General features: G+C 41.0%; 2 protein-coding genes across 3 annotated transcripts; one reads left to right on the top strand and one right to left on the bottom strand.

Moving 5' to 3' along the window:
- The first annotated feature begins 545 nt into the window (after positions 1–545).
- LOC131440455 (uncharacterized) lies at positions 546–32,268 on the top strand. Its single transcript, XM_058611743.1, has 9 exons — positions 546–1,321; positions 1,442–1,717; positions 19,442–19,558; positions 19,614–20,769; positions 20,837–22,183; positions 27,588–28,807; positions 28,869–30,319; positions 30,409–31,961; positions 32,021–32,268. Exons 1-9 carry the CDS (start codon positions 1,142–1,144, stop codon positions 32,074–32,076), a joined length of 7,356 nt encoding a protein of 2,451 aa, XP_058467726.1. The 5' UTR covers positions 546–1,141; the 3' UTR covers positions 32,077–32,268.
- Positions 32,269–48,640: 16,372 nt separating this feature from the next.
- Positions 48,641–52,926, bottom strand: LOC131440456 (ER membrane protein complex subunit 1). Of its 2 annotated transcripts, XM_058611744.1 has the most exons (7): positions 52,709–52,926; positions 51,543–52,642; positions 51,427–51,444; positions 49,995–50,804; positions 49,780–49,932; positions 49,551–49,721; positions 48,641–49,498 (listed from the first exon to the last, which is right to left on the bottom strand). In XM_058611744.1, exons 1-7 carry the CDS (start codon positions 52,822–52,824, stop codon positions 49,104–49,106), a joined length of 2,763 nt encoding a protein of 920 aa, XP_058467727.1. In that variant the 5' UTR covers positions 52,825–52,926; the 3' UTR covers positions 48,641–49,103. The 2 variants fall into 2 exon arrangements, with proteins under 2 accessions (XP_058467727.1, XP_058467728.1); XM_058611745.1 differs by lacking the exon at positions 51,427–51,444.
- Positions 52,927–61,442: the final 8,516 nt, after the last annotated feature.

Raw genomic sequence — 61,442 nt, forward strand, 5'->3', positions numbered from 1 at the left:
GACAATATTTTCGTCAATCCAATGAAGTTTCCATTACACGATCCAAAGTATTGTCAATACTCCTTGTATTGACAATAATATTGTTTCGTGTAAGCTTCGCTTTCAAAAATAGTGACAGCGTTTTGTAGTCGGAGTTGTGAAAGTATACTGTCCAAATAAAATATAGAACAACGTTGTGGGACGTCTAATGACGTTCAACCGGTTTGCTTAGCTCACTTCTCATAATCTCTCCATCAATTCTCTCACGTGTCACTGATTACTCTTGTGAGAAACCGGCACAGTTTGTTGCAAAAATCATTGAAGCAAAACACGCGTTTTTTTAAAAAATGTTTGTTCAAATGTTTAAAAAAAATGCTTTAAGTTTTCGATTTTCTACATTTTCATTCGACAAAACCATCACAGTGTACGAGAAGTAGTTTATAACCGAAATAGCTATGTTTTTTTTGGCAGCAATATCTGACATCTGTTTGTTTATTTCAAGTTTTTGTGAGAGAGCGACGAATGACAAGCAGCAGAGACGAAAATTTGTTTCACGACAGGCAAGCCATTTTCTCTCTCAAGTCACTGTCGTGTGGCGTACAAACAAAAATTTACGAAAGCTGATGAAAAATGTTCAAAATTGCAGTAAAAACATTGATCAATCGTGTTCAAGTTTGTTTCACAGTGCGAATTTTATACCATATCGTTGTTTCTGGTAGGAATTGTGTGGTTATATCCTAGAGTGGCCATCAAAAATAATATACAAATTGTAGTTGAAGTTTCATAGTGTGGTTCAGGATATTGAACGCCAGTCTGCTCTGTTCTTCAACTTGATGTATAGTATATACATGCTCAGCAGGTACAAAGCAACGAGTGCTCTTGTCATTGCTGTAGCTGTTCGACTTTATTGTCCTGCCTAGTGTCGTGGTGAATGGACTATTATTCAGTCCCTGTACAGTAGAGCGCACGCAAGCAAACGCAAAGTTCTTCGGAAAAAGGATCCATTGGGCGTTGCAGATCCTACTTGTTTGTGGTAGTTTTTGCTTTCGGGCATTTTAGCTGATGGTGTTTCCGTGTGTGTTTCTACTTCGGTTTCTGTTCACGTACCACCGTAGATAGGTACTGTGTGTAGTGCGAAATTCTGAACGATCAAGACTGCAAAATGGATACTGTACAAACCAGTGAAGAAAATGTTGCAGTGCACGGCCAGTTGGATGAAAAAATTTGTCGATTGTGTTGTTTGGAAGACCAGCAAGAACTGAGTTTGATCTTTCCAGATGGTTCATCAGATGAATCTAACAAATTACTTCTCAAAAAGATCTTCGAATGTACGACAGTGCAGGTAAGGTGCAAGACGCCATCGAAAATATCGATCCGATTTCGAGCGGATGTACGAGCAGAAAAAAAGTAAAAGCCAATACTTCACTCTTCCCTCTCTTATCTTTTTACCGCACACACGCAGATCATCAACGAGGGGGACGATCAGAACGCCTCGATTTGTCGGGGTTGCGTTGACAAAATTGACGACTTCTTTACTTATCGGGAACAGTGTAGGGAGAATGATGACCGCATTCGTCAGCGGTCACACAACTCTCCTCAAATTCGTATTAAACAGGAGAAAGACCTTCATCTAGACATCAGCATCAACGAACCAAATCTGGCATGTGAGGATGAATTTCTGCTGGAAGAATCTTCACAACCTAGGCCTGCTTCCTACTCGACGACGACAGTGAACGAGGTAAGTTACGGCGCAGGTCCATTTTCCAAGCAGTATACCTACCAACAGTAGCAACAGTGGTGGCTGCTATATGCGAACGAGAAACAAACTACTGTTCTGTCGTATGCTCTGCCGAACTCGGTCTTACAAGTGGACCGAAACCGTGCGATGATGAGATGAGTGTTGGTTTCCAAAGAATGTTCAAATACCTACTCGGCATCCATAGCGCAAGCAAAGTAAAGATGAAACATTTTTCTTCCTTTGCGTGCTTTTCGTTCGTTCGCTTGTGTTGTTCTCTATAGTATCGCAGAGAACACAAATAACGTTGATTAGACGAAGACTTTACGGAGCTTTGCTGTTGAAAAAAAAATTGTAGAACCATCACAGTATGGATTTGTTGTGATTTGGCGTTCAGATAGCTGTATTTTATTACGTAAACGTCTTAAACGTCCAATTTTGACAGCCATATGGGATAAATAAGATATCGTGCAGCAGTCATGTAATCAGTTAATATTTTGTTTGATTTTGTTTTAGGAATTTTAGGTTCCTATAAAAGTGCTTGTCACTGCAACATCATTCGCACAAAATGATGAATTTTATTTAACGAGTATCTACTGTTGATTCATTTTTTTTTTCATAAATACGTTTATTTCTTAAGGCAGTTTACATAAGTTTTTCTTCGCCGTAGCATCACTTTTACATAATATTCTTATCCTAATTTAATTCTAACATAGTCACAACGTTTTGCATTTATTAAAACATATTCTCTTATTACTTAAATATCATCTGAGGTAACTCGTCATTAATTATGAAATCTACTCGGAAATATTATTTGAACCAAACGATTAACTTCTATAAATTATAAAATAAGCTGTTATTTTCAGACATTTTGTTAATAATTTCATAAACTGTTTCGAGTTTGTTTGTATCATTACATTATTTTTATTCTAATTTAGCTATTGGTTGAACTCATGGACGCAGCTGGGATCAGAACTAAGTCTTGAAAGGGGCCTTTATTAAATTGAAACTCCAGTTTTCTTTATGAAATGATAAATAAGTTTCATGTATGAAAGGTCACGACAAGCAAGAATGTCTCGAACTGGGATATTGGATAGTCTACCTTGGGTACGCAAAGAATTTATTAGTTGAGATCTGACATCACGATACTCCACGCATGTCCAAACGACATGATCAATATCTCGATAACCTTCGCCACAAGCACAATGATTAGTCTCGGAGAGCCCAATTCGAAGGAGATGTGCATCTAACGTGTAGTGATTGGACATGAGTCTGGACATCACACGAATGAAATCTCTACTCACATCCAGTCCCCTGAACCATGCCTTTGTCGATATTTTCGGAATAATTGAGTGCATCCACCGACCCAGATCATCTTTATCCCAAGAAGCTTGCCAGCTGGCAAGTGTTCTTTGGCGAGACGAGCTATAGAATTCGTTGAAAGCAATTGGTCTCTCATAAATTTCACCCTCAATAGCACCACGTTTGGCTAAAATATCGGCTCTTTCATTGCCAGGAATGGAGCAATGAGCCGGGACCCAGACTATAGTGATTAGATAATTATTGTTCAATATGTCGTTCAGGCACTGTTTTATTTTGCCCAGGAAAAACGGTTCAGTCTTGCCAGTCATGTTTGAGCGAATGGCTTCAATTGCACTCAGACTATCTGTGAAGAGGAAATAATGGTTTGGAATTAATGTGACGATTACACTCAAACTATAATGAACTGCTGCTAGCTCTGCTATATAAACAGATGCAGGTTCTTGAAGCCTAAATGAGGCCGAAACATTATTGTTGAACATACCAAACCCTGTCGCTTCTTCAATTCGCGATCCGTCCGTGTAAAACATTTTCTCAGAGTCAATATGCCTGAACTTACTTGAAAATATTTTTGGGATTTCCGTCGAACGTAGATGATCCGGGATTCCACGCACTTCGCGCTGCATGGATGTATCGAAAAATAAAGTTGAGTCAGGGACATTTAGGAGGCTGACACGGATAGGAATATATCTTGAAGGGTTGATTTCCTGTGACATATGGTTAAAATATACTGTCATGAATTTTGTTTGAGATCGAAGCTCGACTAGTCGTTCGAAATTATTAATTACCATGGGATTCAGCACCTCACATCTTTTTAGCAGGCGTGATGAAAGCTCCCAAAATCGATCTTTTAATGGAAGAACTCCCGCCAGAACTTCAAGACTCATTGTATGTGTCGAATGCATGCACCCTAAAGCAATTCGCAAACAACGATACTGAATTCGCTCCAATTTGATAATATGAGAGTTTGCAGCGGAACGAAAGCAAACGCATCCATATTCCATCACTGAAAGTATCGTTGTCTGATACAATTTTATTAGATCTTCCGGATGAGCACCCCACCAAGATCCTGTTATTGTTCGAAGAAAATTTACTCTTTGTTGGCATTTTGTTATCAGAAACCTAATGTGTCCTCCCCACGTGCATTTGGAATCAAACCACACCCCAAGGTATTTGAAAGTCAAAACCTGTTGGATCATTCTTCCCATCATATGAAGCTGAAGCTGCGCGGGATCATGCTTTCTTGAAAAGACGACCAGCTCTGTTTTCTCCGCAGAGAATTCGATACCAAGATGAACAGCCCAATCGGACAAGTTATCTAAGGTATCTTGCAATGGTTTATGCAGATCAATAGCTTTGGGTCCAGTAACTGAAACCACGCCATCATCTGCCAATTGTCTTAGTGTACATGGGGTTACTAGACAGCTGTCAATGTCATTTACGTAAAAATTATAGAGGAGTGGACTGAGGCATGAGCCTTGCGGGAGACCCATGTAACTATTTCTGAGTGTTGCCAAATCGCCATGTGAAAAATGCATGTGTTTCTCTGACAAAAGGTTGTGCAAATAATTATTTATAACCGCTGGGAGTCCATTTTGGTGAAGCTTGTCTGAAAGAACATCAATGGAAACTGAATCAAATGCTCCTTTAATGTCTAAAAATACAGATGCCATTTGTTGCTTTTGAGCGAAGGCAATTTGGATGTCAGACGAAAGTAATGCAAGGCAATCATTCGTCCCTTTATTTCTACGGAAGTCAAACTGACAACAAACCGTTCGTCTCGACCCAAGTGTCGAGACGTCGTAGAATAATTTTTTCGAACAATTTTCTGATGCAGGACAACATCGCAATGGGTCTATATGAGTTGTGATTGGAAGCTGGTTTCCCCGGTTTTTGAATGGCGATAACTTTCACTTGTCTCCAGTCAGGTGGAACAATATTTTGCTCAAGAAACTTGTTGAACAATTCCAACAAACGTCTTTTTGCGAGGTTGGGCAGATTCTTCACCAAGTTGAATTTAATTCTGTCCAACCCTGGAGCGTTATTGTTACAAGACAAGAGTGCTATAGAAAATTCCATCATTGAAAATGGGTTATTAATAAAACCATTATTTGGAGGAGATTCCCGTATAATGCTCTGCGTAGGAACAGAATCTGGGCAAACTTTCCTAGCAAAGTCAAATATCCATCGATTCGAGTATTCATCACTCTCATTGCCCACGTTACGATTCCTCATTCGTCTGGCCGTGTTCCAAAGAGTGCTCATTGAGGTATCTCTTGACAAACCTTCGACAAAATGTCTCCAATAGCTACATTTTTTGGCTCGAAGTATGCTCTTGTACTTGGTTTCTAAAACCATAAGTTTTTCAAAATTCTGAGGAGTTCCTCCTCCCCGTTTTAGAAACGTCTTGCAAGCATTTTGTTTTGCGAGTTTAGCCTCTGAACACTTTTTGTCCCACCAGGGGTTGGGAGGCCTTCTGTTAGTCGTTGGCCCAGGAAAGCGTTTAGTTTGGGATTGTTCTGCTGCCTCCAGAATCGAACAAATGAGGAAGTCATATTCTTCATGTGGAGGGAGCTCTTCCATTGAATTCAAAATACTAGAGATACTACTTTGGTATTTAATCCAGTCGATATTTTTTGTCAAATCATATGGAATACTAGCGGAAGTAGCAATGCAATTGCTACTGCTAATTGAGATGATGATTGGTAAATGATCGCTACCGTGTAAATCAGGCAGTATTTTCCAGGTGCAATCTAGTCGAATTGATGTTGAGCAAAGAGATAGATCTAATGCACTTGGGCGTGCCGGAGGTCTTGGGATCCGTGTCATGCTACCCATATTTAATACCGTCATGCTAAAATTGTCACAAATGTTTTGTATTAAAGATGATCTGCTATCATTGTAAACGGAACCCCACATAATACCGTGCGAATTTAAATCCCCCAGAATCAATCGTGGTGCAGGAAGGGCTTCAACCATTTCATTAAGCTGTTGCTGTCCAACTTGTGCTTTTGGAGGAATATAAACCGAAGCTATGCAAATATCTTTGCCTTTAATGTTTATTTGGCAAGCAACAACTTCTATACTAGAAGTTGAAGGGATGTTTAATCTATAAAAGGAATAGCATTTCTTAATTCCCAAAAGCACTCCACCATACGGAGAGTCTCTATCGAGACGTATAATGTTAAAATCATTAAAATTTAAAGCTATGTTTGAAGTAAGCCATGTTTCGCATAAAGCAAATACATCACATTTTTGACTATGCAATAATATTTTAAATGAATCAAGTTTTGGCATGATGCTTCGACAATTCCACTGCAGGACAGTGATTGTATCATTTGCGACGGGTGATAAATTATCCATCAAAAGATACAAAACCTGAGACAATTGGCCATTGAGCTGATAACTGCTTCAAAAAGGTTCTAGCTATTGGAAGGAATGCCATTATGAGGGTCTTTAAGGGTTCAGATATATTGAATGCTGAGAAAATCCATTCAACAATTTCCGAAAACTTCAGTAATCCTGTTGGTGGCTGTGAAATGGAGCCCACTGGATTATTATCTTTTTCTGTACTAGATCCTGGATTGGTTTGTGAATTTGACAAACCAGGAGGCACAGTCTTTGGTTTTGACTTTTTTTGTTTAACACGGGGATCTTTTTTTGAAGATGAAATTTTAGGTGTCTTTTTTGGTAATTTGGAGGAAGACTTCTTTCTCTTAACTGACCCTTGGGTAGTGATAAACGAATTACCTTCACTATTTTCGTCAGAGTCAGAGTCCTCTGGTTCCTCTAGATTTGAAAACCCGTTTTCGGTTTCCAAAGGGGGGACATCAATGACCGTTTTAAGCATTTCTGCATATGTGCGCTTAGACCGTGCTTTTAAAGAAAGCTTAATTTTGTCTTTGTGCACTTTAAATGCAGTGCATACTGAAATATCATCATGAGGACTATTCCCACAATAAATACATTTTTCAATTTCCTTGTTGCAATCATTATCTTTATGAGGCCCTTCACACTTAATACATTTTGGTTTATTACTACAGTAAGTAGCTGTGTGGCCGAATTTTTTGCAGTTCGTACAATTCATTACATTTGGAACAAAAAGCCGAACAGGGAGGCGAATTTTATCGACATAGACATGGGACGGCAACGCAGACCCGGCAAATGTCACTCGAAACGAGTCTGATGGGCGATAAACTTTTTTTTCCTCTTCATGAACTACTGAGTACAGTTGTTTGCACTCCAGTATTTTCACACCCTCAAGCATAGAGTTCTTGAAACGACCAACACCATGCTTGAGTAAATCATCTACCGAAAGACTCGCTTCGGTAACAACACCGTCAATTTCGACATCTTTGGAGGGTATGTAAACTTTATACTCTTTATTGAAATGTTCCGAAGAGACAATATCATTCGCGTGTTTCAAATTATTTACCACAACACGAATTTTATCGTTATTTACTTTTATGATCTCTTTGATTGAAGAGTATCGTGATGTCAAACCTTTATTAATTTGAAAAATGTTTAATGGCTTTGATATACGTCTAAAAAAGACTATCCAAGGCCCAGAAGAGCTCTCCTGATATTTTTTCGTTCGTGGGGGTATCGGATTCATGCTAGGATTTACGTCCATGGATTCATCCATTACATTAAAATTTTTAACTAAACTTTAAAATAAAATTTGAAACCAACACTACACAGTACTCAATCAAAAGGAAAAGAAAAAACTTCTACCTTGAAATTGTTGTCTATCTCCGTTGCACTGCCGTGTAGATCCTCGTTGCTCTAGATGTTCTTGTTGGATGCTGATTGTTGGATGTGATGCTACTGCTACCTGACATCCAGCACCACTCGAATTCCGATTTGCTTTCGTCTTCGCCAGCTGTAACCAGCGCAGGTCACCGGTGTATACCTGCGTGTTGTATGGCAGTGGAAAGACCGAGTTGTCTTGTCTCCTTCTTCCTAGTGCTCCGCACCGATATGCTTCTGCACCGAAGTGCCTTCGCACCGGTGTGCCTTTGCACTCTCCTGCTTCTATGTGCCTTTGCACTCTTCCTCTTCGATGTGCCTTTGCACTCTTCTGCTCAGCACTTGTGGCTGTATATTGCGGCCTGGGTAGAGTTTGGGAAACGCCCTTTGTTGTTTCCTTCACCAGCTTGGCCCAGCACTAGGGCTCTCTTATGCAGCACGACTATACGTTTTAACGGCTGCTGCCAACAGGTCTCTACCTGTAGTTCAACCGTTGTCGTATTTAACGCGTGTAAACCAACCAGCGTTATTAAACTGTACGCTTCTATACACAACCTTCTCGGTTGAACGGCTATTACTGAATCACTGTTGATTCATTGATATATACGAAATGTGATTTCAGTTACTTTAATTGTAATCGTATAAACCGTATAACCACTTGAATTCATTTTATCAGCTAAATTTCTTGTTCATTTTGTAAGGGTGCGTGACAAGAATGGCACGTTATAACGTTTATTCCGTACAAGCTGAGCATTTTGGATTAAGATTAAAATTTCGCATCGTTGATAATAGATATTGATGTTATTTGAGTTACCTTTCCCCCTATGTTCTATAATAAGGGATCATGTTTTAACTCGTTTTATTAGTAATTTATTTGTAAAATTTGCAGAGTAAATATTTTCATATTGTCTTGCATCTATTTCATATTGAATAAACAAGTAAAGTTCTTCTAAAACACAAACTTTTGATGATGATGGTCCCGCCTCACACCAAATATTAGTTTTCATGTGACAATCGAAACCACTAAATCTATCAAAACTGCCCATATTCGCATAAAAAATTATTACGACACTCTTAGCAATCCTTCTCTCTAATTATTTACCAATTATAATAACTAAAGCTATCATCTTTTAATCTGCTCTGGAGAAATTACCGAAAAAAGCAGAAATATTTCGCAATAATCGAAAGAGAAAGTAAGCAAAGAGAATCTCTCAATGTTACATACGTCGTTTTGAACATTTTATACAGAAATGTAACCTGTTTTGTAATCGTGAGACTTCCTGCGATTGCCTCATCTAGAGAAGAAATCAAAGAACAATTGAAGAAATCAATCCTGATCACAACAAAGGCTCTTGACTATAATCCTGCTGCTGAACAATATTTTATTTCAACATATCAAGTTGACTAGCATTCCGTGATTCCCTCCTTCATACCCAGGCCCGAAAATTAGTTTTCTCAAAACTCCAGTTTTCCATTCCACCACCGGTTTGGGAGGGTTCATGACCTTGGGTACCACCTCGACGTTGTTCGTGGTATACACTTAATGTTATAAAAAATATAACGGCAGGGTGGTAAATCCGATCAAAATATAACTGTACAATTATACTTACCTTACCTAACAGCTATAGGCCTGGGGTGTCCTTTGCTGTATCAAGCATACGTCTCCACAAAACTCGGTCCATGGCTGCTCGTGGCCATCCACTAAAGGCACGGATGCTTCTGAGATCACCCTCCACTTGATCGACCCACCTCGCTCGCTGCGCTCCTCTTCTTCTTGTACCAGTCGGATTAGATTCAAGAACCATTTTCACTGGGCTGTCGTCCGACATCCTTATGACATGCCCAGCCCATCGTAGCATAGTCCAGGTCTCGTGGTCATAGAGAACAACCGGTCTAATGAGCGTTTTGTAGATGGTCAATTTGGTGCGGTTGCGTACTTTCCTCGATTGGAGGGTTTTTCTGAGTCCAAAGTACGCACGATTCCCTGCCAAAATACGTCTCTATATTTCTCTGCTGGTGTCATTATCGGCGGTCACCAGTGAGCCCAAATACACGAACTCGTCAACCACCTCGATATCGTCACCGTCTATCAATATTCGTGGTGGGAGGCGTAGTGTTTTTATCTCTAGAGCCTCTTCCTCTCATTTATTTTATTTTCGACGCATTTATGGCCAGTCCGATACGCCTAGCTTCAGCTTTCAGTCCGATGTAGGTTTCCGTCATCTTCTCAAGGTTACGTGTCACAATATCAATATCATCAGCGAAGCCAAAAAGTTGTACGGACTTTCGGAAGATCGTGCCACTCGTGTCGATCCTCGCTCTTCGAATCACACCTCCCAGGGCAATATTGAACAAGATACAAGAAAGTCCATCGCCTTGACGTAGCCCTCTCTGAGATTCGAAGGGACTCGAGAGCGTCCCAGATACTCGGACGTAGCACATCACTCTATCCATCGTTGCTTTGACCAATCGCGTCAGTTTATCCGGGAAACCGTATTCGTGCTTTATCTGCCATAGCTGTTTTTGATCGTGGGTAAGTTGTATTCACGACACTTCTGGAGTACTTGTCTTATCGCGAATATGTGATCCGTAGTGGTGCAGGCTCCAGTAAATCCCGCTTGGTACGGCCCTACGAATTCCTTAGCTATTGGTGATAGACGACGGCAAAGGATTTGGGAGAGTACCTTGTAGGCGGCGTTCAGCAATGTGATTGCGCGGTAATTGCAACAATCTAGCTTATCGCCCTTCTTTTAGACGGGACATACCATCCATCCATTCATGCGGTAGAATCTCCTCCTCCCAAATCTTAGAAATCATCCAGTGCAGCGCTCTAGCCAGTGCCTCTCCTCCATGTTTGAGCAGCTCGCATGGTAACTGGTCATTGCCCGCGGCTTTGTTGTTCCTTAGCTTGCCGATCTCCTCACTTATCTCCGTCAGATCAGGTGCTGGGAATCTGTCATCGGCTGAGCGTGCACCCAGATTGATTCCTGTGTCGTTCTCTGTATCCTGTGCTTCGCCATTCAGATGCTCGTCATAGTACTGCTTCCACCAGTCGATCACCTCACGTTCGTTCGTGATAAGGTTACCACTGGTATCTCTGCACATTTCGGCCTGTGGCGTGAAGCCTCTACGTGAGCGGTTCACCTTCTCATAGAATTTCTGTCTGTTCCGTGCCTGTCTGTATCGTTCCTCGTTCACTCTAGTGCGGTGTTGCAGCATCCTCGCATTTTCTGCATTCTTCTCTTCGACCAACTGCTGACAACTGTACAATTATGCTGCTTGTGAAAAAAAAAAGGTCAAAATTTCAATGGCTAAATGTGTTCGGAAAAAATTGTCACCTTTGCTCTTCCAGTTGCCGTATAATATTATTATCCAGGTCTGGCCGCCGGTTTAGTCATCCAGTACCACTCATCATATTCATGTACAGGTTATAGACTAAATTCCCAAATTACTATCTACATCTCGGACACAGTATTTGTGGTTTCGCTGGCAACAGCTAGACATTATTTTCTATGTTGTTCCCGATCGTTACATTCTTTATACGTGAATAAAACTGTATAGTTTCCTATGGGCTTAAGAGCTTTTCTGACAGTTTGTGTAGAATAAATAGCTTAGTCTCTGTAATATGGAACTACAAATTACAACAGTTTGTACTTGATGCAGACGTTAAATAGCTTTGACATCGTGATTGTTCCTATTTATAGGTTAAGTTTCTCGTTAAGGTTACTGTCGTGGGGTGAGATACTAAAATTTAGTAAAAATAAACTAGCGCCCATTGACTATGACCGAGAAAATCGGGAAACCGAAAAAAGTAGGGAATTTGATTTCACCGAGAAAATGTCGGGAATTTTAGTGCAAAACCGGAAAAAACATTACAGCCCGAATTACTAAGTAACTATTTTTAGCATCATGATTTGTTTTATTCAACAAGTGAAAAGTAGGAGCTTTTGGGATTTTTGTAAGGGATTGACATCAATTTTAAACGAATCAGAAAGCATCAGAACTTTCTTAGTTGTTATCAATAACAGTACAATGAATTCTCATAATGATTTTCATTCAATTTCAGAATAAGCAAAGTAACATTGGGAAGATGTTTGATAAACTTGGGTTGTAATAAACTCACAACATTAAACAAATTGTCGACTTTCACAATATCCACCGTTGCCAGGAGTATTTGATTTCTTTCTTTGAGAGCTGAAATTGGTCTCTGAGGGTTTTTAAAGAACTTTAGAATGGTTTAGAAGATGGATTGATTTGCTCAGTGAATCTATATTTAATTTGCTTTTGATTGTCCTCAACTATGGATTTCATAGTAAGATCAAATAAATGTGGATATTGATGTCGGCGAAGGAGCAATTGAAGATTGTCGATGATTGGAGAATTTTAGATTGGGTTTTTTGAGACCTCCTACTTTCTGGTTACTCCATGAGAGATACTCAGTATTTAGAATCACCATTTTGTGCGTTTTTGCAAATCGCAAATACGCTAATACCTGTCGTTTGTTAATTACAAGGTGTTTCAGAAAATATTGGTAGCCTAGAAAAATCACGATATTGTGTTAGATTCGGAGTGCAATCATCCCCAGTGGCGTACCGAGGAAATTTGGCGCCGGGGCAAAATAAGAGTTTTGCCGCCCCCATCGTTGGATTAGTGAGCAAAAAACAAAAATCCGGAAATCCGCAAAGATCTTCGACGAGAGTATGAATTTATGTCCATACGAATCATTTTGGGTTATGATAGTTCCTAAATACCGGCTCTGGAAGTACCATAAATAATGACGAAAAGCTCTAAAGAGGAACTTACGTCGACATCTCATGGAAAGTTCAATTGATTGTCACACATTAAAATTGAAATTCGATACGATTTGCAGTTTCGACATTACAAGGTAATGAGTGATTAAAATCTCAATTTGCCGTTTAAAACGACAATAATTAAAATAATGTCATGAGAACTAAAACACCGAAGAATATGCATGCAAAAAACACATGCGGATTGATAAAAAAAGGTATCATTTCACTGCTAGGTTAATTAATCACGTTTTTATCTTGAAGAGTTATAACAACAAATAACTTTAACGGCGAAGTAACAGACAAGATAAAAATGGAAGCTGTCCGTTCAGAAGATGAACGTTCGGACAAATTGCGGACGACATTTTTAAACGTATTTCTTAAAACTATTAACATAATAAATCTTCTATCAAGCAAATCCTCATACTCTCGCACGAAAACGTTTACAGGGAGGCAAGGAGACAAGTGACCGGGAAAACCGGGAATTTGGTTTCTCCGGGTAAAAACCGGAAATTTGAATGCAAAACCGAGAAAAATATTACTAGCCCAAGTATAAGCAACAATTTACAGCATCAGAGCTTTCTAAGAGAGCTCACAATGAAAAATAAGGATGATTTTATTGGATTTTTGTTAAGTTTGAGAATAAATATACAAAACACTTGCAAAATTATTGGTAAAGTCTCATCGGAATTTTTTTACCAATTAAGAATTCTTAGGAGCCTTCATATTTTGTTGGTGAGTTGGCGGTTCAATGCATAGGGCGCTGGTCTTACTAGTCAGTTGTCGTATGTTCGAGTCTCGACTTGGAAGGATTCTTAGCGTCAGTAGCATTGTAGCACCAGCTATGCAATGGTTCTGTACGTTTTGGATCGGCTGCGAAGTCTGTTGAAACAGAAGGTGAAATTGAGTATATTGAATGAGAGAATGGATAGGCAAAAACGCAATTCCTTGGCTTTCGCCTCCTCTGTTGATATTAATATTGATGTAGACGAGAAAGAGCAGTTCAAGATTTTCGATGGTAGGAGAGTTAAATTTTGGTTAAGGCTGTTGGAATTGATTGTTAACCGATTAGTTCTGCGTGTCGCTAGAATTCGGTTCTGAAAGAATATCGTGTATGTTGTTAGATGGATTCGGTTTTACGGGTGGAGAGTTGTTCCTTATTGACTCATTTTCAACCGTATGTATACCAAAAAATATATAAAACAGTCAAGTGCGCTCGGAAGAAACCGGTTATGTGTAACCAAAACCGCTGGATGACTACAAAATTCATATTGATTTTCTATATATGTAGTAGCAATAATGAATACTTCCTATTTATATACAATATCCGAAAAATACTTCAATTCTTTACAAGCGGGCCTTCTAGAATATTCTTTTTGTTGGCATGGGATAGCTATTTAAAGCTTGAATTGAAAGAAATATTTTAAAAAAACTAAACATAGGCAATTTTGGCCTATTCGAAAAACCGGGAACCGGGATGCTTATCTCGCAATCCGGGATGCTTTTGAGAAAAAAAAGTTTGTGCATAAACTAGTATAATCTACAAAGTGAAACAGTTCGCAAATCACTTAGGCCATCTCTGAGAAAACTAAATGAGTTTCACTACTATAGGTACTTTCGGAACCGGTATAGTCGACATCAGATCACCATCCATCTATTGGCCATCCACTAACATAACCTTTAAACTATATTAGTACTTTAAACGATGATGTGAAATTTTGTCGCATCTGAATAAAATTCAGCACTTTTCTATGAAACCATAAAACGATGTAGCCTTGCCCACTTAGAAAAAAAACGTTCAACGGTGGTCCTTCATTGGTCCAATACGTTGGATCATTGGTCCAATGAAAGTCCAATCAATCGTTCAACGGGAGGCCAACACGGGACCTTCGTTTGCCGATTTTGAAACAGACCGTTGAACCGAATGCCATTTTTTTCGTTCAACAAACCCGGCAGACAGAGGTCCATTGTGGAGCCATTTTTATTGTTAACTAGTTTTACTGAAGAATTTCTGAACTTTTTTCCACTTATTTGTTTAAACTAACAATACACACCTGCACAATACTTCTACTTCACGTAGAATAACAACAAATTTTCTTTCTATGTAAAGGTAACACTTAATTTTCACACTATTTTTGCAAAAAAGAAAACAACAAACCATTCCAGCAAATTGAACGAATATTTCGTGCAATATGTCGTTCAACAAGCGCTCAAAAACCAACAAAATTGAACGGCCTGCTGAGAGGGTGGTTATGTGAGGGAGCGGATCATTTCGTCGAAAGCCATTTCGCCGAATGGGTTATTTACACCGAAAGGGTCATTTCACCGAAAGAGTAATTTCGAATACATCACATTAATAATTTGAAATATATGGACAATTTATGCGGCGCAGCCACATAACCGAAAACAAGATGGCTCGGCGGCACCAGGACGACGCCAGTTATGGCGAACATTTCCGGTTCGGGAGATATTTTTATATTAATGATATAACCGACATATCGTAGATGCCTGTATCTGTTCGGTCATTGTAATCCGTTGATACAAAAGATGAGGTTTTATGCCTGCTGGGGAGAGATTACCAAATTTCATCACCATCGGGTTTTTCATTGCTCCCCAAAAAATAAATGAACCAATTTTGAAAATCTTGGACGGGTTCAAAAGCTACTATTAGGTTATTTGAACAATTCACAATGCATTTCGTTATAATCGTATAAGTGACGTAGACGACAAGTCGCAGTTTTTCTTTCCGCATTCTATGATCAAATTCGAATGTATTTTCGCTAATACTTTTGGTTTTGTAAGTTATCGAATAAGAACCCGAATAAATCTACCTGAATTTGTGTCAAAAATTAGCCTGGTTAAAAATAGTTTTTGAATGAGACTATTTGAATGGCAAAAGAAAGGCATTATCACATCACTAGATGGATTAGGAATAGAGTTTGGTTTTTGAGCGGTAAGTGGAATGAATCTAAATCGTCTTAAAAAAGACTATAAGACACTGATGATGAATGCAAATACTGTTCGAAATACCTGTATCTGTTTGTTCATTATTACGTTAGTATCATAACGAAATAGTTTTTTCATAATGGAATCCAAAAGGAACGGTTTAAGAATAGGATTTTTTTGTTCCGAAAGTTTGATTGAAATTTGGGTAGAAGCTGCCAACATCTTTTCGAGATGGAGCATGATTCTTCAATGATCAACTTCATTCAGCCAAAAATTAAGTTAGTTTTTGGAACAAATTTTCAGTTTAAATAAAAAAAAATTTCGTTATAAAAATCTTTTTTTTTTTCTTGAAAGTGCTCTCTATGATTGATGAAGAGCATAGTGACATATTTTGATAGATTTTTTCAAATCAACCATTTTTTGTATGATTTGTTATTTGTAATATGTGGACTCGATTAGCGTCACACGGCGAATACGTTTTTCCCTACGTACAACATAAAACTTTTTCAGTACAATTTAAGTTAACAAGTTCAAGTAAAACCTCTTAAAAATATTATTGCTGATGAATCAATGTATGAAAAATGGTAATAAGAGATGCGGAAAAATTAAAACTGGTATGTTCGCGACTAAATCTAGACAAATTAAATTTGGAATAAAACAAATTTGGTGTTCGGTCAATCCAATATGCATATTTTATTCATTTAATTGTGAATTTGAGCCAGTTAATTAGGCTGCACGAAGAAACTACGATTTTTTTTAATTTATCGCAGTCATTAGGGATTCTACAGACTTCTCTGCAACCGATTTAGCTGCTTTTGTCCACAATTCTCTTTTTTTACCTTTTTTTTATATATATATATATAAAATAGGTATAGAATTCGCTCAAACTTTAGAAAATTTTTCCGACATATACCAATCGATTCAGCTCGACGAACTGAGCAAATGTCCGTGTGTGTGTGTGTGTATGTGTGTTGTCAACTAAGAGGTCGAGATCTCAGAGATGACTGGACCGATTTTGATCAAATTAGTCGCAAATGAAAGGTTTCCCCGTCACCCAAAACGCTATTGAATGGTTTTGAGATCGAATGTTTACTTTTTGAGTTATACGAAGTTTTATGTCAAAATTTTCAGTTTTTTTTACAGTATCTGTCACAATTGACCTTGAAAACAGAATATATTTTCAGACTTAGATTCCGCACGGTAATAGCTATCAAACAAGCCATAGATTGTTAAAATCCGTCCATTTTCAACGGAGATATCGAAATTTTTGTGTAAACGACCTTTCCTCCTATTCCAGTAGTAGAAGTTTTGAGCGCTGTATGACAAAGAAATGCTTGGGAGCAACGGAAAACGCGATTTTTTATACTGTTACATACAATTGTTTCTAAGTACCAAAAAGACTGTGTACAGCATTCTTTTTCATAACATTTAGCCTCGGACCGATTTCAGCACGGCTCGTTTCTGGCAACATAATCGTTCGAATATGACATATATAAACCAGATGATGGCAGAATTTTTTTTAATTATATTGTTTTGAACTACTTACAGCAATAAATGCTGGATGAACATAACATCCATATGCCATTCGAATCAGTTCGTCGAGATCAGCAAATGCGTGGGTGACAAATAATTTCACTCAATTTTCTCGGAAATTTTCTACAAACTCAGATTCATATGAAAAGTCGTATGCTCCCAAACAAAGTTCCTGAATTATGTTTGGTTTCGATACAGGGTGATTGGTATAAAAATGTCTATTTCACATAAATTAATCAGGTTAATCGGGTTTGCAGATTTGGATAGTCGATAACCAAATAAACTTTTTTCAGTTTTAGTGGTACTCAGTTTTCGATTCAGAAGGCACCTAAAAATTTAATTCGTGCTATGATTTCTCAAAGATGTCTACACTGATTTTCAAACATTTTGAAACAAATGTAAACTATACAGCTACTCAGGTGAATTTATCTGACTTCGGCCATACCGATTTTAGAATTCCGGTTCCGATATAAAATCGTTTCTCAAAGCTCAAACGTTTTTTCAAAAAAGCCTAATCGAATTTCAGAAACAAAAATTCAAATTAAAATAAACTTATAGTCCCATACAAAATTAATGAATTTTATCCAATTATGACTTCCGATTCTCGAATTACATGATGATGAATTTTTAAAATTCAAACCGATATAGAAGATGACAATCCCGAAAAGCTTCGAAGTTGGACTCAAAATGTTGTAATTTATTCGTCATATGGCCATACGAATCGGTTTGGGTTTTGCTGGTTCCTGAATACCGGCTCTGGAAGTACCTTCAGTTACCGTAAACTCTAAAGTGGAACTTACATATCATGGCATGTTTAATCGATTATCACATTTTTAGATTCAAATTCGATTCTATTTGCAGTTTCGACATTACAGAGTATTGAGTGATTAAAATCTCAAATTGTCGCTTGAAACGACGGTCATTAAAATATGTCATGAAAACTTAAACATCGAAGAATATTCATGCAAAAAACACATGCAGATTGATAAAAAAAAGGCATCATCTCACTGCTAGGTGGATTCAACGCGTTTTTTCTACATTTGTAGTATTTTGTTTATACGAGCTTTTGCCCACAATTTTCGAAATTTTTCTATAGTTGTAGTTTTTTGTTTATACAAGAAAGTTCTCTTTTCACGAGAATTCAATACCGATAGGTCACAACTACGGGTAGTTAGGTGGATTCGTCTCTTTCGGTACATCATGGACACTATTTGGTCTATATCATTCCAAAACATTTTTGGTGTAGTGACAAGATTCCAAATGAAGCCAAAATAGCGAGAGAGCGTTATGACTGTGTAAGAATGGTAACAATCGCTTCTTTGGGCATTCTTCACGGTATATTTCCTTGTTTACTGTTCTGGAAGTGCTGCACTTTGGTTTACTCGACCACAGCTGCATATTACTTGCTAAATCTAATTTTTTGGGGAAATTTGGCCTTTTCCTGAAATGCTCCTCCACGCCGTTCAGTTGCATGGTGGCATAAAAGGAAGTTACGGGAAGATGCTTAAAGTCTCCCAGCGCAAAAGTTTCATCGTCCATTATCTCGCAGGAAAACTTCGTCAAATATTCGCGATACAACTTGCGTGCCCGGGTCGTCAGCCGTCACATTATGTTTAATATTACGGTAATCATAGCGTTTTCTATTGCACTCTGATCGTAGAACCATCATGCTTTAGGTGTGTTTTTGTTTGCCTTTTTATTATTTAGAACGCTTTGTTGGACCTTTCGTCAGAGATCGTTCAAACTATTAATATCTTCACGACTCCAGTGGGTTATTTCTTGAATTATTTTTCGATGAAAACGTCTTGTGCTTTTTTCTCTGTGTGGTGAGGGTTACTTCTATTAGCAGGTGTTCCCTATTGTGTTTGGTATGACTTTCCACTCAACTTGTGAACATACTCCTGTCGAACAGAGTGTTAAATCGATGGCGGTTGGATGGTGTCGTGTAGACTCCAATAATCACTAGATCTAATCGTAGTGTTTTGACGGCAACTATTTGTATCTGATTTGATTGTGTAACGATGTCTATCGTTTGGTAGTTGTACTTTTGCTGAACGTAAACTCCGACTCCACCATAACCATCTATACCCGATGATAATATCTGGTAGTATCCACTGATTTTATATGCTCGACCGTCCTCATCTTCTGACTTGGATCCAGGATTTGTCCATTGTCACATATCGATGCGAAAATATCCAGTTTGCTTCGGCGAAACAACTCCAGGCATATAAATAAAAAATGTTTGAAAAATCGTAGTAAAGTAATACAGCCATAAACACCACTGTTGGCAAGATGGACCTTGATCGGGCTTAGCCGTTCTATTGGTCAATACAAAAAATACTGTTTGCCAATTCGATTTACATCAATGTATAATTCTAATTTTGAATTCCAGTTTCAACCCGGGTCCGAAAATGAACCAATCAACAAAGATGGAGAAGATAGCTTGCTTCAACCCATGTCATCCCGGTCCAATAATACCCCCTCACAACTGAATCACACAACGGATGAGGTATATTGGATATATATTTTAATTATGATCGTGAATTAAGTGTATCTTATTCCAGATAACTATTAAACGTGAAACGATAGTGGATGATGACGATGTATACTACAACAGCGATGGCGAAGTTGCGGATGTATCGGCATCCGCCAAGTCACATTATCAGCCGGAATCAGCAGAGAGTCAGGTCGGAGTTCCCGGCAGCAGTGGACAGAAAGCCCAGTACCGTATTGTCATGAACGCGAATAATCGCGAACGATTGGTCTATCAGGGATATTTGTACTGTCGCCACTTCTCCAGACGTGATGGTTCGATTCATTGGAGATGTCGACTTGGTGGATGTCAGGCAGCAGTCAATTTACACTTGGACGGAACGATAACACATGCGAATGGTAATGCACATTGTCATGCCCAAAATGGGTTGGATGAAGATTTGGGACGCTCTGGTCCTGATGAAGAAGTAGCTGTCGTCGATGTTGATGCTTCTTGTGAACAGTTTGGAGAAGAAGATATATCACAAGAGGAAATGAACGATTCGGAACCAGTGGCGGTCAGTGCAGACAGTTTGCAAATAGTTCCAAACAAAAAGAAGGGGGAAACATTAGTGCATCTAGGATTCAAATACTGCAAACGTTATCTAAAGATGGATGGATCGACATTTTGGAAGTGTCGGTCCAACAACAATAAATGTTCCGCAGGCGTTTATGTGTATCCTGATTCGAGAGTCAAATACCATGGCATACACAATCATGAAAAAGTCGTGGATGGACAGGAGGCCGAACTGGACAACTCAATGGAAGATGAAGTTGACCAGCCTTATATGATCATTGAAGATGTAGAAGATGATGATGATCAGGAAGAAGAAACCGAAGGTTACACTGATGATATGGCGACTTTATTGACGAACAGTCTTGAAGTGATGATGCCTGGAGATCAAAAACAAGTGAAGAAAAATTATGAAATCACGACGAATGTTAAGGGCAGAGAGTGTTTAATCTATGAGGGCCATCAGTACAGCAAAGACAGAGAACGAGTTGATGGTGCAGTATTCTGGCGTTGTCGAAGAAATTATGACAAATGTCGGGCAATGGCTATTGTTTATCGAAATGGTAAAGTCGAGAAATGTGGCGAACATTTCCATGAAACTGATAAACGCTATCTGGAACGACAAGAGCTTGGCAATGGCAGCAAGATGTATCGTATAACAAAAAATCAAAGAGGTGATTACATCATGTTTTACGGTTTCAATTTCAATTTTTTCATGTGTTTGATGTTTTTTTTTTGTAGGTAATGACGCTCTGGTTTTCGAGGGTCATCGATTCAGCAAAGAATGGTCTCGTGTTAATGGTTCCATCATCTGGCGTTGTTCATATAAAAGTGGCATATGTAAGATGAAAGTTGTTCTTAACGCCGATGGATTTGTTCATCATATGGGATCTGATCATGAACACGATCACGAGAAAACGGAAGCACCAGTTACGGAAGAATTTGTTACTGACGACGTTGTTGAGGTAACTGATGATTCATTGATAACGCCGGTACGTAGCCAACCTAAATTGGTCAGTCAACCTGCGCTTCCTACATGTCCGACCTTCACCCCCGAGCAACAGGCAGCAGGTGGTTATCGTATAGTTAAGAATCGCAAAGGTTTCGAAGCATTGGTTCATGATGGGTATCGCTATTGTAAAGTGCGGGTTAGACAGGATGGTTCTGTCAAATGGCTATGCAAAATGAATAAAAAAACATGCCGAGCGGCAGTTGATTTGTTCCCTGATGGAACGGTTACCAAAGCCAGTGAGTATGACCATAACCATGAACGACCAACGGATATGGATACAATGGAAGAAGAAGAAGATGTTGATAGTTCCGGATTTGAAACAACTTATCCCATTGACCCGGAAGTATTTGGAAACAGCCAGTGGTATTATGTAAAGAACAGTAAAAACGGAATTAGTATGATTCACGCCGGCTACCGATACACTAAAAAGTGCGATCGTGTTGATGGAACATCACTCTGGCGCTGTTCCGCATCGCAGAGGGGATGTAAAGCGGGTGTTATTCTGTTCCCCAACGACACACTTGCTATGGTTGAAAATGCTGAACATTCGCATAAACCATACGAGAGCGTTAAACCGACGGAAACCGAAAGCGACGGGACGGAAACTAAAAAATCTGATGTAATTGATATCAGTGAACCGGATGAAACGGTGGATGATTCCCAGATAACCATGCATTCGTTGCTACAAACTGTGCTCGGTGGAGACGAAGTTCCCTGGATGGGCGGTGAAACGGAAAGTGAACCAGCATCTGAGTCCGTATGGTTCAATAGCTCCACTGACCGGCCTTACCCACGTCCAACTGGACCGCCTAATTTCCGAATTATCAAAAATCGACGTAAAACAGACAGTTTGGTTCATCGTGGGTACCGATATTGCAAAATACGAGACCGTCAGGACGGTTCAATTTTGTGGTCCTGTCAAATGAACAAGAAAACATGTAAAGCTTCCGTCAATTTGACAACAGACGGTCGTGTGGAAGTTATCAATGGAAAGCACAATCATCAGCAAACCGATGTAGACGATATCGAGGAGGCACCAGCAGTGGAAACTGTAGTGGATTCAGGCTCAGATGTTGGTAAGTTTTCGTACTTATATTTTTTTAATAAGTGGAGTACGGTTCTTTTTATGGGTTTAATAGATCATATACGAACAGAGTTTCTATTCTTTCAATAGCAAAGTCTGTTAAAAGTGTTTATTATCCTAAATTAAAACAAATTGCTTTTTACAATAGTTAAATTTGGGAATCATATTCCCAAAATCTTCTTATCTTATTAACAGTAATAACTGTCACTTGAACATACAACTGGAAGACTACCACCCTATGCATTGAACCGACTAACCAAGCAAATTGTTTTTTCGTATATAATAGTTATTGCTTATCATCCGATTTATATTCCAAACACGAGCTGAGGATTTTTACTTTGAAAATGGATAATACGTGGTCTGAATATGTGTTTACTCATTTGTTTTCTAGACAGAACTTAAAATTTTTAGTTATGAATAAATCTAAATATTTAATATATTTATTACACTTCGTCTGGAGTCCTTCTCCTTGGAAGTGAGATTTTTATTCTATGTTAAGCCTAAAATGTTACTTGATCAGACCAAGTCGACTTTCAACCATCTATTCGATGACGTGATTATTCGGTATACGGAAGGAAGCTCTGGGCTTAAAAGAAAAGATAATTAATTTTATTTTTGGTGCATTTGATGAAATTTTTAATTTTGTCAACTGATCACAGAAAATATTAAGGTTTCTTTTTAGGCATCTACAAATCACTCGAATATTTCTAGTCGTGGCAAAGGATTTGTATCATTACAGAATAGAGATTTCGGGAAAACCAGTAGATTTGAAATATCTGAAGTAAAACAATTGTACAGGATTGGAACCACGCTCGAACGTTGAGGAATATCTGCTCGGACAGGTAGCGGTTCAGATTTCCAATTCTGATATCTAACCTGAATAGCTAATTAAAATACTGTTAGTAGGGTTAGTTTACGTTTCGTCTTCGATTCGTCAGTGCAGAGCAGTTCAAATTGAACTACTTACTGCAAAACTTGAACAGTTCAATTTGAACCGATGAGCAGTTGATCGAAGTTGATTTGAACCGATCGAAGTTTAACTGCTCGGCCATCCATGGAAGTTGACCATCAATGCCAACTTCCCTCTCTGAGCAGCCTAGATAGCCGTGTCGGTAGCGGTTTCCCAACTGGCTAAGAATAACACCACGGTCCACCTGTACCGTTGGTATAAGTCCACCAAACAGGTAAGCCGTGTGGCATCCGGCGGAATTATTTTTTACCATGTATTGATCCACTGGTTTCCTGTTCCATGTCGTAAAAGGGCACAAAACTAGGAACTCCCAAGTCAAGGTGTATTTCCGTGCCGATGACTGAATGGCTGCAGGAGGTTAAACAATGCTATCGTAGACGGAATATCTTAGGTTTTTCCCTAACTGTGTTAAGCTAAGTTCTGGCACAGTGGACGATTTCATTCTTCGCAACTCGTGGGATTTAAATGATTAAAGCATTCAAAAAAATCTTTCCATGGTTCGCGATAGGCGATTATAAGCCAATATATTTGGTTTCTTCTAGTTGTTATACGATAAGTGCTGGAGATGGAGTGTTCATTACTCTAATTGATAATGGTTAGAGTGACACAAATCAATCTCCAGCATAAACGTACAGCATCTATAAATCTATCCAGACTTCTGCAAGAAGGTAAAGCTTCTATAGCTTTGGTTCAAGAACCATATTTCCAAAAGGGAAACTTCTACGTTGGAAAATTGTTAAACCCAGTCTTTGTTGCCTCGAGCATGCATACTTGCAAATAGTGCTCTCGATGTTTCTCTCATATCGGAGCTCACAACTCGGGATATTTGTGCTGTCACAGTTGGTATGACTATTGATGGCATGGACAGAAAATATGTCTATTGTTCGGCCGCATAACCAACCTTCTCCAAGCGATGACTTCAAAAGGTTGTATCATACTGCTGCAAGAGTGATTTACCACTTGTAATCGGCAGTGACATAAATGCTCACCATATCATTTGGGGCAGCACCGATATAAGTTTGAGAGGTTCTGATATGATGGAATTTGTGAGCAGTACAAACCTGCACATAGTCAATGCAGGAAACCGTCCACCTTTGGCGAGATCTGGAAGAGAGGAGGTATTGGACTTAACTCTCTGCTCTGAAAGAATTGCGCATGAGTTGGTGAATTAGCTCGTCTCCGATGAGCTCGAACCTTCGTTGTCTGATCATAAGTACATCTTCTTTGATCATTCAAACGTTAAATTTGATATTATCACATATCGTAATCCTAAATCTACAAACTGGGACCTCCATGAAGAGGATTAGATTTTACGGACTAGATTTTACGGATATCATCCAACAATTGAAACCCCAATTGATTTGGAAAATGTTGTCGACGAGACAAACTCACTCATAGTTGCAGCATATGAAGAGGTTTGTCCACTTCGGATTGTGCGAGCTACTAGAGGAACTCCTGGGTGGAATGCTGAACTTGCTAGACTAAGGAAACTATGCAGAAGAGCTTGGAACCACCGACGCAGAGATGGGTCGGAGGCATTCGTGTCGGCTCGAAGGGCTTACAAAAATGCTCTTCGATCGTCTGAGCGAAGTGGTTGGAAAAGCCTCTGCACAAATGTCTCTAGTCTCAACGAGGCTAGTAGATTAAATAAGTTACTTTCGAAGTCTAAGGACTTTAATGTCAATTTCTTAAGAACTTCAGATGGTGAACACTTGTCTGATGAAGGTGATGTACTTCACTATCTTTTTAACACTCACTTTCCAGGATGTATGGATCCATCACCGACAGCTCTTCCCGAGACTTTTTCAGATAGTTACGATTCTTGGGCCCTTGTTGGAAGTGTTGTGACGATTGAATCAGTCAAATGGGCAGTTGAGAGTTTTGCTCCGTACAAGTCTCCTGGAAAGGATGGAGTTTTCCCAGTGTTACTGCAGAAAGGGTATGAACATTTCAAACATGACACCATGACCTAACTCTCACATGCAGTTTTCCTTTCAAAACATTCAATGTGAGCTATCCTCTTCGTGATAAATGGTTGTTTGGTTGTCTGGAACGACAACTTGATGAACACATAGTTTGTTATACGGACGGTTCTCTGTTGAATGGTCGTGCAGGTGCTGGTGTCTACTGTCGTGAAATGAGGCTGGAGCAGTCTCATTCACTTGGTAGATACTGTACTGTGTTCCAAGCAGAAATCTACGCGATTCTGTGTGGAGTACAATCGGCACTTCAGCAGAGGATCTGTGGTAAACGAATTTATTTTTGTTCCGACAGTCAGGCAGCTTTAAAAGCACTCAGTTCGAATGACTCACGGTCGAATCTAGTGATCGCATGTCGAACTCAAATTGAAGACCTCAGCATTTCAAATGCTGTTTACTTCTTATGGGTACCCGGCCATTCTGGTATTACTGGAAATGAATGGGCGTTTTGTGTCGTCAATTTTTCCCATCCTCCTAGTCCAACCCTTACCATTTCCTTTCAATCCTTCCCTCTTATATATCGGGAAAATGATGCTAAAAACAAATTGATGGCAAGGCACAAATCTCCAAATATCAAGGGGAACGTGCCATTTGAGCCAATTTGTTCTGATTCCTGATTCCTGATGGTCAACTACAAATCACTCGAATATTTCTAGTCGTGGCAAAGGATTTGTATCATCACAGAATAGAGATTTCGTAATATCTTTTTTAAGATTCGAGTTCGTCAGTGCAGAGCAGTTCAAATTGAATTACTTACTTCAAAAACTTAAACAGTTCAATTTGAACCGATAAGCAGACGTAAAGTTTGAAAAATCAAGTGTTGGTGCATAACGTTTTCGCGGGATTTAAAAAAAAATATTCTGCAAATTCTATTATTCTGTATTGGCTCGATTCTTGCAAAAATATAACGAACGGATGTTTAAAATATAAATAAGAACATGGAATTTATTAGTGGTTTCATTCTTTTGACAGACGTTTTTTGAATGCGAATTATCACAATTATGGCAGAGTTGCCTATATGATATTTTTTTGTTCTATGATCGAAATCTACGACGACATTTCGTTAGGTTCGCAATGCCATTATACCGTTTATAATGTTCCCAGCATTTTTTACGTGTAACATAAAACGTAATCCTTCAAATATTTTCAGTTGTTTATGTTAAAGGGAAAAATTGGTTCAAAACAGCACAATCTTCAAAGGACTGTTGGATTTTACGTCATACAAATAAAATTATGAAGCCTCTCAAACAAATAGTAAGGAAGGCGCGTTCTACTAATTTTTCTCATTGTCCGATTTGTTATGAGACTTAAATTTCCGGCAATAATGAAGGAAGTTACAGAATGCTTTGAAATCGAAGTTCATCACAGTCTCTGAAGGCATAGATTCTTGTTTTTCTAGAACGACAAGCATTCATTTTTTAATTTTTTTAAGAATTTTGTTTCTAGATCGCTACAATCAGATTTTGAAAGAATATCGCCATTGGTTTAACAGGAGGAGAGTCCTTCCGTATACATTTATTTTTTTTACCTTAGGCATACTGCTTATATGGGAAGGTCCAGACATTTTTAGAGTGCATAAATTAACTAGGCTAAATTAGTCTGTTTTCAGATATCGTTAAAAAAGACTGATTTAGTGGTAATATTGGATAGTAGAGTAATTAGCGTGGAATTCATTCTTTGAATAGTTAGTAACAAAAAGGCAGACTAATTTAGTCTTTAAAAGGACTAATTAGCTGAGAATTAAATTGTTTGGATAGATTAATTAAGCTAATTAATTATTATTCTTTGAAAAGGGGAGCCGAAGTACGAAAGGCTAACAAAGGCGAAGTCGCCTTTTTAATTTATTTTCTAGTGTCCAGTTTTTATACCACAACGAGGACAAGGCAATCTCGGCGGTGCCGAGTCGTCCAAGCACCAATCGGAAAACCTGTCCAAATGTTTTCTGCCGTTATGTATTTGGGGCTTTTAAAGTACTCCCATAACAAATCGAATCTAAAGAAAATATGCACAATTAAAATTATGCCAAATGAAAATTATGAAATTATGCCAAATGGAACAGTATGTCTTTTTATTTTATGCCAAATTACATTATGCCAATCAAAAGTTATGCCGAACAAAATTCGGCCAAATAACGTACCCCCTTGAAAAAGATTGTTTTAATTTGAAGCTACTCTAGATATTCTAGATAGCCAGAAAATTGCCTAGGAACTAAAGGCTATTCATGTGTTAAAAGACGACTGTTCATCACTTACTGAAAAAAATATTATTAACTATTCCGCTCCGATGTCAGTTTAAGTTAACCTGAGATTTACTGCTGAAGTACAATTATTCAAAGGGAAGACCAATTAATACCAGTATTTTCATTATTATCCAGACACCAGAACTAGAATAAATATGCTGAAATCCTCAACGACTCTGTGAATTATAAAAACTTCTATCCATTTCAGAACTCACCGTGGAAGAACCAGCAAAACCAAAACCAACGAGTCAACCTGATAAGCACCCCGACTACTACTACAGTATGAATAAGAGCAATCGCGAATGTTTAATCCATAAGGGGTATCGTTTTTGTAAACGAAATGACCGCCCCGATGGATCGACGGTCTGGCGTTGTTCCATGGGAGGAAACACATGCATGGTGGTAGTTACGATTCAAGCGGATGGTACGCCAGAACAGAACTCCATCGTACACAACCATAGACCTTTGGACGATCTGCCACCAGAGATTGAGAGAGCAGCCAAACCAACAGCTGCGGCGTCTGTCGGAAGTGAGACGAATGAAGTTACAGTATACAATCGACAAGGGGACATGCTTGAGTGGAAAGGATTTCACTATCGTAAAATCAAAGAACTACCGGATAGCTGTATAATATGGATTTGCAAAGTAGATAGCTGTCGGGTAGCTGTTAAAATGCTTCCGAACAATCAGCTGAAGATGCTGAGTGAATCAGAACATAATCATACAGCTCCAGGTCAGCTGTCGTCAAGTTCTGCCTCAGCTGCACCTAGCAAATCTACGTCCAACGTATCCTCTCCTGGAACCAAACAACGTAGTTATCGACTGTTCAAAAACCAACGAGGGCAAATGACACTTTTGTACAAAGGCTTCCGGTATTCCATACGCAATCGCAACCAAGATGGTAGCTCAACATGGAAATGTCGTGCTAATGCTAGTTGTCGTGTTATCATTCACTTAATGCCCGATGATCGCATCGTACCTGGCAGCGGTCAAGTAGATCATAACCATGAACCCAACTGGGAAACACCGAAAAGTCTGGATTCGGCTGCACAAACTCGTGTAAATCCTCTTTACGATTACTTGAATATTATACCAGGAAGCAGTTCACAGCCATCACAGCCGCAAGAAGCAGTTCCGCAAAAAGAAGATCAAACAGATACATCACAAAATGCACAATCATCTCCAGACTCCAACAGTTTCGGCCGGAACGTCATCGAACACAAGGGTTACTATTATCGGCTAGTGGTACGGAAGAAAAATGGTCGCGAGTATTGGCGATGTGTTCACTTTAAAAATCGTGCATGTCGTGCAGCTCTGTTCTGTCGAGATAACGGAGCGATTGTTACATCCAGCAATGGCAAGGAACATTCGCATAGTGGAGGAGCAAATGGAAAACCGTTACCTTCAATGGCTGGTTCTTCCAATGGAGTAAGTTTCTATACATTTATGTTGAAGCATTACAATAAATGACAACATGATCTATTTTTAGTACAAGGTTAAGGCTGATTCATCTGGTTTACCACTCGCGAGATCACAGGCTCAACCGTCGCCGCCGGAAGAAGTTTCGTTGGCTCGCGGAGATGAGGAACGCTACATTGATCACGGTGATTATGTGATCGCTAAAAATCGCAAGGATCAGAATACCCTGATCTTCAAAGATCGTCGATATTATCTATCATACAACCGAAGTGATGGGTCGGCTGTTTGGCGCTGTGCTCATCGTAAGCGCTACAAATGCTATGCATATGTTAGATTACGTCCCGACGGTCGTTTACTCAGCACAGGCGAACATGAACATTCACACTCGCTAAACAACTCTGAGCAAACGTCCACACCGGAGGCAAAGGAAACTAAAAATTATAAAATTGTAAAGAACCGTGTTGGAAATGATATCCTTATACATGATAGTCATCGATTCCGCTTAAACTACCAAAGAAATGATGGAACAACGCACTGGAGGTGTGTTTGGGCAAGAAGTAACCATTGTTCCGCCGGTGTTTACTTGATGAACAACGGTGTTCTCAAGAACGCTGCCAACGAGGCACAGATCATACACAATCATCCTCCACCGGGTCAGGTGAAGAAAGCAGTAGCTGGAAAAGTTGACTCACAATTGAATGAGGGACAACAGACGTCCTCTCAGTCGAAATCCGAGACAGATGAGCAAAGCCGGACGATACCAGAAGCCGAAGGCATAACAGATTACAAGTTCATTGAAGAAGGATCCAACAAGATACTTGTGTGTCGTGGTTACCGCTACTGGTACACTTGGATTCGCAAGGATGGCAGTATCTATTATCGATGCGCAGAAGTTAAGCGACTTCAATGCCCTATGGGCACCTTATTACTGTCTAATGGTAAACTTATACGTGCAAACGAACACCCTCACAATCATAATCCGACTCAATTAGAACCCGAGGAAGATTTTCTAGGATTTCCGACAGAAGCCAAAGCGGTAGATGTTCCACAGCAGGAGGAAAAAGTGGTGTATTATCCTCCGCTTCCGATTCCTCCTGATGGTGATGCCGACTACAAAATTGTAAAAACATCTCGTGGAGAATCCTTGATCTACAAAGGTTATCGGTACTGGGCCAAGAATCGACTTGCAAATGGAATTGTTTCACTATGTTGTACGCGTAAAAAAATGAAAAAATGTCCTGCGATGTTACGTTTACTAACAAACGGTAGAATAATTGACCCAATTGGTGCCGGTCATACACATCCACCGAATATCGAAGGTGGAAGCGCCACGGATACTTCTATGCAGCTAACTCCATTGTCAATAGCACCGGTATTACCAAAACCTACAGTTGTAAAGGAACCTGCGAAACCAAAAGAAAGTCAGCAATCAGTAGCACCTAAACTGCCTCCTTTATCGTTTAATGAAGAATCCGAGGACGACGCCGAGCAAGGTGACGAGTCGCTGATTGGTTCTAGAAGGTAAATTTTACTGTTCACCAAAACTACTGAATTTGCAGCTTTTGTGTGTGTAGTTTTTGAACTAAAATCATCAACTCTGTTCATTCTAGATATGTCTTCATGAAAAGTACATCACAACGAAATTTCATCGTTTTCGAAGGATTCGTGTACGATTTCGAGCACAAGCAGCATGACGGTTGCGTTTTTTATCGCTGTAAAACTAATGAAGCTTGTTCAGCGTCGCTGATGTTGCTTACGAATGGTCGAGTAATGAATTTAGACGACTCGCTTCATATTCATGAAAAGCCCGATCTCACCAATCTAAGACCGGTCGGACGGGGATCCAAAGAGTTCAAGATTGTACAGAACAAAAATGGCAGCAACATATTGGTACACCGAGGTCATCGATACACAACACCACGTGCAAAGACAGACGGTGCTGGCATCTGGTACTGTCACACATACGTGCCGACCCTCAACCGCCGTTGTTACGTTCCAATAGAATTACTTCCAAACGGTCGAGTGGCCCCTGTTAGTGAAAAACAACATCAACACACAGCTCCATTTAAAACGAAGCAAGAAACACAAGCAGCCCCAGTGGACGATCCGAAGGACAATATTAGCCCTGTTAAATCGGAGCCATCGAGTGAGCCTGAGGGTAAAAGTGACAACCGAATGTTACTGTTGGGAGGACACAGGTACAATTATGCTCATAAAAGAGACGACGATGCCATACTTTGGAAGTGTGCTAAAAGCTCATGTAATGCATCAATGTATCGGCTAACTGATGGTCAGATTGTAAAGGGTCCTGATCATAATCACGAAAAAATGGATACATCAGATTCCGCCAAAAGCCACAAGCGTAAATACGTTGAGGTTGAAACAAAGCCAAACAGTTCTAGTCCTATCAACCCCGGCGACGACTCTGTAGCAACCAGAACATCAAAGGTAGACACATTCAAAAAGAATCCTTATATTGGTAAATCAATTACCCACGAGGGCTATCGATATGTTTATTATTTGACTCGGCGAGATGGCTCCGAACATTGGCGTTGCTGTCGTCGCATCCCGCTAAAATGTAGAGGTGGTCTTTTCAAGCAAGTCGATGGTACACTGTCTCATTCAAATGATGAAGGTCATACGCACCCTCCAGAAACTACCGATTACGAAGACACGTTGCCGGTGACATATACTGCCCCTGATGAAACATCCCAAGATTCCATTGATTCTGCAGAACACGAGGAATCGGTTACCGAACCGGCATCTTATTTGGACGACGAGGGTTCCTACGATTACGAATTGGTGGACGTGAAAGGCAAAAAACGAGGTTTTTACCTCATTCATAAAGGAGCTATGTTCGTTACCGGACATACGAGACGCGATCGGGCACGTTATTACAGATGCCGAACAGTAGGCTGTCGAGTGGCAATGCTGTTACATCGAAACGGATTACTTGTAAGGACAAATGAGCACACCCACGACTGTCAGAATGCAGTCAAGACTGATGAAGTCGAGAGAACTGATGTAGAAGAACATATGGATGAACAATCCGAAGAAAACAGCGCCAAAAAGTTACGGTTGGACGAATCCGATGTAGAAGAAGAATCAATGCTAGAAACAGCAGATGTTGAACCGCTCGATGCTCCAATAACTAATGGGAGTGGTAAGATAAAACATATGAACTTTTGACCTTATCAATAATGATAAATTATCTGTTTTCAGAATCCGCAGAAGTTGTTGTGGTTGAAGTCAAGGAAGAACCCGTTGATGCACTGTAGGCTCGGCCGTACTAGAGAGTAGTGCATTTGAATTATTGTATGTAGAACAGTTGTTCTTCTTATTTAATAGTCTTATAAGTATTTATCTATTACCTTCTTATATCTAACATACACGCAAAGTTGATGTAATACATGTATTTGGACCTGTGAGCAGCAATAGCATAAATGGACAAAAATAAAAGTAAAACTTAATCTAATATGTTTTCAATGAATGACATCTTCCTGAAAACTGCCCGTGGATGTCGCGAATACTGTCACACTTCTCAATACCGATGGTCGTTCTAACTTGTTGATTGACCGTGCAAAAGGTGCAAGTTTTCAGGTGCTTCTTCCAGGTGCAAGTTTCCAGGTGCTTTTCAAGTGTGACTTGTTCTCATCAAATATATCCTGGTACACGATTGAATATGAGAGTGAAATAGTTACTCGGTCGCATAACTGCACACAAGGCAAAGTCTTGGCATTACATTCCTTTTGTGGAATTTGGCCTTTTCAACAGACTTCGTAGCCGATTCTTTGTGTACAGAATTATTGCATGGCTAGTACTATGGATCCTACTGACACTAAGAATACTTCCAGGTCGGGGCTCGAACATATGACAACTGGTTTGCAAGACCAGCGTCCTATGCATTGAACCGCCAACGCGGGAGCGCATAACTGCACACGGTGGCCCTTATTACGGGTATCACTTTACGGTGAAAATCAAGTGAAGTATAATGTAGGTTCCTATTACGGAAATCGCTTCTGGAAAAAAAACTAATTACTTAGATGAGCTTGTTATTATTACGAACATCCCATCACCAAAATTTTGTTGAAAAAATGTTTTTTCGCTACAGTGATTACTGCACTGTGCGTGATACTGGTAATAGAAGAAATCAAGTGAAGTGACATGTAAGTGAAGTGAATGTGAAAGTGGAAGAGAAAACGGTGATAAGGGCCAGTGTAAACTAAGTTACTACTGACGCTAGTATTTCATTCAAAGTAAATATAAAAAACAGTCCGATCCGTACCCGATCGAAAATAAGAGAACTACTCGAACCCGATAATAATTTTTCTTCTAAACCCGAGCTCGACCCGTACGCGATAAAAAAAAGATATCTTCACCCGAACCCAAATAAAAATGTTTTTCTTGTATCCGAACCTTACCAGTGCCCGTCAGGTTAATTTTTCAGGTTGGGTATCGGATTCGAATACCCGAGACGCGATCAAATTTTTGAAGCCGAACGCGACCCGTACCCGTTTCAATCCGATCCGACAAACATTCTTTCTGCATCCGAAACCCTAGCAGTACCTGTCGGGTTCGGGTTCGAGTCGGGTTTCGGCTACCTTTACAATAAACCGGGATCGATATCGAACAGATTCAAGCGCGTTTATAGTAAATGAGAAACTGAGTAATACTAAATATAGTTTTCAAATTCAATTGGCATGGATATAGTGATTTTACGTTGCACAGGGTGGCAGCCAATCAGTGATAGGATGTACGTATTGAAGATCAAGGGTCGTTTCTTCAATTACAGCATCATCAATGTGCACTGCCCACGAGACAAGACCCGATGACGAGAAGGAAGCATTTTGCGCGCAGCTGGAACGAACCTACGAACCTACAGCGGGATGTAAAACTTGTCACCGGCGACATGAATGCTCAGGTAGGCCGGGAGGCAATGTACAGGTTTGTGATCGGGTTGGAGAGCCTGCAAGAGATAACAAACGCAACGGCCAACGATGCGTGAACTTTGCAGCCTCCCGAGGAACGGTAGTTCGAAGCACCTTCTTCCCCCATAAAGATATCCACAAAGCCACCTGGAGATCACCTGATCAACATACGGAAAATCAAATCGACCACGTTCTCATCGACGGGCGATTAATCTCCGACGTCATCAATGTCCGCACCTGTCGCAGTGCCAACATTGATTCTGACCACTACCTTGATGCAGTTTGTATGCGCTCAAAACTATCGACGGTGCACAACGCTTGTCGCACAGGAATGCCGGGATTCAATCTCGAGCAGCTACGTAGCGTTCGAACTGCAGACGAATACGCGCAACAACTGCAGCAAGTGCTACCAACGGAAGAACAGCTTGGCGTGGCGACTCTTGAAGACGGCTGGAGGAATAAGAACCGCCGTGAGGTACGAGGTTATCGAATCGAGGAAATGACTGGTTTGACGACGAATGTCAGTAGTTGGTCGAAGAGAAGAATGCAGCAAGGGCGAGGATGCTGCAACACCGCTCTAGAGCGAACGAGGAACGATACAGACAGGCACGGAACAAACAGATCACGGTTTTCCGGAGGAAGAAGCGCCACCAGGCAGACCAAGATCGCGAAGCGATGGAACAGCTGTACCGCGCAAATGATACACGAAAATTCTATGAGAAGGTGAACCGCTCACGTAGAGGCTTCACGCCACAGGCCGAAATGTGCAGAAATACCAGTGGTACTCTTCTCACGAACGAACGTGAGGTGATCGACTGGTGGAAGCAGTACTATGACGAGCATCTGAATGGCGAAGCACAGGATACAGAGAACGACACAGGAATCAATCTGGGTGCACGCTCAGCCGATGACAGATTCCCAGCACCTGATCTGACGGAGATAAGTGAGGAGATCGGCAAGCTAAGGAACAACAAAGCCGCGGACAATGACCAGTTACCATGCGAGCTGCTCAAACATGGAGGAGAGGCACTGGCTAGAGCGCTGCACTGGATGATTTCTAAGATTTGGGAGGAGGAGATTCTACCGCAGGAATGAATGGATGGAGTGGTATGTTCCGTCTACAAAAAGGGCGATAAGCTAGATTGTTGCAATTACTGCGCAGTCACATTGCTCAACGTCGCCTACAAGGTACTCTCCCAAATCCTTTGCCGTCGTCTATCACCAATAGCTAAGGAACTCGTAGGGCCGTACCAAGCGGGATTTACTGAAGCCCGCGCCACTACGGACCACATATTCGCGATAAGATAAGTACACTGAAGTCTTTTTTTATGCGAATTTACGTACCGCATAAAAAAAAACCGCATAACTCTGAAAATTCGCATAAAAAAAACGCATAACTCTGAAACTTCGCATAAAAAAAACCGCATAACTCTGAAACTTCGCATAAAAAAGACCGCAGAAGGGCAAACCGCATAACTCTGAAAATTCGCATAAAAAAAACCGCATAACTCTGAAACTTCGCATAAAAAAACCGCATAACTCTGAAAATTCGCATAAAAAAGTCGCGAAAAAAACCGCATAAAAAAGATCTCAGTGTACTTCAGAAGTGTCATGAATTAAACGTACCCACGCCTCACCTATTCATTGACTTCAAAGCGGCATACGACACAATCGATCGAGAACAGCTATGGCAGATCATGAACGAATACGGTTTCCCGGATAAACTGACGCGATTGGTCAAAGCAACGATGGATAGAGTGATGTGCTACGTCCGAGTATCTGGGACGCTCCCTTTGAATCTCGGAGAGGGCTACGGCAAGGCGATGGACTCTCTTGTATCTTGTTCAATATTGCCTTGAAAGATGTGATTCGAAGATCGACACGAGTGGCACGATCTTCCGAAAGTCCGTACAACTTTTTGGCTTCGCTGACGATATTGATATTATAACACGTAACCTTGAGAAGATGACGGAAAGCTACATAGGACTGAAAGCTGAAGCTAGGCGTATCGGACTGGCCAAAATAAATGAGAGGAAGAGGCTCTAGAGAAGAAACACTACGCCTCCCACCACAAATAATGATAGACGGTGACGATATCGAGGTGGTTGACCGCACGAAATTTACCATCTACAAAACGCTCATTAGACCGGTTGTTCTCTATGGCCACGAGACCTGGACTATGTTGGCAGAGGACCAACGCGCCCTCAGTGTTTTCGAAAGAAAGGTACTGAAGACCATCTATGGCGGAGTGCAGACGGGACGTGGAGACGGCGTATGAATCACGAATTGCAACAGCTGCTAGGAGAACCACCTATCGTACGGACAGCTAAAATCGGACGTCTACGATGGGCTGGGCATGTCATAAGGATGTCGGACGACAGCCCCGTGAAAATGGTTCTTGAATCTAATCCGACTGGTACAAGAAGGAGGAGCGCAGCGAGCAAGGTGGATCGATCAAGTGGAGGGTGATCTCAGAAGCGTCCGTGCCTTGAGTGGCTGGCGACGAGCAGCCATGGATCGAGTTATGTGGAGACGTATTCTTTATACAGCAAAGGACACCCCAGGCCTATAGCTGTTAGGTAAGGTATGATCACAGAGGCATCAACATTTTACCTTCAGTACGACTGCCCTTGACGAATAGAAACTTGCGCTAGCAACTAATTGTAGCAAAGCGCTTGTTATTTTCTGTTCAACGCACAAGTAGTGATTAATCCTTGGCCTATAGTATTTCTTTCATGCTCGTTCAGTTGAACAAGGATACTGATATGTATCTGACTACTACCCTTATTCGGAATAACGACGTATTGATTTTTCGATCGTATTTCATTGCCATTCATTGTATTGCCAATAACGCTAGCAAACGAAAGGTAGCTAGAATTCGATCGAACCACATTCCTCCTTTAACCTCGTTGATACCAAAAAATTGAGAACACTCAACTTTTGATTTATTTATGACTATCTCTAAAAATGTTTTGACACGGATCGTGAGAAATTCTACTGCGGATAAGAACGACCGCTGAGAAAAAATTAGACACGGACTGGGACGGTTGTGAGGAATTTCAGTGCGGGTCGAGACGTCCGCTAAATATGTAGTTATTATATTTTTGTTTTCAAATAAAAATAATGAAATAAAATAAAAACTTTGTTGATAGTAAACGAAAAAAAATATCTTGAGCATCTACTTTATTTGGAGATGGGGGTGGATGTGTGGTTCTAGACCTCAACTTCGTAACCACGTGTCGCCTTTTTCGCGACCATTAGCAACCAATGCATCTCCATCACAGCAAATGTTTGCGACGTTTGACATCTTCATATTATTATTGGACTCATTTGACACTTAGCTCCGACTTTAACTTGTTTCATCGAAACAGATACAAAAATACTACGTTTACTATCTACATATTCTAAGGACTAACGAGGGAGCTTCCCTAACTTGTGACTGATGAAATTCGTATATTAAAGTGGAATGAGAAGGGAAGCTTCTGAAAAGAGGTCATTCATGGAAGGGAGAAGGGTTATAGGGTGTGTAGGATGTTGGCATTTTTTCAAAAAAGGATTAAGGTTCGTAGCCGTGCAAGTGCTCGTTCTTACCGGCGGTCGGCTTTATTTCGCCAGCACTGCATTTGACCGCGGAAGTCATCCGGAGGCTACTCCTGGCCGTTACCCAGAGCGTATCAGCCCTTCCGTTGCCGGAGATCCTACTATACCAAGGAATCCAGTAAACTGTGACATGCCGCAGTTTTATTCGATTTCTTGGTTACTGTGATTACTGCCAGGAAGTCCGAGAAGATTATATCCCCGGATTCTGGAGGATGGCTGCAGCTGTCGCCGACAACATCGAGAAGGAACGCTCTCGAGTGCCTTCGAATCTCGGAGAGGACTACGGCAAGGTGATGGACTCTCTTGTTGTTTAAGGATCGTAACATGTGAACAACTCCTCGTCTGCGTGGCGAATTTTGTCGTTCTCTGCCAGATAATTCTACAGTCAAGAGAAAAATCAAATTAATTCATTGTTCATTCCAACAACAACTTACTTCTGTTTTAATAAGAAAAATAAATACACACTGTTATAGTTTGTCTCACGCTTGTTTAACAAAATATTAATGTCGTTATATTTTCGATCGATTAGATATCGCGAACAATCGCAACAAACACTTGTATCTTATTCAATATTGCTTTGGAAGGTGTGATTCATAGAGAGAGGATCGACACGAGTGGGACGATCTTCCAAAAGTTCGTACAACTTTTGCTTCACTGACGATGTTGATATTGTGACACGTAACATTGAGAAGATGATGGAAACATACATCGGACTGAAGGCTGAAGCTAGGCGTATCGGACTGGCTATAATTACATCGAAAACAAAATTCTCGAGAGGAAGACGGTGACGATATCGAGCTGGTTGACGAGCTCGTGTATTTGGGCTCACTGGTGACCCCCGATAATGATACCAGCAGAGAAATTCAGAGGCGTATTTTGGTAGGAAATCGTGCGTACTTTGGACTCAGAAGAACCCTTCGATCTAGAAAAGTACGCCAGCGCACGAAATTGACCATCTACAAAATGCTCATCAAACCGGTTGTTTTCTATGGTCACAGTGAAAATGGTTCTTGAATCTAATCCGGCTGGGACAAGACAAGCGAGACCAAGTAAAGGGCGATCTACGAAGCATCTATGCATTGAGTGGCTGGTGACGAGTAGTCATGGACTGAGTTATGTAAAGACGTATAATTGATACAGCAAAGGACAACCCAGGACTATACCCAACTAACCAAAAGATCTGATAAAAGAGACTGATTTGGCTTAAACAGCTTTTCAAAATTCGTCAATAGCATTCTAAGCACTTGAAAGTTCTCCCGACGCAACCGAACGAACTTCTAAGCTGCTTCTAGAATACATTGTTCAGCTTCTATGCAGCGAGAAAGTTCACAAGGAACTTAATCTACACTTTCAAGTGCCAAAAGTACCGAACGTATTCTTAAAATTGCCACGTGTTTTCTTAAGCAGCTAGAAAGTTCACGCGGAACTTGTTCTGTGCTTTCAAGTTCTTAAAAGTTCCGTGTGTACTTTTAAGCAGCAAGAAAGTGGATGTTTTAAGTAATTGTGGAACTTCTGGTTGCTTCGGTAGCTGCTAGGTACTTACTCTTACTCTTTCAGTCGTAGACCACGCGGGTCTCTGCTGTGTACAGCAGGCGTCTCCATTCAACTCGGTTCATGGCTGTTCGCCGCCAGCCTCGGTAGCTGCGAAAGGTCCGCAGGTCGTCCTCAATTTGATCGATCCATCTTGCCCGCTGCGCGCCTCTTCTTCTTATACCGGTCGGATCATTATCGAGAATGATTTTAACCGGGTTGTTCTCCGACATTCTAACAACATGCCCGGCAAACCGTAACCGCCCGACCTTGGCCGTTTGAACGAGGATTGATCCTCCCAGCAACTGGTGCAGCTCATGGTTCATTCGACTTCTCCACGTACCGTCTTCCATCCGCACTCTGCCGAAGATGGTTCCGTTCAAAAACACCTAGTGCGCGTTGATCCTCCGCAAGCATTGTCCAGGACTCGTGCCCGTAGAGGATAACCGGTCTAATCAGCGTTTTGTAGATAGTTAACTTCGTACGACGGCGAATTTTGCTCGATCAAAGCGTCCTGCGCAGTCCAAAGTAAGCACGATTTCCTGACAATATGCATCTCTGAATTTCTCTGCTGGTGTCATTGTCGGCAGTCACCAGTGAGCCCAAGTACACGAACTCGTCGACCATTTCGATTTCATCACCACCAATCAGAACTCGTAATAGGTGGCTGACGTTATCTTCTCTCGAGCCCCTGCCTTTCATGTACTTTGTCTTTGACACATTGATGTCTAGTCCGATCCGCTTGGCCTCAGCTTTTAGTCCGATGTACGTATCTTCCATCTTCTCAAAGTTGCGTGCTATAATATCAATATCATCAGCGAAACCAAGTAGCTGGACGGAATTTCTGAAAATCGTGCCACTCGTGGCTATCCTCACTCTTCTTATCACACCCTCCAAAGCAATGTTAAATAGCAGACACGAAAGGCCATCACCTTGCCGTAGCCCACTGCGAGTTTCGAAGGGACTCGAGTTTATCCCCGACACTCGAACAACGCACTCGATCCATCGTAGCCTTGACCAATCGTATCAGTTTGTCCGTGAATCCGTAGTCGTGCATTTTTTTTTTTTTTTATTAATGACACTTTACCATCTTTGTGGCATTCGTGTCAGTTTGGTTTCCTGGGAAACCGATATTAAGTCAAACGATTAGTTGTGTTTGCTTGATGAATTTTAGTAGTGATGCTTCTTTCTCACTATCGTTTGATAACACATCAGCAATCGATCCAGTGATGTTATACTCCCTTCGCAGTTGGGCGTAGCCTTGGCAGTACACGAGGATATGCTTTACAGTGGTTTGATCTCCACAGAAACGGCAGATCGGTGGTGCGCTTCGTTCCATTAGGTAGGAGTGGGTGAAGTTAGTGTACCCGATTCGCAGTCTTGTCAGGGTTCGCTGTTCAGAGGCGCATCTTCTATCAACAGGTCTCTCTGTGTTGGGTTTGATTTCTCGAAGATGTGATGTGGTTCGGCTCCAGTCTTTCTGCCAGACGTTCCATATTTTTTTTTTTTGTGAAGCGGACAACATCTTGCGACGGGATCGGGAGGGTTATTGGATTGCCGTTCCTACCTTCGTTTGCTAGTTTATCAGCTTCCGTATTTCCGGGTATACCGGCGTGTCCAGGGACCCAGCTTAAGGTTATATTTCGCCCTTCTAATTCAGCTTCAATTTTTTGGATCCATGGATGTCTGGAATGGCCACTGGCAAGAGCGTCTAGACAGCTAGCTGAGTCAGTGAATATTATTGTTTTACCCTCCTTTGACAATGATACTGCCTTGCTTAGAGCGTATGCCTCGCCTGAGAATATGCTGCAGAGTCCAGGTAAGGTGTATGCAATTTTACTACTTTCTGATACCACACCTGCTCCAACTTGTTGGTCGTCCTTGGAGCCGTCGGTGTAAATTTGTTCGTGCGAAGGATAGTGATTGCTTATGAGAGCTTGAAAGTGAGCTGTAACTATCTGGCTACTTGTACCTGCTCTAAGTTTTCTCCTTAGTTCGTTATCGATTATTGGTGACGGACTATACCACTTTCGGTCCGTAAGTCTGAGCTGACTGTGAACGCTTGGGAACGTAGATCCAGTAGTTTGGTGAAATAATTCTGCTGCTCTTTTGTACACTGGATAGTTCGCTGTGTCTGCAGGTGTTTGTTTTTCCAAAAGCCGTGTTGCTAGTTGGGATAGCCGCTGTACCAATAGAAGTTTAAACGGTAAGCAGCCAGATTCAGCCATAATTGATGTCACTGGACTGGATCGAAAAGCTCCAGATGATTGACGTATCACTTCATTATATATTGGAGAGAGGCTTCGTTCCAATGCTTCAATGTTGTTGCTTGTGAGTACGAGTCCGAAGAGTAGTTTGGACACCACCAATGCAGAACCAACTTTAAGTAGTGTTGATCGACTGCTCCTTTTTATTCGGCAGCCTAGGATACGTAGAATGTTTATTCTTTTACTGCAACTGTCCTTAGTCTTTTTGATGTGTTGCAGATAGGTAAGTTTGGAATCTAGTATGACTCCTAAGATTTTCATTTTCCTGAAACAAGGGATAGGTACGTTGTTTATTCGGATAGCTCGGCCACGTTTGCGGTGTTGTATGTTGCAAACATGAATTAGTTTGGATTTGGAGGGTGCTATTTGGAAACCCACGCTGCCAGCCCAGCCAACAGCTGCTTTGACGGCTTTTCGAAGTTGTTTCCGTATTTGTATCGTATCTGAACCCTTTGCGATGAGTAGTACATCGTCTGCGTAGAGCAGGATTTGAACGTCGTCTGGGATGATCCTGAAAATCGGTTCCATAGCGATCAGGAAAAGTGTGACTGATAGAATAGAACCCTGCGGTACACCGTTTTCCGCTACACGGCGGCTTGATGATGCGCCGTTGGCGAATACATTAAAGGTTCTGTTTGAAAGAAAGCTGGCTAATATGTTCAATATTCTACCGGAGATTTTCCATCTGGCCAGAGTTTGGAGAATGGCTGGTCTCCAGGTAGTGTCGTAGGCTTTCGATATATCCAGTGATACTATTTCGACGTGTTGATCATCAGTTGTTGACATAAGCGATTCCATTTGAGCTAAGTAGGAATCGACACCTTTTCCTGGGCGAAAAGCATGTTGTCGTCTATCTAGTCTGTTTGTGTCTTCAAGTTCGGTTATGAGGCGGCGGTTTATTATGCGCTCGAATAGCTTGCCAATGCAGCTGAGGAGAGTGATAGGGCGGTAATCTGCTGGGTGGCAGCGATCTCCTTCCGGTTTTGGGATTGGGATTACGATTCCTTCCTTCCATTGGTCCGGAAAGATGCCGGATTCCCAGATTTGATTAAAGAGATCTAACAGAGCAGTTTTACACGTGAAGGGTAGTCGTTGTAGTAGTGGATATCCTATGTTATCAGGTCCTGTTGACGATCCGCTGCGACGGGACAGAGCCCACATTAGTTCGTCCATTGAGAGGTTTGCATTGATGCGTTTGAAGGTATTTGGTCGATTGCTTTTTGGAAAATTGGTTTTCGTGTTAGTATTTTTTTTACGAAATTTTTCGTTGTAGTTGGCATCCGAAGATTTTTTCTGGTATTCGTCTGCAAAAGCATCGGCTATTTCCTGTGGTTTGTTAGTAACACCATTTGCTAGGTTTAGGGTAATTGTGTTCGAACATCTTTTTCCTTGCAGTTTGTTCACTCGATTCCAGATTAGTGAAGTAGAGCTTTCTGGGTTAATACTTTGTACTAATTCATTCCAGCTCTTCTGTTTGGCTTCCCAGATGATTTTGCGACAAAAAGAACGGGCTTCGTGAAACGATTTGAGTGCTTCCGCTTTTCTCTTGTCGTCGTCGGCTATTCGTCGCAGGGCGCGCAATCGTTTTCGTCGTGTTTTAACTGCTTGCTCAATTTCTGTGTTCCACCAAGGGACTGCCTTGGGGCCTGACTTGCCGCTTGTTCTCGGTATACTTGCTTTGGCCGCTGCAAGTATTTTACTGGTAAACTGGTCCACTGACATCGTTTGACCGGGACGGATGGTGCTTCTGGTCAATTGTTCGTATCGGTTCCAGTCCGCTTTTTCGTATATCCACCTTGGCCTTCGTTTTGGTTCATCTGGGGCTCCAGGTGTTCCAATTAGAATCGGAAAGTGATCACTATCTGCACAGTCTGGTAAAATTTTCCAGATAAACTTTGTCGATAGGTATGTTGTACATATGGATACATCAAGCGCCTGTGTGTTTCCAGTGGAAGGATCTATCCTGGTGTGAGAACCGTCGTTTAGTACAATCATATTTTTGTTCACGATGGTTTCCAGGATCGCGAAACCTCTTTTCTGTGCCTCAGTTTTAGCCTTGCTCAGGTGACTTCCCCAAGCGGAGTGGTGTGCGTTCAGGTCACCCAGGAGTAGAACTGGTGTCGGAAGTTCGTTCAGTAGGCTGTGCAAATCTTCAGCTGCATTCTTGTCTCTTGGTGGCAAGTAGACTGATACCACTGTTAGTTTTGATGGGGTGTGGAGTTGTATTGCGACTGCCTGTATATTGGTTTGAATTTGAATTCGTTCGAATGGAGTGCCTTTCTTGACCGCCATTCCTACTCCCTGTCTGCAATGCGTTGAGCAGGGTCCAAAAAGAAGGTCATATGACTTGCCTATGCAGATGGTGTTGGAGTGGTGTTCTGCAGTATTTGTTTCTTGCAGGCATGCTACTACAGGGTTATATTTAGTCAGGAGAGCTTGAAGTTCGTTGCAGTGTGAGCGTAGACCACATATATTCCATTGGAGAGCGAAAACGGCTTGAGATTTCTCCATTCCATAATCTGACTCTGAATGGATCGATTGACCAGTTGGGATGTCTGGAAAACTGTCGGTCGAATCCGGTATCGGGAAGACGCGTGGGGTTGCATCTTGATGAGGTACCTCCTTATAGTGAATCTGCAGTTTTGGGTGGATCAATGTATCGTTTTGCGTTAGTGCGGCTATCAAGGTACCGGAATGTACATCACCGCTCCTGTCGTCTAACTCATGAACTGGTCGAACAGAGTGGGCTGGGATGGTAGGGCTGAATTTTTCAGTCGCATGGGCATGACTCTGATCCCAAAGTATTTTCCCTCGAGCCTCAACAGTAGCAGGTGCATCGGCCGGAGCCGGAACTTCCACTACCTGAGAGGATGGCGGATCTACGTCGTCGCTAAGAGGATCTACGTCGGCGGTACGGTTTGGATGATCGCTCTGTTAGTCAGCGTTGTTGATTTGCGTTTGTTCGACTATCGAGGCAGCGGGAAGTTCATCAGCGCTCCTGACGTCTAACGCACTGTGACGGGTTTGGACTGGTCGGGCAGAGTAGACTGGGCTGGTAAAGCAAGGTTTTGCAGTCGATTGGACGTGGTTCAGGTCTCGAAGTATTTTCCCCAGAGCCTCAACAGTAGCAGGTGCATCGGCCGGAGCCGGAACTTCCACTACCTGAGAGGATGGCGGATCTACGTCGTCACTAAGAGGATCTACGTCGGTGGTACGGTTTGGATGATCGTTCTGTTGGTCAGCGTTGTTGATTTGCGTTTGTTCGACTATCGAGGCAGCGGGAAGTTCATCAGCGCTCCTGACGTCTAACGCACTGTAACGGGTTTGGACTGGTCGGGCAGAGTAGACTGGGCTGGTAAAGCAAGGTTTTGCAGTCGATTGGACGTGGTTCAGGTCTCGGAGTATTTTCCCCAGAGCCTCAACAGTAGCAGGTGCATCGGCCGGAGCCGGAACTTCCACTACCTGAGAGGATGGCGGATCTACGTCGTCACTAAGAGGATCTGCGTCGGTGGTACGGTTTGGATGATCGTTCTGTTGGTCAGCGTTGTTGATTTGCGTTTGTTCGACTATCGAGGCAGCGGGAAGTTCATCAGCGCTCCTGACGTCTAACGCACTGTGACGGGTTTGGACTGGTCGGGCAGAGTAGACTGGGCTGGTAAAGCAAGGTTTTGCAGTCGATTGGACGTGGTTCAGGTCTCGAAGTATTTTCCCCAGAGCCTCAACAGTAGCAGGTGCATCGGCCGGAGCCGGAACTTCCACTACCTGAGAGGTTGGCGGATCTACGTCGTCACTAAGAGGATCTACGTCGGTGGTACGGTTTGGATGATCGTTCTGTTGGTCATCGTTGTTGATTTGCGTTTGTTCGACTATCGAGGCAGCGGGAAGTTCATCAGCGCTCCTGACGTCTAACGCACTGTAACGGGTTTGGACTGGTCGGGCAGAGTAGACTGGGCTGGTAAAGCAAGGTTTTGCAGTCGATTGGACGTGGTTCAGGTCTCGAAGTATTTTCCCCAGAGCCTCAACAGTAGCAGGTGCATCGGCCGGAGCCGGAACTTCCACTACCTGAGAGGATGGCGGATCTACGTCGTCACTAAGAGGATCTACGTCGGTGGTACGGTTTGGATGATCGTTCTGTTGGTCATCGTTGTTGATTTGCGTTTGTTCGACTATCGAGGCAGCGGGAAGTTCATCAGCGCTCCTGACGTCTAACGCACTGTAACGGGTTTGGACTGGTCGGGCAGAGTAGACTGGGCTGGTAAAGCAAGGTTTTGCAGTCGATTGGACGTGGTTCAGGTCTCGAAGTATTTTCCCCAGAGCCTCAACAGTAGCAGGTGCATCGGCCGGAGCCGGAACTTCCACTACCTGAGAGGATGGCGGATCTACGTCGTCACTAAGAGGATCTACGTCGGTGGTACGGTTTGGATGATCGTTCTGTTGGTCAGCGTTGTTGATTTGCGTTTGTTCGACTATCGAGGCAGCGGGAAGTTCATCAGCGCTCCTGACGTCTAACGCACTGTAATTAGTGCTAACTGGATGAGATGGTTGGAATTTTCTAGCATAGCCATCTGCCATCTCTCGTTCCGCATTTTCGGCACTGATTGAGAGAGGTGAGGGGGTTACTTTCTTCTCTCCCCCCTCGTGACCATATGAAAATTTGTTGGTTTCGGCTTCTGTATTTGTTGCGTTGCTTTCCATTGGTAGATCTGAGTGTAATGCGTTGAGTTTGTGCTGTTCTGTGCTATTTGATTCGGCCATTGCAGGTTTTAGTCGGAGACTTCCATCGTACCTGTGTCATTAGATTGATCCCCAGCATCGATCTTAGATTTTGAGGTCGGGTTTTGTGATCTCGTACGTGGTGGAGAGATTTGATTTCTAGTAGGGGTCCTGCTTTTCCTTGCTTTATTCATGTTCGTATTAATTTGATTGTTTCTGGTGATATTAACTGTTTCTTGATTTTCGCTCAGTACTTTACTTTTTTGTTGTTGTTTGTTAGTGGTGCTGTGGGTGGTTCTAGATTTGTTGGGTGATTGACTGTGTGGGCGGGTGTATGATGCGTTGGGTTCACTGAAAGGGTGTGACTCGATTTTTTGACGTTTTGTTTTGTGTTGGTCAGGGGCTTGGCTGTGACTTCCCGTGCTAGTATTGGTTATTTGTTTTTTCAGATCTTCCAGTTCAGTTCTAATTTTAGAGAAATCAGCTAGCTGTGTTCTGAGTCGGGATATTTCTTCCTGAAGTGCTGTTATTTGCTTGTTTTTTTCGAACTCAATATTTGTGATTCGTTCTTGAACCTTACTGGCAAAGGAAGTGCGTTTGTTGATTTCGTTGTATTCCTTTCTTGCCTCACCAAATGAGATTTTTCTTTGGATCTTGATTCTGATTATGCCCTCTTCTTCTAGGTATTTGGGACATCTTTTGTCAATTGGTGAATGTTCTCCTTTGCAGTGTAAGCATTTCTTCTGGGATTCACATTTTACTTCTGGATTGAGTGCGTGGGCGGAGGAGCAGTTTAGACAAATGGGTTTATCTGTCGGGCAGAACTTTTTGGAGTGTCCGTATTGCGCACAGCGGAAACACAATAATGGTGACGGGAAGTATTGTTCGACTGGGACTCTACACATTCCGACATATATGCTTTCGGGGAGGTCTGTCCCGACAAATGTAAGAACGCATAGGGGTGTGTTACGAAATTCTTGGTCTACTCTTTTCTTTATTCTACGAACTGCGGAGACCCCCTGCGTGTGAAGGTTTGTCCTCATCGATTCTTCGGATTCATCGATGGTATCGGGATCATAAATCTTACCTTGAACACAGTTGAGGGTCGGGTGTGGTACAATTTCTACTTCTGTTCCGTCAATTAGCTGTTGGATTTGTTGAAGTTTCTTACTTACCCGCTCGGAGTTGGTACGTAAGATGTATCGTGCCCCCTTGCTTCCTTTGCTGCTTCTACAAGTTTGTAATCTTCCTTACCTAGGGCAGTTTCAATCGATGTGGCGATCATGAAGGGCTTGCTGGGAAGTTTTCCGAGATTGACCGTTTGGTCATTACCGGACATGGTTAGGTTTCGTGTTGTTCTCAGCACAAGCACCTGGGTGGAGCCATGGTTGTTGTTTGGGTCGAGCCAGTCTGGTATTTTTCTGCGGTTCCCAGGTGGTCCACCCGGAGGTGGGGGCTCATTTACCCCCATAGCTGATCACGCACTTTCAAGATTTGATTGTCCACTGTCACTTTGTGTGCCTGAACAGGCCACTGTGCACTCCGGGTTCTTCGTTTTGTACCCGTTCAAGTCGTACACATTCACCGTTTCGATGGAGATGGTAGTGATTTGTTAATCTGGGAATTTAATTCTGATGGGGGTGGCGGTGCTTCACTGATTCAAATTTTTCAACTCAATGGGGGCGCGCTTGTTCACTTTCGTAAGAGTTTGTGCTCCTGTTACTTGGTGAAAAATTATACACGCGGATTTAACCGCGAAAACGCGATTAGGTAACTAGATGGTTTTGAGGTGCACGATACGTCGATATCACAATCCGGAGGGCGTAGTACCTACGGTGCTTCACTGAGCAGGTTTACCAGGTGGCGTAACACTGATTTTAGAAATTCCGAGGTGCGACGCAGATCTGATGATAACTCGACCGGATTCACCTAGTGTTCGGTTTGAACTGGTAGTCGTGCATGATTTTCCATAGCTGTTCTCGATCGATTGTGTCGTAGGCTGATTTGAAATCGATGAATAAGTGATGTGTGGGCACATTGTATTCGCGGCACTTTTGCAACACCTGGCGGATGGCGAACACTTGGTCCCATAAATCCTGCCTGATATTGTCCCACGAATTCGTTTGCAATCGGTGAAAGTCGACAGCATAAAATATGGGAGAGTACCTTGTAGGCGGCGTTCAGCAGAGTTATCGCGCGGTAATTGCAGCAATCCAGCTTATCGCCCTTTTTGTAGATGGGACACACGATTCCTTCCATCCATTCCTCCGGTAAAATCTCGTCCTCCCAGATCTTGGTAACGACCCAGTGCAGTGCTTTCACTAGTGCATTATCTCCGTGTTTTGGTAGCTCGCTTGGTAGTTGGTCAACGCCAGCGGCCTTATTATTTTGCAACCGGCTTACCACCTCCTCCACTTCTTGGAGGTCTGGGACCGGCAGTCTATCGTCCTCCGCACGCGTTCCCAAGTTCGTTACCGCGCCGCCACTTTCGTATTCCGCCACATCGCCATTGAGGTGCTCATCGAAATACTACCGCCACCTCTCGATCACCTCACAGTCGTTCGTGAGAAGATCCCCGTTGGTGTCCTTGCACATATCGGCCTGTGACACATGGCCTCTGCGCGAACGGTTCACCTTCTCGTAGAACTTCCTAGTGTCATTAGCACGGAACAGCTGTTCCATCGCTTCGCGAGCTGTTAGGTAAGGTAAGTGAAAACATCAAAAAGCAGTTTTTGAAGTATGAAAATGAAAAAGGTAGTCATCTTCCTAACTAAACAATTGAAACTCTAGAGACGATAACATCCTTGAATGGACCCAGAAATTTATACCATTTATTTTTATCAATCTAATGTTTTCGTATAATGCAACTAAGAAATCAGATATTTTTTCTGTGTTCTTCAATTAGAAAAATGGTCAGCAGTTTACGTTATGATATTGTTACCCATGTGATTTTTCGAAAGTATGTCATAATAATGTTACTCTTTGGTACTACGATCGAAGTCAAAACATTCTGCTTGTGAAACACCTAAATTTGATTGAAATGAATTGTGAGGAAATTGCCTAATGCCGTTTTTGTCTTTAGCGCTGCACTGGTGTAGTATAGTGCCGACTATACTCGCTCCAGTTTATGTAATCCCACCGTTGAAAACAAAAATGCTATGAGAATGTTCGTATGGCATGATAAATTACGCACAAACTAGAGTAAATTTAACAAAACAAAACAAGAAGCCTATACGCATTAGTTATCCTAGTTATATTGACTATTTTTTATTTCCATGCTTGCTTGATCGCTTTTTTCGAGGCAAACAGCTTCACGATATAGGAAGTGCTAGTAAGCAGTACAAGAACCACTGTAATCAGAAAGTAATCGAAGTCCTCCTTTAGCAAATCAAACGTTTTTGACGGAGCGACGCGTGTAACAAATACGTCCAAACCATGAGCGAATACAAGGCACGAACTTTCTAACCCTGAGGGAGCAGTGTAAATGCCCTTCATGTTGGCAATTGTCTGGTTGTAATTGATAATTATCTCATGAGGCATTGGCAATTCTGGCATGTAGGGAATGATTCCTTCTTCACGAGCCTTTTCCGGTGACGTTACTGGACGTCGAGGATCCAACAGTGCCCAGGACATTTCTGCTATGGCACCGGTGGTAAGACCAACTGAAAAATATATGTTATATTATAGGATTAACCCAAACAAAAATGTACTTACTTAGAACATGTTTGTTTGTAATGCCCTTCTCGGTGATAGTTTCTTTCATTGAGGCAACAGCTACTGGTAAGATATAGGTTTGCCGTTCTACAAGTGGCAATGGTGGAGCATCCAGTGAGCTCCAAGCTGTACTGTTTGTTTGAGTTTTTCCTTCGTACAGTTCAAGAGTGGCTACAAATGTAAAAATAGTAAAATCTGTGCACGAGATACTGCGTTTAGCTATACTTACAGACTTCCGTTCGGCGAACCTTATCATTGTAGTATGAATAAATGAGCCAGTTTTCCGAGTGAACCATATGTAGCGGAGGTCGAATACGTTTGTGAGACATGGAAAACACAATCGATCCAGATACGACATCCAAAAGGTAAACGTTTAAAATGTCTGAGAAAATAAAACGGTCCATTCTTTGATAATCGAAAATCAGAAAACAACATTTCACCTACATTTGTGTATGTTGTCTGGTCCATGAGTCGCCACCGCAACCAAGTTGGGGTTGATGTATTTGTACAAAACTGATCGATCGGCTAATACACGACCTTGGGAATGTACATGTTCAATTGGATTTTTACCCTCTATTGAAATAATTTTCTGTCCTAACCCTGGTCCTCCGAGATTCACGACCCATGTTGGTACAGTTGTTAGTTTACCGGACCGTGATTCGATCAAAAATCCTTTGATTGTGGCAGTGTCACGATCGGCACTGAACAAATAAACGTTATGAGCATACTTTTCGGAACTCTCCGGCAATACGTGAGCATCATTTTTCTCGTCCAAGATAAGCAATCCTTTCAAAAAATCTGGTCCTGTCTCGTGTAGTAGTGAAACCTGCTGAATTTTGTATGGTAACTGTGTTATCTCTCCATTAATAGGTTGTCCAGTGATCGGATTGAACTGATAGATAAGTCCATGTTTAGTCTTCTTATCCCGACCGAGAATAACACACTGCGCTGTCAGTGGATAAAAACGAGAAGTTCTCTGTACCAACAATTTCATGTTTTGGTCGTTGGCAAAACGGGTAATGCTCGCAATATATCTAACCCAATGTTGTTTACCACTGATGTTGTCTATACCAAAAATTTTACCACGGCTGGTCACGACAACCAGCATTTTGTGTAACCCGAAATCATCGCGAACTAGACCTGCTTTTTGAGCCTTTGACGGTGCGGGACCAAGTCCAAGAACATGTAGCACTAGATTTTTCACATGGCTTATTTGACTGGAGATACGTCGTTGCAATGCACCAAACACGTCCCCTTAAAGATTAAAAGGATATTGTAAGATTTCATTTTGCTGTTATTATTGTTAAAGTAAACTAAAGTACATGCAGACAAAGAATCTAATTAACGTAATTAACCATTGAATTCCAACCAGCCATTTTTAATGGTATAAGATAATCGTAGAAAAACATTACTTATAACAACAGAAACAAGTTCACTTCGACTTCGGACTTTCCATTCTGCATTTTTAGTTTGTAATTGATATGTGAGACCTGTTAATTTCTAGCATCTCATTGTTGGATCAATAAAAAAAAGTAACACCAACGTTATGGCACAGCCTTTACACGTTTTTATTTATAGTCAGGTAAACTTTAAATTGTCCAACAATGCGCCCTAGTGCAAGGAAATATGTTGTCTTTTTACATACTCAAATACTGCATCATGGGAGAATAAACCTGTCGACACGTTGAAAGTCGCCCCGGAAGTAAATGTTCGGAAATACTTATGGCGTTTTTTGAATCCAACCCAGTCGGAATGGGATTCTTTTTGGTATAAAACGAAATCAATATTATCACTCAACAACCACAAAATTTTACAAAAAGAACCATAGAAAAAAAAACAAATACCAATTATTTACCAATAGGACAACTAAACTTACATTCTAAAGAGCTCTCCTCTGTTACCATTTCCCAGGAAAAGTTTTAGCACGAATAATGGAATATGATTAGTGAGCACCGGAAACATTACGAAACAGACAAAAACGGATGATCTTACCATTTTTATTATTCAATTCTTCCTCGATTGCTCCTTCCGCATCAGATAACGTTAGATCCAAAAAGTCTGCCGTTTCAACTTCAGCCAGTGCTTCTTCGCGGGTCCATTTAATTTTTCCTGATTGAATCAAAGTAAATGCACCATCTGCACTGGAAATAAGCAGCCGGCAGGCTAACTGGTTACTGGAGGAACTCGGTTTACAACGAACAGAAATTATCTCTGGTTTTCCCAGGGATTCCGGGTAATCAGAAGAGAAGTCAATTGCTTCGTACGGGGCGTTTTCCGTCAACTTTATCGCCGATACTTTCAGTGTCTGTTGGTTTCTATTAACCGAGGTCAGTAGTAGAACAGGTTCACCTTCAATAATTCCATTGTCCACTAAGACGGCATCTTCTGGATTTATTTGAAGAGTTTGATCGGAATTTAGCCAGTAAATTTTGTTATCTTGTATTATAGCAGAATCGCCAAATAGTTTCTGCGGAGATTCGATAACGTCTTTCGCGAGTTTTTTGACAATAACTTGTTCACTGTTAGATAATAGGTTAATGGCTAAAATTTGATCACCCTTAGTACAGGCGAAAAATGGAGCAGTTAATATGCAACTTCCTTCGACAATCCATGGTGCTGCAAAACGGGTTGTAGTCTGTTTAGTCTGTTGGCCACTATTGGCTACATACTCTGTAACCTCGATATGAGAAGCCCAGATGGGGACAATATGATATAAGTAGCCATCCTTGATGAACCAATCCGCGCTGTCGACTTTCTCTGATGATGTTGGCAGAAGTGTCCATTCCCATTCCAGAGTTCCAGTATTAGGATTCCATCCACGGATAAGTGCCGGACTAACTCCAGAAACAGTTATTACATCAAAAGCTTTATTATATTTGCTTCCGCTTGATTGAACTCCATTTCGCTGCACGGGAACAGATAATAGTTTGATATTCCCTCGAGAACTTTTCTCTAGTATTTGTCGCCATATAATTTCACCAGTTTTGGAACTTATAGCAGCCAATACATTACTTTCGGTGGCAACAATTATTCGATCGGAAGAACCCGGATCAAATGCTCCATACTTAACCTTACCAATATAATGTTGACGCCTGAAATCAAGAGCAAATTATCGAATTCTAAACACAGTACCATTCAGAGGAAAAATGTGAACTAACCAATCGAATTTTCCAATCTGATCTTCATATAAACCACACGTCAAATGAAGTATACCGAAAATCACGATAAGATGTTGGTTTGATTTACCTTTAATCCAACTTGATAGAAAATTCATGTCGTGAAACTTATAAATATATTCACGCAGAATCACCGGACAGTACACACGATCGCGTTAATACTTAATATTTTTTATCGTACACGATTATAGAAGGTAGATGATTATGGGTAATCAAATTTATTGACAAGGAGGGGCCACACTGAGAAAAAATATGGGTATTCACTTCTACCCGCTTGTGAGGAATTCTGGCAACCGGCAGAAGTCTGGCTGCATTCCAGCTGCTGCCAAAATTGCGTCATTCTCTCGCCAATTGTGATTGAATTGAACAGCAGCAGTATTTTTTCTGGAAAATTTAGAAGTTTTTGAAAACTCAAATATGCGTCGGTAATTCATTTTGCTTTTGTACTACCGACCAATATTGATAAATGAAGTTCAATTTAGACTAACTTAAATACATTTTGAATGCACATTGCTTTAAAGTGTGTAGCATCATTGTTGCTCGAATATCAAAAATACAACGAATGTCTATGATCATCGCTCGCTTTTCTTCGCCTTTGTTCGATAATCGTTCTGGTATTCGAACTTGTCCGTATATTCGGGCGCGAACGAAGCCGACGCTGCTTCGTTACTTGCACGAATATCTATTCCTTGCAGTTGTTATTCGCATTGGACATACCCCCGAATGACTTAACGCGAATATCGAACGAATATTCATACAGCGATCATCGCCAAACCTAATTCGCGATGATCGTTCGTGCTGTCTTTGAAACATGCAAATTAAGATGTTTCCCCCCGCACTATTACCATAGTCTTATGTGTATGTGATGAACCATATTCCAGCATTCTCCCATTACTGCTATCGAACGAGATATGATGAATTTATTAGATAGAAAATGCTTCGCGAAGAATGGAAACCAACGATCTTCGCCGTGACGCTATTCGAACCAATTCGAAGAATAAAATAAATGAACGAATGACAAACGAATGTATAAAACGAACATGCACGATGTATACCAGCAGCGAAGAATGGATTAGTATATTCGGGTTCTCTACGATTATTGCTTATTCCTTTTGCACCCTTCTCTCTTTCGAGCAGTGAATAGTTCAACGTTGTTCGAGACTGGCATATTCGAAGGCAGTATAATCACAGCAAGGATGCGTGAATGAATTAGTTACAGGAAGAATATTTGCAACATTGTGTAGCATAAGTGCAATTATACATTAAAAATGTCAATATAGAGTTGTACATGTGCAGTGATATAATACATATGGTTGTTTGAGTTATAGAGCATTGTATGAGCTAGGTCACTCTCCTTGCAATTACTGCAATCGTTGTATTTCATATGTCCTATGGGTAAAAGTTCGAGAAAAAGAAAAAAAAGTTCGATATTTAGAAAAAAAAACTTTAATCCGTTTTGATGACTATTCAAAAGGAAGAGTAACTCGGTTTTGTTCACTTTTGTAGGTCTCTCTTTTTAAACATTACATCAAATTTGTATATCAATTCGATAGTCCCACGATAAAAGGGCCTAACTACTAATAGCGGCCCTTACACGATCATTAAAAGTGTCATTACTAAAAAGGAATGGCACTTTTAATGATCGTGTAAGGTCTACGAGTTCAGTAATGATGGAATTGTGGATTTTCCATCATTACCAACATTATTTCTTCTTCTTATTTTTTTTGTGGAAGTGATGAATATCTTTAGAACTATACGCGAAAAAATGACAAAGTGTAGATTTAAATTGTTAATATTTCATTAACCTTAACGTTTCAATGGCAAATCAAATTTATTTTCAGCTAAACGAAAATAAAAATATTGCTATTGCTGGAGTAGTTACAAATACTCATCATTAATAATGAACGTGTAATGCTAAAAAGTAATGATGTACAGTAATGCAGTAATGACGAGCGTTTGAGCAGAAGTGTCATTACTTAGTAATGACACTTTTAATGATCGTGTAAGGGCCGCTAATGAGAGCCTCGCTTTGTTTATTTTCTCTTATGTTTATTACGGAACCATAACTGCAATTTCTTGAAAGTTTCCAATATAAGTCGAAAGCTTGTGGTTTTAACTTGAAAGTTTTGCGAACATCAGCGAGACTGCAAGCTACAGAAGGAATCGAAAACACCGAAGAAGCAAAATACAAAGGTTTCGCGAGGCGAAGTCTGTAACAACATGTACGCGCAAACCATTGGAAGTAATAATACACCAGATATCTGGATAATAGACTCTGGTGCAAGTTCGTATATGACTTCAAATCAGGATTTTTTTGAACAGTTGAAACCTACGTCTGGCAAAGTCGAGTTAGCTGATGGGCGTATAGTTGAAGTTTTTGTTACTGGAACCATTATGATCGAATGTGTGAATCTAGAAGAATAAACAAGATTCGATTAAACAACGTAATGTTTGCTCCGGAGCTATAAGGAAACGATTATAGTCGATATTGTACGATATTTCTATTGAAGAATAAATCGTAGGTTTCCGACCGTATAGAAGAATACTACACAATTCGGTAAATATGCCAAGCGCATTAGATCAGATAGGGGATAGAGTATTCGAGCAAAACGTTGCTGGATTTCTATCGTAATCACGGAATTCACCCCGAACTCACAGCAGGATATTCACCATAGCAAAATGGAGTAGGAAGCGCCGTAATTGCTATATAACTTAAATATTTCGTTGTATGGTTATAGATGCCAACAAGATTTTAGATCAGATAGGGGATAGAGTATTCGAGCAAAACGTTGCTGGATTTCTATCGTAATCACGGAATTCACCCCGAACTCACAGCAGGATATTCACCATAGCAAAATGGAGTAGGGAAGCGCCGTAATTGCTATATAACTTAAATATTTCGTTGTATGGTTATAGATGCCAACAAGATTTTAGGCTGAAGCAGTCAATGCAGTAGTGTAACTGAAGAATCATCTTTCTTCTAGTGGACACAACACCATATGAACATTGGTGGGTATACAAAAACCTAACGTTTCATGTCAGAAGATATTTGGTTGCAAAGCATAAGGAGAAATAATCTCTTCATCGTTGGAGTACTCCCAGAAGGACGAAAGGCTGTAGGTTGCAAGTGGTCTAACAAAATAAAACTAAATGAACATTGAAACAATGCTTAGGGTATTTGGCATCAGCCTGACTGAATTCTATTTACGAATTTAATAGAACATTATGCATCACTTCGTGTAGAATAACAATGCTGAACTGATTGCGGTACGTTCAGCTAAGTAAAAGTCGGTAAAAATATTACTGAGTTCGGTAAATAAAATTAAGTGTGTAGCTTCAGCTTTCAGTCCGATGTATGTTTTCATTATCTTCTCAAGGTTACGTGCCCCAAAATCAACGTTGTGGCATCACTATTCGCAGCATTGTAATATTAGATGTATATGTTTTTTTTTTGTTGGTGTTGCTATATTACACGAAAAAGTGTGAATTTCTATTTACTCTATATACTCTGTCAAAATGTAATAAACTAATGGCGTTTTCGCTTGAAGCTAAACTCAACCCAGTTTTAACGCTAACTGCTGTCAAATGTATGGATTTCGGTTTCAGGTGAAAACGACTCAACAACATCGTATCAATGTAATGCAATATTTTTTAGCAATATGTTTAAAAAGTGGATAAATATGGTGCGTGATGTTCAATACATCGATATTGTTTCAATATCGACTGAAAATCACAAGCCAAATTACCTCCAAAATTACAATTCGTTTTTCCTTTTTCGTATGGAAAGGTTATGCATTCACTTTAACAAACGACTTTTGAAAGGAGGCCCGGAGGGCCGAGTGTCATATATCATTCGACTCAATTCATCAAGTACGCAAAATGTCTGTATGTGTGTGGATGTATGTATGTATGTAACATTTTTTGCACTCACTTTTCTCGTAGATGACTGAACCTTTTCTTTTTTCAACATTGCAAAATACGTATCTGTATTATAATGTTTGATACACTTTTGTGAAAATAGTGACTTTGTGAGAGTGTAATGATGTGCCATAGTAGAATTAAACGGCACAACAACAGTACTATTAGGCACGTAAACTAATTTCTAAGCTTGCCTCGAAAATATTCCAACTGATAGTCATTGTCAGTAGAAGACCAAACGAATTAATGTAGGCTTTTCTGATTCTCGGTTTTCGGTTAACGACAGGAAATTGTGACTATAGATTCAAAAATGGATCCCAGTCCCTTTTTCCGAACCGATTTAGATTATACTGGTTCCCGGATCCCGGTTGCGGAAATACCTGCAATAGTTGAACTCGTTTCGTTTTCTCAGAGATAAAAAACTCTAAATGCGAGGATTAAGAGTGTACTGGTAGAGCGAATATTTACAGAGGAGCGAGAAGACCCACTTTCGAATCATGAAGTTTCTTGCAAAGAGCGTACCCAACAACTTGACGGACCTAAAACACAGCAGAGACGCCGAAACGCAAAGCAGAGAGAAAAGGAAAACCGGGAAGTACCACTCGGGAGAAAAGCAAGAACGCGTCCGATAGGTTTCGAATTCACTTTATTGTGTAACATGAGATTGGAAAAGGAACAAAAGCAGTGTTGGCAATGTCTTTGATTATTCTCTACGCTTCATACTCCGCAGGGTTGATTCATCGTACTCGACCTATCACTACACTCCTCCTGGTCGAGTGCTGAATCTACTCATTATTTCAAACCAATATAGTTCAAAAACTTACGCATTTTGGCTGGTCCGACGGGCTTCGTTAGTGCGTCAGCGATCATTTCCTCAGTTGGACAATATACAAGTTTCAGGATACCTACTTCACAAAGATCTCGTACAAAATGTTGTTTGGTGTCGATGTGCTTTACTCGACCAGAAGTTCTCTCTGCTGTGGCGAAGCTGATGCAACCTTGATTATCCTCAAAAAGCGTCGTCGGATCACATTGTTGAAATCCTAATTCGTCCAAGAGACGCCTCAACCATATAGCTTCTTGACAGGACAAAGTCAGCGCGTTGTACTCTGCTTCTAAAGATGATAGAGCTACTGAACTTTGCGCTTTGCTTACCCAGCTAACTGGACCATCACCGTAGAAAAAGATGTAACCGGTAGTAGAACGCCTAGTCTGCTGATCACCTGCCCAGTCTGAATCGGTATAACCAACTAGCGAACAGTTATCTTTCGATCCATACCGCAGCTTCCAATCCTTTGTTGCATTCAAATACTGTAAAATACGTTTCGCAGCGGACCAGTCTGACATGTTCGGTTGACTAACTTTTCTTCCAAGGAGCCCAACACTTAGCGATATGTCTGGTCTTGCGTTGACGGCTAGATACAGTAGTCCTCCAACTAAACTCCTGAACAAAGATGGATCATCAAACGGCTGACTATCAGAATTATCCAAAGTATAACCCGAATCCATTGGAGTCCTCACAGGTCTTGAATTTTCCATATTAAACTTTCGAATTAAACTATAAATATACGGAGTCAACCGCAGCGTATAGTAACCATTTTCATTTTCTATGTCATAGCCAAGAAAATGTTTAACGGAACCGAGCGCTGTCATTCCAAACTTCTGGTATAATTTTTCGAAAACTTTGTCGATCTCCTCCTCATTAACGCATCCGATGATTAAGTCATCAACATATACAAGTAAATAAATAGCGATTCCTCCATGACGTACATATAGGCAAGCATCTGCTTGGCAAGGATTAAATTTTAATTCAATAAGTGCTGTATGTAAAACTTTGTGCCGCATCTCGCGGATTGACGTAATCCATAAATACTCTTCCGAACTCTACACACAAAGCCTTCTTTGTCATTATCTGTGAATCCAGGGGGCTGGTTCATGTATAACTCTTCCTCGATTGTGCCGTTGAGATACGCAGTTTTCACGTCATACTGCTTCAATTTTAACTTTTCTCGACTGGCTATTGCTAACAACACACGTAATGTTGTTTGCCGCGTTACTGGAGCGAACACTTCCGTAAAGTCAATTCCAGGCTTCTGAGTGTACCCTTGGGCCACAATGCGTGCTTTGTGCTTAACTACCTTACCTGTATCGTCACGCTTTATTTTATATACCCATTTAGTTCCTATAACTTTCTTTCCGACAGGTAGTGGCACAAGCTCCCACGTTTTATTTACTGCATGAGCCTTCATCTCTTCGATCATTGCTTGCTTCCACTCAGGAATCATTAATGCTTCCCGATAGTCCCAAGGTTCTTCGTCACAAGTAACTTGACCCACCACAAAGTCATCGTATCTCTGTGGCAATACTCCACGTGTATGTCGAGCTCTACTGTTCACTTCGTTTTCCGCATTTACCTCGATGGAATTATCATCAAAACCGTAGAAGTCACCTTCAATCGAATCGTTCGCATCGTCATATACAGATCGCTCCTCGTCACACATTACACTTTGATCAAAACTACGTTGAATAATTAAATCTTCGCCAGGCTCCAGTGACGGGTTATCCTGTATTTCGCCTTTCTCCTCCTTTTGCTCTGAGCCATTACCTAGCTCCAGAAATCTCGCGTCGCGACTGATGACAATCCGATTTGTAGCACGATCCAGAAAACGGAAACCTTTGTGCTGGCTGGAATATCCAACAAACACAAGCTTCGTTGCCTTTGCGTCCAATTTCTTACGTTTGACATTAGGAATATGAATCAGTGATGGAATATGGATGCGTTTGTTTTCGTTCCGCTGCAAATTCTCATATTATCAAACTTGAGCGAATTCAGTACCGTTGTTTGCGAATTGCTTTAGGCTGCATGCATTCGACACATACAATGAGTCTTGAAGTTCTGGCGGGAGTTCTTCCATTAAAAGATCGATTTTGGGAGCTTTCATCACGCCTGCTAATAAGATGTGATGTGCTGAATCCCATGGTAATTAATAATTTCGAACGACTAGTCGAGCTTCGATCTCAAACAAAATTCATGACAGTATATTTTAACCATATGTCACAGGAAATCAACCCTTCAAGATATATTCCTATCCGTGTCAGCCTCCTAAATGTACCTGACTCAACTTTATTTTTCGACACATCCATGCAGCGCGAAGTGCGTGGAATCCCGGACCACCTACGCTCTATGGAAATCCCAAAAATATTTTCAAGTAAGTTCAGGCATATTAACTCTGAGAAAATGTTTTACACGGACGGATCGCGAATGGAAGAAGCGACAGGGTTTGGTATGTTCAACAATAATGTTTCGGCCTCATTCAAGCTTCAAGAACCTGCATCTGTTTATATAGCAGAGTTAGCAGCAGTTCATTATAGCTTGAATGTAATCATCACATTATCTCCAAACCATTATTTCCTCTTCACAGATAGTCTGAGTGCAATTGAAGCCATTCGCTCAAACGCTGCTGGCAAAAATGAACCGTTTTTCTTGGGTAAAATAAAACAGTGTCTGAACGACATATTGAATAATAATTATCTAATCACAATAGTTTGGGTTCCGGCTCATTGCTCCATTCCAGGCAATGAAAGAGCCGATATTTTAGCCAAACGTGGTGCTATTGAGGGTGAAATTTATGAGAGACCGATTGCTTTCAACGAATTCTATAGCGCGTCTCGCCAAAGAACACTTGCCAGCTGGCAAGCTTCTTGGGATAAAGATGATCTGGGTCGGTGGATGCACTCAATTATTCCTAAAATATCGACAAAGGCATGGTTCAGGGGACTGGATGTGAGTAGAGATTTCATTCGTGTGATGTCCAGACTCATGTCCAATCACTACACGTTAGATGCACATCTCCTTCGAATTGGACTTTCCGAGACTAATCATTGTGCTTGCGGCGAAGGTTACCGCGATATTGACCATGTTGTTTGGACATGCGTGGAGTTTCGTGATGTCAGATCTCAACTAATAAATTCCTTGCGTACCCAAGGTAGACTATCCAATGTCCCAGTTCGCGACATTCTTGCTTGTCGTGACCTTCCATACATGAAACTTCTTTATCATTTCATTAAATCCATTGGAGTTCCAATTTAAATTTTATTTTATGTTAAACTGTTTTCTCTTCCATGAGTTCAACCAATAGCCAACTATAGGATATTGAATATAAGTGGTGAACTGATACAAACAATCCTGAAATAGTTATAAGATCATGTACAAAATAAATGTATTTTATTTAATGTAATTAAAATAGCAACTCGCTTGATAAAAACAGTGTTTAGATTAACTAATGAGTACCAACATACTAATATGATATTCGAAATGTATTAGGTTTAAACTACTATGTATTGTGGATGCCACGGCGAAGAAAAACTTATGTATATTGCCTATGAAATAAACGTATTTATGAAAAAAAAAAATTAGGAATATGAACATACGCCTCACAACCGAATATTTTCAAATCTGTCAAATCCGGCGCTGTACCTGTCCACAGCTCAAAAGGAGTTTTATCAATTGACCTTGATGGCATACGATTTTGGACGTAGTTGGCTGTCAGGATCGCTTCACCCCAGTAACATTTCGGAAGCTTAGCATCTAACAGCATACAATTGGCCATCTCCTGCAGCGACCTGTTTTTACGCTCTGCTATCCCATTTTGCTGCGGGGAATAAGGAGTGGAAAATTGTGCCTGGATACCTTCGTCCCTATAAAATTGCTGCAAATTTTCTCCTGTGAACTCCCCTCCTCCATCGGATCTGATTACCTTTGGTTTCCTCCCAAATACGTTTTCAGTCCATCGGACGT

Source organism: Malaya genurostris, chromosome 1 (assembly GCF_030247185.1).
Source record: "Malaya genurostris strain Urasoe2022 chromosome 1, Malgen_1.1, whole genome shotgun sequence".
NCBI classification, from domain to species: Eukaryota; Metazoa; Arthropoda; class Insecta; order Diptera; family Culicidae; genus Malaya; species Malaya genurostris.

Bases quoted from the DNA above. Each gene is read 5' to 3' on its own strand.
- LOC131440455 (XM_058611743.1), top strand. From the start codon at position 1,142: ATGGATACTGTACAAACCAGTGAAGAAAATGTTGCAGTGCACGGCCAG. The intron at 28,808-28,868 runs GTAAGTTTCTAT...ATCTATTTTTAG, and splicing joins TGGCTGGTTCTTCCAATGGA to TACAAGGTTAAGGCTGATTC. The intron at 31,962-32,020 runs GTAAGATAAAAC...ATCTGTTTTCAG, and splicing joins TCCAATAACTAATGGGAGTG to AATCCGCAGAAGTTGTTGTG.
- LOC131440456 (XM_058611744.1), bottom strand. From the start codon at position 52,824: ATGAATTTTCTATCAAGTTGGATTAAAGGTAAATCAAACCAACATCTT. The intron at 49,722-49,779 runs GTAAGTATAGCT...TTACATTTGTAG, and splicing joins GGTTCGCCGAACGGAAGTCT to CCACTCTTGAACTGTACGAA. The intron at 49,499-49,550 runs GTAAGTACATTT...TATATTTTTCAG, and splicing joins TACAAACAAACATGTTCTAA to TTGGTCTTACCACCGGTGCC.